This window comes from Aotus nancymaae, unplaced genomic scaffold (genome assembly GCF_030222135.1).
Source record: "Aotus nancymaae isolate 86718 unplaced genomic scaffold, 86718_ANA_hifiasm-v0.15.2.pri h1tg000021l, whole genome shotgun sequence".
Taxonomy (NCBI): domain Eukaryota; kingdom Metazoa; phylum Chordata; class Mammalia; order Primates; family Aotidae; genus Aotus; species Aotus nancymaae.
The window spans coordinates 19,374,178-19,446,054 of record NW_026988433.1 but is presented as its reverse complement, the minus strand read 5'-3'; the positions used below and the strand labels follow the sequence as shown (position 1 = coordinate 19,446,054).

Sequence of the window (71,877 nt, the reverse complement as noted above, 5' to 3'; positions counted from 1 at the left end):
GTCATGCTTTGTACACATTTGTGTCTTTGAAATTTTATACCACATGCAGGTATTAGAAACTCTAAAAGTTTAGACAATTAAAATAGTAATAGTAGGAAAGATTTGCCGACCTGGGTCTTGCCATATCTCGTATACCCTCACTCCTATTTCCACATAGCCCTACTGATCGTAATTATGGCTGCCATGTGTCGAGTGTCCTCTCTGGAATGGTCACTGTGCTGGCTCCATCCCACGAGCTCCTGACATCAGCCTGGTGAGGCAGGACCCCAACATTTCATGATGAGTTTCGAACATAAAGGCGAAAGAGTTTTTCAGTGAATACCCATATATTTGCCACCTAGATTCTACCATTAATGTTTTTCAACACTTTCCTTATCCCAGACTGATTCATTTACCCATCCTTCTATCCATCTATCAGCCCATCTATTTTTTATGCAATTCAAGGAAAGCTATAGACATCTGTACAGTTCTTCCTAACTACTCGAGCACGTCTCTCTTTAATTGAAATGCAATATTTGGTTAGAGTTCCTTTTGTAAGGTAAAATTCACAAACGGCAAAAACCGCAGACCTTAAGTTTACCATTTGACGAGTTTTGACAAACAGCTGCACTTGAGCAATGCACATCCATATGATGATATAGAATTAATTTCCATCTCCCTAGAAAATACGCTAATTCCCTTCCCAATCAATCCCCAACATCCAGAGGCAACACTGTTTCTACTTTTTTTTTTTAACCATCACAGATTAGTTTGATTATTGTAAAACTTCATATAAGTGGAATTGCACAAATGGACCCTTTGTGTAAGGATTTCACTCAGCATAAAACTTGGAGAGTCATCCATGTGTTATGTTTATCACTAGTTTGTTTTAAAGAGAATGACTCAACAGTAAAAAAAAAAAAAAAAAAATCCCATTTAAACCTGGGCAAAGGACACAACTAGACATTTTTGAAAAGCAGACATACAAATGGCTAACAGGTATATGGGAAATACTCAACATCACTAATCAGAGAAACACAAAGCAAAGCCACGATAAGATATTGTCTTACTCCAGTTAGAAAGGCAATTGTTAGAAAGACGAACAACGACAACAGATGCTGGTGAGGAAACAGAGAAAAGCATACAGAAAATGCGCTGTTGGCTAGGGTGTAAATTAGTACAGCTGCTATGAAAAACACTATAGAGATCTCTCAAAAAACTTAAAGTAGAACTATCATACGATCCAGCAATCCCACTACTGGACATTTATCCAAAGTAAAAGAAATCAGTTTATCAACAGGATACTTGCCCTCCCATGTTTACTGCAGCACCATTTGCAATGGTAAAGATGTGGAATCAACCTAAGTGTCTATCAGAGGATGAATGAAGAAAACATGGTATAAATACACAATGGAATATTATTTAGCCATAAACGAGAATGAAATCGGCCAGGCGCAGTGGCTCATGCCTGTAGTCCTAGCACTTTGGGAGGCCAAGGCGGGCAGATCACTTGAGGTCAGGAGTTCAAAAACATCCTGGCCAAGATGGTGAAACCCCATCTTTACTAAAAATACAAAAAAAATTAGCCGGGCATGGTGGTGGGTACCTGTAATCCCAGCTACTTGGGAGGCTGAGGCAGAATTGCTTGAACTCAGGAGGCGGAGGTTGCAGTGAGCCAAGATCATGCCACTATACTCCAGCCTGGGTGACAGAGCAAGACTCCCTTAAAAAAAAAAAAAAAAAAAAAAATGAAATCATGTTGTTTGCAGCAACATGGATGAAACTGGAGGTCATTATGTTAAGTGACATAAGCCAGGCATGGAAAGACAAATATCACATGTTCTTGTTTATAAGTGGAACTAAAACACTTGATCTAATGAAGGGAGAGAGTAGTATGACAGATAACAGAGGCTGGGAAAGGTGTGTGGGTGGAAGATATAGAGAGGTTGGTTAATGGGTACCAATATACGGTTAGACAGAAGGAATAACTTCTAATGTTTGATAGCAGAGTAGGGTGAGTATAGTTAACAACAATGTATTGTATATTTCACAGTAGCCAGAAGAGAGGACTTGAAATATTCTCAGCATGTAGAAATGGTAAGTAGTCAAGGTGATGGACACCCCAAGTGCCCAGACTTGATCATTACACATTCTTTGCAAAATATCATCTGTACCCCATAAATAGGTACAAAGATTTGTATCTGTAAAAATAAATAAATAGATAAATAAATGGAAGAGTGTGTTTCTTTTTATTGTTGGGTAGCGTCTGTTGTATGGACACATCACCATTTGTTTATTTATTGGCCTGTTGGGAGACATTTGGGTTGTTTCAAGTTTGGGGCTATCAAGAATAAAGTTGCTATGAGTATTTTTTTGTTTGAGACACAGTCTTACTCTGTTGCCCAGGGTGGAGTGCAATGGTGTGATCTTGGTTCACTGCAAGCTCCACCTCCGGGGTTCAAGTGATTCTCCTGCCTCAGTCTCCTGAGTAGCTGGGATTACAGGCATGTGCCACCACAACAAACCAAATTTTGTATTTTTCTTAGAAATGGGGTTTTACCATGCTGACCAGGCTGGTCTCAATCTCCTGGCCTCAAGTGATCCGCCCGCCTCAGCCTGCCAAAGTGTTGGGATTACAGGTGTGAGCCACTGTGCCTGGCCTGCTGTATTTTATACAAATCTTTTTGCAGACATGTGTTTTTATTTATCTTGGGTAAATACCTAGGAGTGGAATTGTTGAGTCATAGGGTAAGTGTTGGATTGGTTTTTACTAAAGAAAATTGTCACAGAAATTTCCAAAGTGATCATATCATTTTGCATTCCCACCAGCCTTAACAGGTGACAGAAGAATTAGAAACCAGTGTGTATCAAATGCACTCCTCACTAAATGATGAGTTGTTCAAGTTGCTCCACATCCTTGTCAACATTTGGTGTTGTCAGTCCTTGATTTCAGTGGGCTCATAACAGTCTCTCACTGCAGTTTTAATTTGCATTTCCCCTGATGGCTAACAACACTGAGTAGCTTCCTTGTAAAGGTCAGAGAATAGAGGCTCTGAGAGGTTTAGGAACGTACTCAAGCCTCCACAGACTGAAGAGCCAGTGCTCTGACACAATACTGTGGATTAAATGTTTATATCCCCCCAAAATTCATACCTTCAAACTTAACCACCAACATGATAGTATTAGAAAGTCAGCCCTTTATGGGGTGAGTAGGTCATGGGGATGGAGCCCTCATGAATGTAATTAGTGCCCTAACAAAAAAGTCCCCAGAGAGATCCTTGGCATTTTCCACAGCTAGAAAGGGCCATCAATGAACCAGAAAGTGGGTCCTCACCAGATACCAAATCTGATAGCACCTTGATCTTGGACTCCCGCCTCCAGAACTGTGAGAAATAAATTGCTGTTGTTTATAAGCCATCCAGTGTATAGCAACCCAAACAGTGGACACGCCCACCTCTCTTGACTTTAGAACTGTAGCTTAGAACTACAAAGATGTGCTGTATTAGTCTTTCTATGAATTCCTTCAATCTCTCATTACAGGACACATTTTCTGGGCTCTCCTGAGGCTCTGAGCTGCCTGGCGCCCAGAACATCAATCACCTAAAGAAATGCGTTACTGAGAAAGAGGAAGGAATCCCGCAAGGGGCAGAAATCTTGCGTTTGAGAAACTGCTGCTGATTACTCTCTACGGCATTTTTACAACAAATGTAAAAGTGGGTTTCACTGTTAAAATCCCAGTTTGCTGAAGACAAGTCTACCTGATGTTTCTGAGCCAGATCCCCCCAAGCTGGATCCATATGGCTTGATTTTTGTTTTCCAGCCCTCCTTGGAGGCAGGGGGATGAGTCTCATGACCTCTTGAGCCCCACGTGGCAGGGCAGGTGTGGTTTTTTTGTGAGACATCGCTGGCTTTGCAGCTCGTGGAACGCAGAGTGTCCTCCCCTGCTACGCAACCCCTTGCTGTTGCTTTTATGTTGTTTCCAGTGGGTTCAGACTTGGCAGTGTCCAGATGGCCTTGGGGTTGATGGTTGAGCACAGACTTTGGAAAGCTTTATGTTTATGGTCCAGACTTCGTTTGCAAACAACTATAACTGTGCTGTTCAAATGTACTTGCCCTTGACCAAGTTTTGTGAGCCCCTGGGTTCTGATTCAGGAAAACTAGTAATTGCAAAGCTACACAGGAGTAATTCAGGCTGTCCTGCTGCCCCTCCATTGGTCAGAGGTGGTCTGGGATCAACCACACCTTCTTCCCCTGACACCTTCCCTGGAGGAATCTCCTTCCTCCTTTCTCACCTCCATGACTGGGGCGGGGCTGCCCCTCTGCCCTCAGCTCCACGGACATGAGACCAGCCCCAGGCAATCAGAACACTCCACACCTCTGCCTGTGATGATTGGTTAAGAATGTGCACATGACTCAGCTAGGCCAATGAGATTCCACGCTGGTACTTTTGCTGGTAAAGAAGTGTTTTTGTTTTTGTTTTTGTTTTTGTTTTTCTCTTTCTCTTAGTTTGCTTCTTGCCACCATGCAAAGAGAGCCTTCAAGACTAACAGTGAAGAAAGCAGAGCCACGTGGTGGAGAGAAACAGATTCCAAATGACGGCAGTGGGGTTCCTTGGTCCAGCTGCACCTGAAGCCTGGCCTTTTCGATTTTGTGATCCAGTCAACTTCCCTATGTGCTTAAACCAATCTGATGTGAGTTCTTGTCACTTGCAACTAAAGAAGATTCTGACCTACATCAGAATCTAGGTGGCAGTGGGGGTGGGAGAGTTGGGGGAGGAAGGATAAGAAATTCAGAAAACCTAAGCTCTCTCTTTAAAATCTCAGGATACAGAGGAAGTTTAGGGGTCACCTTAGGCTCCTCTGGTTTCCCCACTTGCCCACTCACAGAATGTCCTCTACTTCATCCCTGACAGGGCATCAGGCTCTGCTTGTATGCCTCCCATGGCAAGAAACTCAGTTTCTCTCCAGGTAGCCCATTTCATCACGGGACAGCACTGCTGTCTACAAATTAAGGCAGAATGTCTGCCAATAAGGGAGTGGGGAGAACAAAAGGTAGCCTTGCCTCTTCCCTTCCCTTCCTTCAGTCTGTTCTCTTCACAGTGGCCAGAATGGTCCCGTTATAACTTGTCAAAGGGTGTTGCTTCCTACTCAGAAACCTCTAATGTCTCCCGTCTCGTTGCACAGGGAAAGCCAATGTCCTCACCAGGGCATAGGAGGCTCTTCAGGATTTTGCCTCTTACCTCTCTGGCTTTGTCACCCACTTTCTCTGCTTTGTCACTGACTCCACCCCAGGAACACTGATCCCCTTGCTTTTTCTAGAACTTTGCAACTGCCGTTTCCTGGTACGGACTGTCTTCTGCCAGATCCCCAATGGCTGACTCCCTCACCTTCGAACAACTTCCGCCCTCTCTCACCTCCCCCAAGTCTTTGTTCAAATGTTACCTCTGCTTCAAATGTTACCCTGACACCCCGCTTAAAACTGCAGCTTTCCTACCTCAATACTCACTACCCCTCCACTCTGTATTATCTTTGTGTTTGTCATCTACCCCCATGTGACCCATTGTTATACACAGTTTTCTAATCTTTCTCCTTGTCTCCCATTTACAAAGGTAGAGAATTTTCATCTGTCGCTCACAGCTGTATCCTACCTAGAACAGTACCTATCACATAGTAGGTGCTCATTAAATATTAGTTGAATGAACCATCCAGTAATTGAACTTGAAAATGGGGCCTGGCAAACACTAGGCACCCATACAATGCCGAAGGCATGAATGACTGACCCACCCAGTCCCCCAGGGAGTGACAGAGGAGGAGGGGATTGGTTTGTTTCTCTCTGGAGCCCCATGGCAGCCAGGCAGCCAGGTCCCTGCAGCCTGATGTGACAGCTGGTGGCTGTCTGAGATGGGGGCTGGGGACTCTTAAGCAAAACTGACACGCTCAGTCTCTCCCAACGCCCACTGTCTACAACTGGAGGTGGAGGTGGAGAAATCAATACAAAGATTGGCTTTGGAGGAAAGGAAAAGAAGAAAAGGCCTCTCTACTTCATTGAGGAGGCAGCTGCAGAAAGGACAGGTGGGGACTGAGCAGCGGCATCACACGGTGCACACTGACCTTCCTCGCCCTGCTTCGTGTTCTGCTCCCTGAGCCATAGGTGTGGAGTCCCACTCCCAGGCCTCATTCATAGAGATACTTTGCTCCTGAAGCCTTGAGAGTTCCTCCCAGACCACACTTTCCCTGCTCAGAGTTTAGGCATTTATCTTAAGTTGGAAGATGCCAAGTGACTTCTTAGACCCACTAGTGTCTGGCTCCAGTGTGCAGGTGCTGGGGACATAGGGGTGAACACGACAAGACAGACAGAAATTTCAGCCTCATGGCACTGATGTTCCAGGGAGAGAGACAGTGAGCAAGATAAATAAGTGAAATGTGCAGTGTGTGTGATGGTTGTAAACACCAAGGAGAGAAACAAATCAGGAAAAAGATGAGAGATGTTGAGCGTGGAATTGTAATATTATATAGTGACACTTGGGGAAGAAGCAAGCCATGTGGTTATCTGGAGGAATGTGCCAGGAAGACAGAGCAGCTAGTGCAAAGGCCCTGAGGTAGGAACATACCTGGAGAATTCGAAGACTAGCAAAAGAGCAAGCATTGTTGGCCTGAATAAACAGCGCCGTTCGTGTCAATGTTAGAGAGGTAATGGGGGTGGAGGAACTCTTATAACCATGGATATTGAGACTGGTGTAGTAGCCTGTTTCCACACTGCTGATAAAGACATACTGGACACTGGGTAATTTATAAAGAAAAAGAGGTTTAATGGACCCCCAGTTCCACGTGGCTGGGGAGGCCTCCTGATCACGGCAGAAGGCGAAAGGAAAATGACAGCCAAGTGAAAAGGGAAACCCTATAAAAAAATAGTCAGATCTCATGAGATATATTCACTACCATGAGAACAGTATGGGGGAAACCACCCTTGTGATTCAATTATCTCCCACTGGGTCCCTCCCATAACACGTGGGAATTATTGGAGCTACAATTTAAGATGAGATTTGGGTAGGGACACAGCCAAGCCATATCAACTGGGAAGTCTTTGGAAGATCTTGAGTAGAGGAATTATAAAAATTCCAGCTTCCATGCTGTTGGGTGAAGAGACCAAGTCTGCTAAGAACAGAAGCTGGGAGGCAAGTTAGGAGGTGGTCACGATACTGGCTTTGACCAGGGAGGTAGCAGAGGATAGGGTGGATGCTCATTAATTCATCCAAAAACCTTTTCATTCAGAAATCACTTATTGGACACCTACAGTTTGCCAGCACCATTTTGGGTATTGAGGATGGTGATATGCAAAATTCACTCTGTTCAGATGGAGCTTACTATCTAGTGGGTGCAGGGTAAGAGCCATTTAATAGGGCGACCAACTGGTCTCGGTTTTTCTGGGACTATCCTGATTTTAGCACTGAAAGTCCCATGTCCCAGGAAACTACTCAGTCCAGGGCAAACCAGAAGAGTTGGCCACCCTAATTGTGGAGATGTGTGTTTTGGAGAGTGAAGGGCTCAGTGAGAGAGAACCAAGCTCCAACACCACAGCTGTCCACCCTTGATGACCTGGCTGACCACCTCCTGTTGTTCACAGATGGAGAAAAGGCTCAGGGAGGAAGGTGTGGGCCCAAGGTGATGTGGCAAATTAGTGGCCAAGCTGGGCATCAAACTCAGGCCTCACATTTTAGAATTGGAAAAAATAAAAGCGTGGGAAAATGAGGCAGCATCACTAGCCACTAATGAGAGGCAAAGGAAGTTTCCAGTGAGAGACTGGGACACAAGAGAGAGTCCAAAAACAGGCATGGTCTTGAAGTTGACAGAGGAGACATTCAAAATCATGGGATGTCTGTTCACCAATTGGACTTCAATTCAACCCAATGGGCTATTCACTGAATGATGTTTCTTTTTTTTTTTCTTTTGGCAAGGAGTGAGGGTAGACATGGGGTCTCCCCGTGCTACTCAGGCTGATCTCAAACTCTTGGGCTCAAGCAATCCTCCCACCTCGGCTTCTTAAAGTGCTGGGATTACAGGTGTGAACAACCACTCCCAGTATGAATTGTTTATATACAGGAAACAAAATGTGAATCCCTACCTCATACTACACACACACACACACACACACACCTACACACACACAACTCCAGAAGGTTAAAGAACTTAAATATAAAAAAGCAAAACTTCCTTACAATTAGACAAATTAATTTTCTGATCTCAGGAGGTAGAGATGGGTTTTCTAAACTATTCACAATAAGCAAAAACGAGAAAGGAAAAGTGATACATTAATAATTAAAATGTTTATGCAACCAAATCACCATAGTCAAAGTGAAAAACAAGCTACTGAGTTAGTATTCAGTGTACAAACAAGTAAGGTAAAAAGCCAAACAACTCGATAGAGAAATAGACAGCAGATAGGAACAGGCAGTTCTGAGAAGAACCCCACACTGTTAATAGCATCAAAAAGAGGCTCAATCACATTGGAAGGCAGATTCAAATAATGAGACACAATTTCTCTCCCATCAGATTGGCAAAAATAGAAATGTCATCAATATCTAGTGTTGGGAGAGGTGGTGCCAGGGAAACATTTATACTCCACAGGTGGGAGTATAAATGGGTAGAACTACTTTGGAGAATAATTTAGGACTATTTAGGAAGACTGAAGATGCATGCACCCCTGTAACCCACCAATTGTTTCTCTAGATTCTGAGAAATGTCACACATACAAAACACTCAAGGTTGTTGATTGCAGCATTGATTATTAAAGTGTAGAAACTAGAAACGCCCTAAATGTGCATCAGTAGAAGAGTGGACTAATGAATTACATCATACACAGGCAATAGAATGATACGCAGCAGTTAGCAAGTAAGCTCTAGGAGTCGGTTTTATCATGAATAAATCTTAAAAAGCATAATGCTGAAGAAAAAAGGAAGTTGCAGAAAAAATACTCTCAATACGATATCACTTCACATAAAATTTAAAAGCACACAAAACCTGGGCATATAGACAAATGTAACAAAATATTAAAAACTGCTCAAATCAGTTTTAAATACCACATTAAAGTGTTCCCTTTCCTATAGGAAACAAAGAGAGAGTAATGCTTTTAACATATCTGTAATGGTTAAAAAAATTAGTGAAATATGGCAAAATGTGAAAGTTCGATAAAGCTGGGTGGAAGTGTGTAATGTGTTTGCTCTTTGATTTTTTTGTTTAAAACATCTTGTAAAAAGAGAAATAATAGACTAGGTGTGGTGGCTCACGCCTGTAATCCCAGCATTTTGGGAGGCCTAGGTGGGAGGATCACTTGAGGTCAGCAGTTCAAGACCCGCCTGGCCAACATGGTGAAACCCGGTCTCTACTAAAAGTACAAAAAAATGAACTGGGCGTGGTGCACACCTGTAATCCCAGCTACTTGGAAGGCTGAGGCAGGAGAATTGCTTGAACCTGGGAAGCAGAGGCTGCAGTGAGCTGAGATCACATCACTGCACTCCAGCCTGGGTGACAGAGCAAGACTCTGTCTCAAAATAATATATGCTTATTTCTGGGAAACTCCAAGAGGTCCAACATTCTTACCGTGGCATTCACACATCCAAGAAACAATCATTGAGTGCTCACGGTGTGCATGCTTCGTCTACTGGGTTAGATGTCATAAGCACAGGAATGATCGTCATCTTATTTATAATATATATACAGCAGCAGGGCCAGGGGCTGTACATGCATTTTCACTTTCCTTTTATGAGACTCCAATGATATAGGTAGTATTATTAGCTTTTTGTCTTACAAATGAAGAAACAGAGGGCGAGTAAGTGATGGTGGCAAGATATCACCCTAGGTCAGTCTGACTGTATTTCGAAGATGCCCACCATCCTTATAATGTGACCTTGACCTTCTCCCATGGAGTGGTAGCATCTATACCCCCTCCCTTTGAACTTGGCATTTTTGGCTGCCTTGACTGATGGAGTATGCTAAACTGAAAATGACATTATGTGACACCAAAAGCTAGGCCCTAGGAAAGTGATCCACTTCTGCTTTGTTTTCTTGGGATGCTCACTCCTGGAATCCAGCCACCATACTGTGAGGAAGCCCAATTTAGCCCATGCAGAGGAACTAGTGAGAGGCCACGTGGAGGTGCTTCAGCTGACAGCCCCAGGTGAGGTCCTAGCAGAGAGCCTGACTCAACCACCAGACACGTGAGTGAGGGAGCCTTTGAGGTGACTCCAGTTCCAGCCTCCATCCGCCTATGGCTACATGAAAGACCATGAACAAAACCACCCAGCTGAGCCCAGTCAACTCTTGGGTCCAAGAGAGATAATAATAAAATGATTGTGGTTTCAGGCACTAGGTTTTGGGATGATTTGTTATGTAGCAAGAGCTAACCAGAGACTGTCTCCAAAAGCTGTTCTCGCAGCCACTATGCTCCATACATCTCCTACCCAAGCGGCTGGCCTGGAGGGAGAGGTGGACAAGTGGCAGGTGGTTCCATCACAGGTGGATGGCTACGGAGTGAGCACAGGCAGCCCATATTTCCAGCCCCACCTGGATCTGTACCAGGAAGATTCTGGAGAGCTCCAAAAGTCTTCCCAGAGGTGGTGACACCTGCTCAGTTTCCTAGGCATTCCTAGGACATCTCAGACACAGGGAACAGCACATAAAAGGGCCTAGGCTTCAGAGAGCTTAGCATCTTTGCAGAGCGGCCCTAAGGCCCGTCCAGGTGAATGGCAGCACCTGCTGGGGAGGAAGGTAGGAAGCAAGTGGTAAGGCTGGTGTGTGCCTGGCTGTGAAGGGCCTAGACCATCCCTCTGGAGAGGCAGAGGGTGTGGCCGAAGGAGCACTAGCTCTATGCTCATGTTCAGGTTCAAATCCCAGCTCAGGTGACCTTGCGCAAGTCACCATATCTCTTCAAGTGCCATGAATGCCAAGCTAGAAACCAATGCTAATACTGTAGTTACCATATCTGTTCCTGTGCTAGGGCACAGGATGTGGGTTCCAGCTCTGGGTTGTCCTCACTGCCCATGGACTCTCCAGCACGTCCCGTCCCCTCTCGGAACTCATGTCCTCCCTGGTCTCAAGGGAGGAAGATTCCGGTTTTCTTCCCCCACGACGCAGTGTGTCTCCGAGATGGGAACGTTTGAGGGGGCTGCACACACTGTGAGAAGGAGGCAGGCTGCAGAGGGGCCTGTGTCTTTATGCACAATTAAGTAGATAATGCCACGGGAGTGGCAAATGTGGATTCAGCGCTGTGGCCAATAGGTGGGGATGGAGGGACTTGACGTTATGGAGAGGAAGGAAGACTCCACTCTGACCCCGAGGTTCACCGTGATTACTTCTCCATCAAATCCCACCAAATTAAAAGGAAGTGTGTATGGGGTGGGGGAGGAGAGAGGGGAGCAGGGAGAGAGAAAGTCAGAGACAGAGAGAGAGAGAGAGAGAGAGAGAGATGGTTGCCCAGGTGGTGCAATCTTGGCTCACTGCAGCCTCAACCTCCCAAGCTCAGGTGATCCTCTGAGCTCAGTCTCCCAAGTCACTGAGACTACAGGCATGCACCACCATGCCCAGCTAATTTTTTTGTGTTTTTTGAAGAGAGAGAGAAAGAGAAAGAGAGAGAGAGAGAGAGAGAGAGAGAGAGAGAGAGAGAGAGAGAGAGAGAGACTGCTTTGCAAGCTGTTGCTGGAGAACCATGACGGTGATTTTCTGCGATGCAGATGGAACTGCTGAGAGAACAAGACAGTGCCGCAGGTTCTGACACTCCTCCGTCCTCCCAGCTTTCCCTCTCCCTCCTCCTCTCCACCAGACCCACCTGCCCTCTTCCCTTTCCTAGGGCTGGGCTGTGGCTCCCTGGGGCTGCTCCTCCCTGGGGAGAAATGCTGACCTCCCTGCACGGAGAACACATCCTCCTCCAGGGCCCAACTCCTGTCCTGAGAGGACTTCTCGGATTCCCCAAATCCGAGGACAGATGTTCCTGCAATGGTCCCTCTGCTACTATTTCCTTGGCTGAGCTGGCCACAGGGGATGGGACATTTGTCCCTCCCAAGACTGTGAGTTCCTAGAAGGTGGACGCAGCACAGCTAGAGCCCAGAGCTCACCTCCAGGGAGCCCCATCTCTCCTGTCCAGGGCAAGAGGACACTGCTGGGGAAGGACTGGGCTTGGGGATATTGGGTCACCCCCAGAGCAGTGAGCTTTCACCTGCCCTGGAGCTGATGTCTGCCTTGCCCATCCCCACGGTAGCCCGCTGCACAGATGAGGAGAGACGCTCCCCGATATTGTGCCAGGCCCGAGCCTCAGCACTTGACCACAACTCTCATTCCACAGAGAGCACAGTGCTTGTCCAGACCCACCCAGCTGGCAGGGGACAGAGGATGAATTTGAGCCCAGGTAATTTGGTTCCAAGCCTGAGCTTTTCAACTCTGTGGGTCCTGAAGCTCAATCCTTTATTCTGGCATACTGGTGGAAAGAGGTTTATTTATTTTTCAACAAATGGCCAGGGACGCACAGGTTAACAGGACGGAGGTCACCTTGTGCAGGCGGGGTTAGGGTCTGGTGGGGGAAAACACAGTGACCCAATCATGGCGCTAAGGATGGAGGATTGAGGGCCTTGTGGTACAGGGGGCTTGAAGGAGTTTCACTGCAAGAGCTGTCCTGGGGGAGGAGGGAGACAGGGGTGGGAAAGTTGTCAGGGAAGATCCTTAAAGAAAGGGCTTGTCACAGCCTGGGAGGAATGTTCTAGCAGCTTGGCAAGAAGTGGTGTCCAGGCAGAGGGAATAGCAGGTACAGGTGCCAGGAGGCTGGCAGGGGCATTTGAGAAACAGCCGGGAGGGAAGAGGCGGGGGAACCCAGGACAGTATGTGCAGAGCCTTGGAAGTTTCTGGAAGGACTTGGAGCATTTAGGACTCCCTAAGCATTTCACATGATTAAATCCTGACACCACCCAAGGAGGTGGCTTTTATTTGATGCCCGTTTTGCAGGTGGTATATCCAAGACTCAGAGAGGTGCACTCACTTGTCTGAGGTCACACAGCAACCAATGCCAGACCCAGGATGTTCATGTGACTCCTGATTCTTTGCTCTTTTTTTTTGAAATAGGGTCTTACTCTGATTGTCAGGTGGTGCAATCTTGGCTCACTGCAGCCTCTACCTCCCAGGCTCAGGTGATCTTCTGAGCTCAGTCTCCTGAGTAGTTGCAACTACAGGTGTGCGCCACTATGCCTGGCTAATTCTTTGTTGTATTTTGTGTAGAGACAGGGTCTCGCTATGGTGCCCAGGCTGGTCTCAAACTCCTGGGCTCAGGCTATCCTCCTGCCTCAGCCTCCCAAAATGCTGGGATTACAGGCATTAGCCACCACACCCGGCCTGATTCGTTGCTCTTAACATCCTCTGTGGCCTCTTCTCTGGCTCTTTCTGTGGGAAGTTAGAACCAGGACAGGAGAGACCCCTGTCCTCCCCTGCAACCTCCTCAGCCCTGGCTCCAGCACCCTTAGAAGGAGGAGGAGGAGAGCTGTGGACACTGAATTCCACAGCCCAAGGAAGGGGAGGAGGCAAGAGAGGAGAGGAATGAGGCTGGGGTGTGGCTGCTGGTTCTGCCTTCTCCGGGTTGGAGTGGATTAAGGGCTTGCTAGAAATGAGTTCCAGGATAACACATGGTTCTCGGAGGACCAAAGTCCAGTGGCCTCTCCCTGCCCGCGGGACGGCGCAGGCACCGCAGTCAGGGGAAATGGCAGGCTTGTTGCGTGGGACAAAGATCGAGTCAGAGTTTGTGGGGGAGGAGGAAGGGGAGGAGGAACAGGAAGGAGAAGAGGAACAGGAAGGAGAAGAGGAGGAAAGGGAGGAGAGGGAGGAAGGAGAGGAGGGGAAGGGCAAGCTTTTCAGTGGCAAATATTTAATTTCCAGAGTTGACCCATCTCCAGCAAGGACAGAAAGATGGTGGGCGTCATGCACAGCTCTCTGCAAGAACAGAGGAGATCGTGTTAACACCAAGCCATGTGCCTCTCAGGTCCCCTCAACCACCTGCAGCCCAGCCATGCTGCGTTAGAAACCACAGATGCAACCCACGACCTCATTCTACCGACTGAGAGCAGAGCCAGGGAAGAGGTAAGGCCCGTAATGGTGTGATGGCAATTCCAGCTACGGTTAATTGAGCACTTACTCTTTGCCAGGCCTCGAGCTCAGCACTTTCTATTCAACAAATAATGCAGTTTCATTAACTGTCTTCTATTTATTTACATATGGCCCTATCCATTTATTTATTGATATGCCTTTGCGTTTCTCATGTAAGTTTCTGAGGGAGGTGAAACTGTCCCTTTGCCTCCTGGGGAAGCTCATCCTGGCATGCTCAGCGCCTGGTGCATATTATCTCACTTAATCCCAATAACAGTATCCTACAGTAATCATGATTTCTTATTTTTTACTTTTAATTTTTTGAGACAGGGTTTTGCTCTGTTGTCTAGGCTGGAGCGCACTGGTGTGATCATAACTCACTGCAGCCTCGAACTCGGCTCAAGCATTCCTCCTGCCTCAGCCTCTGGAATAGCGGGACCACAGGCATGAGCCACTGCCCCCAGCCCCATATTCATAATTATATCTGGTGTCAATTTCAATCTTGCTGCCTGCCCAGCATCGTGCTAGGTGTTTTTCCATGACTTTGTTTAACCCTTACAATAGTTCTGTGATGTGTTAGACAGCTTTGCCATTTCCATTTTGCAAACGAGAAGACTGAGGCTCTAGGGGAACCAATTTGCCAAAGGCCACTCACGAGTGGCAGAGCCGGGGCCCCTGCTTGACTCCGGCGCCCTAAGTGTGATCCTGAACATCAAGTGCGGCCTTGGGTGTGCTTGTCCAGGGGTGTGAGGGCTGTGGAATAGGCCCCCGCCGGGAACAAGGAGACGTGGGTTGCAACCGCAGCATGTGGATTTAGGTGAGCTTCGAGAAGGACTTCCTGGCAATCTCGTGGGCCCAGAGGAGTTTCAGAGGTGTCCCTGGAGCAGGGTCAGACTGTTCTTTCTGGCTCTGCCAAAGGCAGGGAGGTGGTCCCCATGGCCTCTGCAGGCGGCTTCCAGCCCGGGCTGGGCTTTGGTCTCCTGCCTCTCCCTTTCCCCCGACAGGTGCTCTGGGCTCTGCCTGGCTTTCTGTCTGGCGGGTGGCTTTCCTCCCAGCCTCAGGCTCCAGGGGCCTCTCACCGCCCCTTACCCACCACCAAGGTCACCCTTCTCTCTGCGCCCACCAAAGCCAGCAAGGTTGAGTGCCTTTCCTTTGCCCCTCTCTCCTCCCTCTCTCAGGACACTGCCCACCCAGCCCCACCTCTCAGAACATTCCTGATGCCCAGGGTGTGGCCTGGCTCAAAGAAGGTGTTCCTGGCCTCCCCCACCCCACCCCACACACACGCAAAGGCTGGAGTACATGGTGCATCTCAGCTCACTGCAACCTCCGCCTCCCAGGATCAAGCAATTCTCCTGCCTCAGCCTCCTGAGTAGCTGGGACTACAGGAATGCATCACCACACCTGGCTAATTTTTATGTTTTTAGTAGAGACAGGGTTTTGCCATGTTAGCCAGGCTGGTCTCAAACCCATGACCTCAGGTGATCCGCCCAAGGTAGCCTCCCAAAGTACTGGGATTATAGGCATGAGCCACCACACCCGGCCTGCTGATGGAGCCGGGGTGGTGGCTCATGCCTGTGGTCCCAGCTATTTCAGAAGCTGAGGCAGGAGGTTTGCTTAAGTCCGGGAATTTGAGGCTGCAGTGAGCTATGATAACACCAGTGCACTCCAGCACACCTAGTGGCCCAGCTGTTTGTGAAGCTGAGGCAGGAGGATCACTTGAGCTCAGGAGTTTAAGGCTGCAGTGAGCTATGATTGCATCACTGGGCTTCAGCCTGGGTGACAGTGCAAGACCCTAAAAAATAATAATAATACTCAGCATCTACTTGAGGCGTGCGCCACTATGTCAGGCTAATTTTTAAAATGTTTTTGTAGAGATGGGTCTCCCTATGTTGCCCAGTCTGATCTCGAACTCCTGGGCTCAAATGATCCTCCCGCCTTGGGCTCCCAAAGCTTTGGGACTACAGGCATGAGCCACTGCCCCAGCCAGTTTTTTTTTTTTTTTTAATTAAATTAAGGCCAGACACAGTGGCTCATGCTTATAATCCCAGAGCTTTTAGAGGCTGAGGCATGAGGATCACTTGAGTCCAGGAGGTAGAGTCTGCAGTGAGCTATGATTGCACCATTGCACTCCAGCCTGGGTGACAGAGCGAGACCCTGTCTCTAAGAAAAACAAAAGAGAAAACTGAAATCAGCCTAGGAAAGCTCCTTAGATATTCATTTGTTCATGTACTGCCCGAGCATCTCCCGTGGGCCAGCCAGTGTTCTAGGTCCTGGGGACCCTGCAATGAACAAATCGGACGAACACTCTGCCCGCGAAGCTCACCTTCTCATGGGTGAAAGGCCGAGAGCAAACCTACAGTAAGTAGATGCTATAGCATGTCAGAGGGCGGTGGGCGGGGCGTGGTCACAGCAGGGCAGGGGGGCAGGGAGTGCCAGGGGAAGGTTGGGAGCATTTTAGGCAAGGTGGCCAGGGCAACCGCATAGAGAACATGTTTTGGGCAACAACATGTAAAGGGTGAGGGGGGTTGTTTGGGATATAAAAGGGAAAGAATTGCAGGCAGAAGGAAACAGCCAGTGCAAAGGCCCTGTGGTGGGCGGACAGTGGCTGCAGGGAGCGAGGGGTGGGCAGCGGGGCTTGGGGTGGCCAGAGGGGCTGGCAGCAGGTCATGCAGACCTTGACTGACACGGAGAGGACTTGGGCTGTTTCTCTGAGGGAGACGGGAGCCACAGGAGGATGCTGAACACGGGAGGTGATGATGTATTCGTCTAACAGGATTCCTCTGTGGGTTGCGGGGAGGTGGCCTGTAGGGGCCAGGTCAGTGACAGAGGCCAAAGAGAAGCTACTGCAATAGTCCAAGCGGGAGGTGATCGCGGCTTACACCACGTGGTGGCATGGTGTGGGTGGAACTGGATCTGTTCTGAATTTTTCATTCACTCATTCACTCACTCATTCATTCTATTATCCAACCAACCCACACTTTTTTTTTTTTTTTTTTGAGACACGGTCACTCTGCCACCCAGGCTAGAGTGCAGAGACAACATCTCAGCTCACTGCAACCTCTGCCTCCCAGGCTCAAGCCACCCTCCCTGCTCACCCGCCCATGTAGCTGGGACTACAGGCATGCACCACCACACCTGGCTATTTTATTTTTACTTTTATTGTTAGTAGAAATGGGGTTTTGCCACATTGCCCAGGCAGGTCCCAAACTCCTGGGTTCAAGCAATCCACCCACCTCAGCCTCCCAAAGTGTTGGGATTACAGATGTGAGCCACAGCACCTGGCCCAACCCATAACTCTCTATTGGGACCCTCCTATGTGACAGACACCAGGGGTACTACACGGTAAGCAAAATAGACCTAGAGCCTGCCCAGATGGAGCTGAGGTTTAGTGGAGAGACAGATATTCATCCAATAGGCATAAAATAAACATACTGTTACACACTGCAGTGTCAGGAAGGAGAGGATGGGGGCTACCAGAAGACTGTCACAGCCACAGGCCTCAGCCCAGGGACCTTCTGCCACAAGCCCCTCATCATGCCTGGGGAGAAACTGAGGCACACAGAGGGAGCATGACTGGCTCAAGGTCACACAGCACATCCCTGGCAGAGCTAGGAAAAGAACTCAGCCCGTGCCTCCCAGCAGGTGGCTGTCAGCTCCCCCATCACTGCTTCCAGAGCCCAGGCCTCCCCCGCCCCCCGCCGCAGCCACCCATGGTTTATGGCCCCCAGAAGCCCCTCCGAAGTGTCTCGTCAGCGAGGCCCCGGGCCACGGAGATGGGCTCGTCCCGGCTCGGGCCAGGCAGCCGCCGATCGATTGCGCGTGTGCCGCCCTGATACTCCATCTCATTAGGCCTTCGTTTTCATCTCCCGGCTTCCTGGCAGCCTTCAAATTATCCCATAAAATTTATTTACTATTTCATGAATACATAAGCAGCAGGCAGGCACAAGCTTTTTATATATTTACACTGTATATATTTCACGGGAGACTTATAGCTGTCTCTAAGGCAGAGGGGGGAGAGGGAGAGAGACTGAGCAGACGGAGCCGGCAGCTGGTGGCAGAGGGAGGAGGCGGGAGGGAGGCGCGTGGAGGGCAGGCGGGGACGAGGGGCCCACGGCGCCCACGGCAGCACTGGGCCACACTGGGCCGACCTGAGGCTGCTGGGTAAAGAATGGGGGAAGACTCCACTTTGGGACAGGCATCCTGGGGCACTGGGGGCAGGGCTCCTGGACTCTGAGGCGTGGGGCTGAGGTTGATGCTGCAGGTCAGTGGTGCTGGGTGTGAGGCTTCAGGCTTGGAACATTCTGGTATGGGGGTACTGATGGGTCATGGATCCTCATGCTGGTGGAGGGCTGGACCCTCATACTGGCTCCAGAGTAATCCCTGACTCCTGCTCCAGCCTGAGCCTGATATCAGTTACAGACAGTCCTGATCCCAGGCACAGACTGAGCCCCGATCCCAGGCACAGACTGAACCCTGATCACAGGAACAGAATGAGTCCTGATCCCAGTCACAGACTGAACCCTGATCACAGGAACAGAATGAGTCCTGATCCCAGTCACAGACTGAACCCTGAACCCAGGCACAGACCGAACCCTGATCCCAGGCACAGACCAAACCCTGATCCCAGGCACAGACCAAACCTTGATCCCAGGCACAGACCGAACCCTGATCCCAGGCACAGACCAAACCCTGATCACAGGCACAGACTGAGTCCTGATCCCAGTCACAGACTGAACATTGATTCCAGGCACAGACCGAACCCTGATCCCAGGCACAGACTGAACCCTGATACCAGGCACAGACCAAACCCTGATCCCAGGCACAGACCAAACCCTGATCCCAGGCACAGACCGAACCCTGATCCCAGGCACAGACCGAACCCTGATCCCAGTCACAGACTGAACCCTGACCCTTGTTACAGCCTGAGCCTTGAGCACAATCACAGAGTATCCCAGTTGTAAGCCCTACATTATGATGTAAGCCCTAATCTTAGTCCCAGACTGACTCTTGACTCTACTCCAAAACTAAGCCGCAACTCTGGTCAAAGACTGAGTCCTGACCCCAGTCACATACTGTAGCCCGATCCTTATTCCAGACTGAGTCATAACCCTGGTACAGACTGAGACCAGACCCTAATCCCAGACTAAAGCCCAATACTGGTCATAGACCAAGCCCCGATCCTAGTCCTAGGCTGAGCCCTAACCCCATTCCCCTACCCGTGACTTCTCACCCCAGCCCGCCATCTCTCAAGATTCCACTCATGTACACAGCAGCCTCTCCTCCTCCCTGTGGATCTGTATGGGGACTGTGTGTGGTGACCACGTGGTGGCATTGCCTTTCCTACCCCCTCCACATGAGGCATGGCTGTGTGACTTTCTTTGACCAATGGAACAGGAGCAGAGTGAAGCGTGGTCCTGTAGGCTGAAGTCCAAACATGGCAATGTGTGCTTCCACCTCCCCATCCCCTATCCCATCACCTACCAGCCATGTTCCACCATGGGGGGCCCCCATCAGCCTGGCACCTGGTAGGGAAGGACGATGTGGGATATAGTCCTCACCATCCCACGGGGTGAGATGTCAGCCTATGATGAATTGTTTTCAGGGGCTGAGATTCGGGGGCTGCTTGTCATAATCGGACTGATACAGCCAGAAACCCCTTTTCTTCTGAAGTCAGCTGCTCAGGCTTCTGCCCATTCCTAATCCCCAAGGTTTTGCCCTACAGAAGGCTGTGGGCAGGTGCAGAGAAATCACTCAACATGTCAGAAAACCCCTAGCACAAGACCAGGCACACTGTAGGTGCTCAATAAATGCTTGCTGAATGGGAAAACACTACTTCTATCTCAGTCCTTTAGAAAATCTGCTCATCCCAATACAGTGAAATGCCAGTCCACACGCCCTGAAGGACAGTGGCTATGCCCAGAAAGTTGTCCTGGAATGGAATCCTGTCTCCAATATCAGCCGTGTGGCCCTGGGAGAGTCTCTCTCCACTCGTGGTGCCTCTCAGTGCCCCATCTGTGGAATGGAGAGAGAAATCCAAGCCTCTGTGTGTCTCACATCCTGGCTTCCCCAGAGATCTGGCTGGTCAAACCCTCCAAATGTCAAGCCGCTGGTCCCATCTGCTGTCATTCTTGTATTTCTCCACTCAGCTGTTCCATCTTCATTATCTTCACTGTCTTGACTATCGTCACTGCTAATGTTCACTGAGCACTTACTATGTCCCAGACCCAGAGCCTTTACTCACTTTAATCTTCTTAATGGCTCTCAGGGTCAGTTCTCACTCTTTCTTCTATACATTAGTTCATTTATGAACTATGTTCGCCTAATGATCTCTTTTATATCTCCCTCTCTCCTTCCTTTCTTCCCTCCCTCCCTTTTTTCTTTCCTTCTTTCCTTTCTCTTCCCCTCCCTCCCTCCCTCCCTTCCTCCCTTCTCTTCCATCCCTTCCTCCCTCCCTTCCTCCCTTCCTCCTTTCCTTCCTCCTCCCTTCCTTCCTCCCTTTCTTCCTTTCTTCTTCCCTCCCTCCCTCTTTCTGTCTCTCTCTCCTTCCCTCCTTCATTCAAAAGCAGCCTTTTACAAAGTTAGGAACATGGGCTCTGGACTCACAGTGTCTGGGTTCAAATTCTGATGCCATCTTTTACTAACTGTATGACACGGGCAAATTCATTCCTCCCTCTGCTCTGGTTTCTGCACCTGTAAAATGGAAATGGTAACCTTTTTTTTCCTCCAGGAATTGGTGCAAAGATGAATTGAGTTAATAGATGAAAATGCTTCAAATAGTACTTGGCAGAGTTAGCAGCGCATAAATGCTGTTCATGATTATTCACGGGGCCACGGATAAACTCACATGTCCCAAGCCCCTTCTCTGTGCTGCCCGCCAGGGGTTCAGTGAGGAACAAGACACAGGAAAGTAAACATCGTCAGTGAGCACTGGAACACTCACGATGTACAAGGCCCTTCGTGCCCATTGTTTCAGTTGTCACAGAAGCCCCGTGGGATGGGCACTGTTGTTATAACCATTTAGGGAATGAGTGAACGGAGGCCCAGAGAGGCTAAGTGACGTGTCTGAGGACACACGGTTCAGGGGTGATGAAGCCTGGATTGGAGCCCGGGTGGTCTGGTTGCTAAGCTCGTGTCACCGTTAGGCAGTGCAGCCACTGTGCAGTGCATGCATTCAAGGGCAGCAGTGCTCCCCAAAAGCCCTCTGCATCGAGGACTGAGCAGTGGGCTTTTCCCCAGGCCAGGAGGGCAGTGGGGTCCTCTGAGCTGGCCTATCCAAGAGAATCTTCGGGAGTCACCTCATAAACCACCGATACCCTGACCTCCATCCAACTCCAGAAAGACTTGCTCTCCCGTGGTTCCCCTGCCCGCTCCCACTCTCCCAGGGAGGCTGTGAATACACATGCCGCAGAAGCGGGGGCTGTCCGAACCCCGCCTTCCCTCCCCACTCTCCTCCACGAAGAGACCAGCTCCACCGCTGCTCAGGCTCCGAGCGAAAGGCTCCGAGGCAGGTACCCATCGCCGCTTCCTTTGTCCGGACCAGGTAGCATTTATTATTAATGGCAATAATAATTATAATTGCTTATTGATCTCCCCCGATGCACCCAGCACTCCAGCCAGCACTGAATTCGGGTCAGTGCCCTGCAGACACACAAATCTATGCCCCGTGCAATGCATCGCACAGTGTTAGTGGTCAACAGACATCCAATAACGTGACCAGGTCCACACAGACGGTCCTGGCCTGCCGTGTCCCGGCGCACAGCCTTGTGAGGTTCATGGCTAACCAGAGAGCCCAGTGGAATCAGTCTTTGACCCACAGGCATTTATTACTTGCTTTTTTTTTTTTTTTTAACATTTGCATTGAACCAAGAAAATGATGTCCTGGAATATGAGAAATAAAGGAAGATGCTGTCCTCTTCCTCAAAGATGGTCTAGGACAGCGCTTCTCAACTTTCCACGTGCACACACATGCCCTGGGGACCTCATTAAAATGCAGATTCAGATTCAGCAGCTCTGGGAACGGGGACTCTGTATTCCTAACAAGCTCTAGTAGCTGCTGAGGCTGTGGGGTTGTGAGGTTGCAGGCCGGGCCCTGAGCGGCGGGATCCGGTTGAGGATTGACAGTGTTCACCTGCAAATAAGCAGACGTCCAGAGGGGCAATGGGAGAAGGCAGGAAAGAACATATGCTTTAAAGCCCAGTGATTGGGCTATCTATTTAGCTGTGTGACCTTAGGCAAGTGACATCACCTCTCTGGGCCTCAGTTTAGAAAACATGGATGATGTTACCTACTGCATAGACTCCTCATGGTGGTTTTAATGAGATAATAGATATGAAAGTGTCATGCACATGGGAGGTACTGAATGCCCTTCCCTGTCCCTCCCTCCCTTCCTGCCTCCCTTCCTTCCTCCCTCTCTCCCTTCCTTCCTCCCTTCCTCCCTCCCTCTCTCTCTTCCTTCCTCCTTCCCTCCCTTCTTCCCTCCCTTCCTTCCTTCCTCTCTCCCTTCCTTTCCCACCTTCCCTTCCTCCCTCCCTCCCTTCCTTCCTCCCTTCCTCTTCCTTCCCTCCCTCCCTCCCCTCCCTCCCTGCCTCCTTTCCTTCCCTTTTTCCTTCCTCCCTCCCTCCCTCCTCCTTCCTCCCTCCTCCTTCCTCCCTCCTTCCCTTCCTCCCTCCCTTTCTCCCTCCCCAATTCCCTTCCCTTCCCTTCCCTCCCCTCCCTTCCCCTCCCTTTCCCTCTCCTTCCCTTCCCTTACTTCTCTCCCTCCCTCCCTCCAGTTTTTTTCAGCACATGTAACCTAAAGGCATCAAAATGATTTAAATTATTGCCACTTTTTAAGGGGAAGGTGGTGAAGGTGAGGGAGGGTGGGGAAGGCTTGGAGGCTGGGAGGGCTGGGGTTGGCTTTGAAGGACGGTCTGGTTTGGCTTAGTGGGGCTGGCCAGGCACATACAATGAGAGCCACAGAGGCTGGGGATGCCCCACATCCCCTTACTGAGCCAGAGCTCACCTGCAGCTGGTGAGGGCACTCTGTGAGCTGCCAGCTGCCCCCACGCCCTCCATGTACTCGCAGCCCCCTGCTTTTCTGGCCAAGGGCTTTCTCCAAGGTGCACAGGGCAGCCAGGAAATGCTGGGGATCTAATGTCCTCAAAAGCAGTGGGAGTTGGTGGAGAAATACCACAGCTTCCATGTCCTTCCCTCGGTGGGACAGTTCTGAGGCAGGATCTGCATGGCTCCTCCCCATGGACTGACCCCCGTAAGTAACATGCACCTTAACACAATCTGACCCACACCCAAGTCCCAAGAGCTACTTTTGGGGGACCTCAAACTGAGGATGGGCGGGAAATCATCTTTCCAGGGTCCAGGTGCAGAGAGCATCACTGGGTCTCTCTGGCCACAGCTCACTTTCCTTGGCGATTTTTTAACAGGAAAGTGCATGTTCTCTGTCTCTCTCTGTCTCTGTCTCTCTCTGTCTGTCCGTCTCTATCTCTGTCTGTCTGTCTGTCTCTCTCTCTCTCTCTCTGCCCTTTGTACTTTCTATCTCTCATGTCATTTTCTGTAGAGAGTTCCTACTCTGGCCACACTTCAATCTCAAAAGTTTCAATATTTGTCAAATCACCTCAAAGAATAGTGAGCAAGGTGGAGATGGTTATCCCTCCCATTTCACAGATGAGGTAGCTGAGGCCAGTAGAGGTTTTGCTTGTTTAGGTGTTCATTCAACCAACCTATGTCAGGTGCCTGCTATGAAGCAGGGACTGGGACAGGCAACACCTGGGACAGGGGCCCACCTAAGGCTTCTGAGACATCATTGAGCACCAGAGCCCTTCAGGGAGCTTGTTAAAATGCAGATTCCAGGTCTGGCACGGTGGCTCATGCCTGTGATCCCAGCACTTTGGAAGGCCGATGAGGGAGGATTGCTTGAGCTCAAGAGTTTCAGACCAGCCTGAGCAACAAGGTGAAACCTCATCTCTATAAGAGATACAAAAGTTAGCTGGGCATGGTGGCATGTGCCTGTAATCCCAGCTACTCAGGAGGTTTAAAAACAAGAATCGCTTGAACCCTAGAGGCGGAGGTTGTAGTGAGCCAAGATCGCACCACTGCACTCCAGCCTGGGCGACAGAACGAGACTCTGTCTCAAAAAATGCAGGTTCCAGGGCACCACCCCCAGAGATGGCAGTTCAGTGAGTATGATTCAGGAGAAGACCAGAAATCTGCATAGTAAACCCCCGACCTCCGCCAAGAACTGCAGGTGACTCCGGGACAAGGAGTCGTCCCTGGAAAGACTCGGAAACACCAATTCAGAAGAGGGAGATTTGGGCCAGGACAGGAGGAGGCACAGGACCCATGGATGCAGTGGAGCTCCACCCCAGGGTCGGGGGCAGGGGCTCTCCGGCCCATAGTTTCCATGCTGGGGCCCTGCCCTTCCAGCCATCTGGTCTCCTCTGCCAAGATCTCAAGCCTGTGCATCCTCACCACAGAGCTGGACCAACCGAGCACTCACATCTCCCCAAGGGAAGGGTTACCAGGTGATTTGGGCCACACAGGGACCAGAGGCAACAAGTTTTAATTTTGTAATGTCCTTTTCAGTGGATAAAGCACTCTACAGCATATAAAGTGCTCAGCCACATTGTGAAGCATTTCCCAGTGTATAAAGGGCTTTCGTGCTTCTGCCCTCCTTGCCTTTCATCCCCTCAGCTGCTCCTGGTTGGGGGGGACTTCTTATCACCATTTTGCAGCTGGGGAGACTGAGTCTGAAGTAGCCAGCCCGAGGGCCCCAGCAAGCGAGCCAAGACTAGAACCCATAGGCTCTGAATCTGAAGTCTGAGCTCTTTCTGATTCGGGAGGCCACAGAGGACAAGATGTGGCCTGAAGGTATTTCTTTTTCTTTTTTTCTCTTTTCTTTTTTTTTTTTTTTTTGAGATGGAGTTTCACTCTTGTTGCCCAGGTTGGAGTGCAATGGTGTGATCTTGGCTCACTACAACCTCCACCTCCCAGCTTCAAGCGATTCTCCTGCCTCAGCCTCCTGAGTAGCTGGGATTACAGGCATGAGCCACCATGCCCAGATAATTTTGTATTTTTAGTAGAGACAGGGTTTCTCCATGTTGGTCAGGCTGGTTTCAAACTCCTGACCTCAGGTGATTTGCCCACCTCAGCCTCCCAAAGTGCTGGGATTACAGGCATGAGCCATAGTGCCTGGCTCACCTGAAGGTGTTTCTAACCTCAGATGACCAATGCTGCCACCCACTGATGGGGAAAATGCCCAGCCCAGGGACGTCTCGTCATGGCTTCCCTTCTGTCGCCATGTCTTCCCCTCTCCTAGCATCTGCTGGCTCCTGGCACTTGTAGCAACAAGTCCTTGTCACTGGTTGAGGTCAGCTGCCTGTATATCCTCCCCACTAGCTCTGCCATCCACTTTTCAAAAGGCTCCCATTAGAAGAGCAGCCCCACCCCTTTATATCTAATCCTCACACCCCTGCAATATGGGCAGCTTTATTCCAGTTTCACAGAAGAAGAAACAGACGGTCTGAGAGGTCAAGTTGCTTGCCTGAACTCACATCCACTGAGCCAGTGTGGCGGGCCTGAATCCAGGTCTCTCTAAGTCCTATGTATGTGCCTTCCATGGCTGGGTTACATTCTCTACCCTGTCTTTGAAGCCTGGATTCCGGCCACAGTCCTCAGGACCATCCTCAGATGGGCAGGGACACTGGTCGGCCCCTCTATCCACACCTGTCCCCAGAGCGGAGGGAAGGGGGCTGCATCTCATCATTCAGACTGCCCCCTGGTGGAGTCCTCCTTGATGAGAGTTTTGGGATGTTGTTATTGCTGAATACTATGACGGTTAATTGCAGAGAGAGATAAATTGCAGATGATTCTGGGAAGGGGTCCTTCCTGGAAAGACTCAGAGAAACACCAATTCAGAAGGAGAGGTAGATTTGGGGCAGGACAGGAGGAGGCACCAGGCCCATGGATGCTGCTGAGAGAGAGATGGAATTAATTGCAGAGACAGAAACAGAAACAGATGGAGATCGAGACAGAGAGAGAAGAGGATGCGCTGAGAGGATCCTTTGCTGGATTCCTCTGTTGGTTGCATAGACAACTAAGAGCAGCTTTTTGGGCCAGGCATGGTGACTCACGCCTAATCCCAGCACTTTGGGAAGACAAGGGAGGCACGTAACTGGAGGTCAAGATTCAAGACCAACATGGCGAAACCCCATCTCTACTAAAAACACAAAAATTAGTTGGGCGTGGTGGTGCACACCTGTAATCTCAGCTACTCGGGAGACAAAGGCAGGAGAATCACTTGAAGCTAGGAGGCAGAGGTTGCAGTGAGCCAAGATTGTACCACCGCACTCCAGCCTGGCCGACAGATCAAGACTCCATCTCAAACAAACAAACAAACAAACAGAACAAAAAAGCACCAGATTCTCTCTAACTTGGTAAGTGAGTTTCTGTTCAAGAAATGACCAAAGATAAAGCTATAAAGTTTAGGTTGGGACCCATAAGATGTGGCAAGGCCCCCAGTGGCTCAGAGCCTCTGCGACTGAAACACACCAGTCTTGCGGGTCAGAAGAGGCTGCCATGTACAGACAGGCAGGTTGGTCCCTGCAACAAACGTGCTGCGCCAAGGAGATGCCTAGTGAGGGGGAGAGGGCTGTTTACCAAGCCACTGCCCAAGGCCCAGGGTTGTGCCAGCCTGGGAGATGGGGAGCCTTTCTCTAATTTGTACAAAGATGCCATATGGGCAAATAATGGTCCTGGTTCAGAGGGAGTGGGAACCTGGTGACTGTCAGTCTGGAACTATCCCCAAGCTAGCAAGAGTCTGGAAGGAAAAGGTTCCGTTTCAGCCTCATTGAATTGCAGGGGAACCCCAGCCTCCCACAGGAGAGAAACATGGAGCAGAAAAGGAGATGACTCTCATTTTGTTTTGATTTTCAAAATATCTTATTTGCTTGAACATCAGAGATAAGCCATTGTTGCCAGGTAAATGCTACTTTATTTTTTTATCTTCTTTAGGGAGACTTGCCTTGTTTCAGTTTTGATGAGAATGATATTTTAAAGTGGTCTCCTTTGGAAACTTTCCCTTGGAGGTTCAAAGTCTAGAATGTGAAAGAAAACCCTTCCAAAACCCCCAGACTAACATCCATGCATCTATTCATCCACACATTCATTCATCCATCCATCCTTATCCATCCATCAATTTTCCATCCCTGCATCCATCCATCCAGTCATCCTTATCTATCAATTTTCTTTTCTTTTCTTTTTTTTGAGACGGGATCTTGTTCTGTCACCCATGTCGTGGTGCAATCTCAGCTCACTGCAACCTCCACCTCCCAGTTTCAAGTGATTTTCCTGCCTCAGCCTCCCGAGTAATTGGGATTACAGGTGTACACCACCATGCCCAGTTAATTTTTGTATTCTTAGTAGAGACGGGGTTTCGCCATATTGGCCAGGCTGCTGTCGAACTCCTGACTTCAGGTGATCCTCCCATCTCAGCCTTCCAAAGTGCTGGGATTACAGGCGTGAGCCACTGCACCAGGCTTATCAATTTTCCATCCATCCATCCATCCATCCATCCATCCATCCATCCAAAAAACGCACTTATTCATTCATTGACTTACATACTTATTGAGCACTCACTGTGTGCCAGGCCCTCTCTAGGAACTGGGGGTCTAGTGGTGAACTATGTAAGTTGAATCCCTGCCCTTCTTCTTTTCTTTTTTTTTTTAATTTTTGAGATGGAATTTTGCTCTTATCACCCAGGCTGGAGGGCAGTGCTGCGATCTCAGCTCACTGCAAACTCCGCCTCCCAGGTTCAAGCGATTCTCCTGCCTCAGCCTCCTGAGTAGCTGAGATTACAGGTGCCTGCCACCAAGCCTGGCTAATTCTTTTGTATTTTTAGTAGAGATGGGATTTCACTATATTGGCCAGGCTGGTCTCGAACTCCTGACCTCAGGTGATCCACCCGCCTCAGCCTCTCAAAGTGCTAGGATTACAGGCAAGAGCCACCGTGCCTGGCCTGAATCTCTGCCCTTCTGGGGATGACATTCCAGCTAGGGAAGACAGACAAAAAGCAAGTCAAATAAGCAACGTCATGTCAGTTGATGAGAAGTGCCACACCAAGAGTTAAGACACGGTGATGTGCTAGAGAAAGACAAAGACCACGCTGAGACCACATTGTCAGAAAAGGCCTCTCTGAGGGAGTGACACATAGACGAGACCTGCCTGGCAAGCAGGAAGCTCTTCCATGCAGATGATCACCCAATATTTGCTAATTACAATATGGCGCACCAGCATCATCAACGTGAAAGTTCTGCAAAGCTTTTTATAAATCCTAGAAATATTCACAACCGGGCTCATACTGGTTGACAAGGCCAGGCTCTCAAGGTGACTGAGAATACACACCTGGCCCTTGGTAACTATCTTCAGCTGACATCAAAAACCATGTATTGATTATCACTGATGACAATGATGTCCTCATTGGAGGGGTGAAGTGTAGTGCGGTGGAAAGATCAGAGGGATAAATTCCCTCGTCCCTTCCTCTGCTGGCGCCACTCCTAATCCCTCCCTTTGAAGCTTCTGACAGCATAGCCCTTGGAGATCTGGCTCTATCATTTTCAAGCTGTGTGACCTTGGACAAGTAACTTTGCCTCTCTGAGCCCCAATTTCCTCATTTGAAATGGAAACCTCCCGATGTTCATGATTCCAAAACATGCATTTTACCCCATATTTTAATGATGCCAAAAATCAAGATAGGATTTGTAATCCAGTGCCTCTCAGACCTGAGCGGGCACAAAAATGTCCTGGGGCTGTTGTTAAAAATGCAGATTCTGATCAAAATGCAGGTCTGGGGTGGAGACCAAGATTCTGCAATTCTCCCAAGTTCTCAGGTGACATGGATGCTGCTGGTTCATGGACCACCCTTCAAGTAGCCAGGAAGCAGCGGACTTATACATTTAATGTGGTTGTTATTAAATCTAGGGGCAAAGCTACAGTTGATGGAATTTTCGATTTCAGGAAATGTATTAACCCTGTGTTTCATTTTATTCCCCCAGTAACCCCATAAAAATGTTTGTAAAGCACCCAGCACACAGCTCGGTACATCGAAAACATTAATAGATGTTAGCTCACTCCTTTGAAAACCTCAGGAGCTGGTGCGGGATGAGAAGGCAGACGCTGGACTTTGAGGTCCATCTATAATTGGATGCTATCCCCATGAGGCCGAATGCAGGAGGGGGCGGGACGCCGGCAGCCTCGGCAGAGAGAAAATGTTAATTCCTCTCTCCATCCCCACATCTTCCAGCTCAGGGACGTGTTTGATCAGGCCTGCATCAAACGACACATTTGCAACAAGACAAAACCGAGCGCAGGGGACTTGAGCCTGTTTGAATTGGTCCCACTCACCCCCCAGCCGCCCCCCCACCCTGATCTCCTTCAGATAGACACGTGCAAAAGCTTGTTTCAAGCCACAAAAACTGACAAGCACCTGGACCATTCTGCCTGCCATTGGAGGCTCCGAGGGGAGGGGTGGGCAGGAGAAGCAGGAAGGGGAAGCTGGATTTTATTTGGGGACTGGGAACTTGGGAGCAGAGAAACAAAGAGAGGAAGAGGGTTAGCTAGAAAGGAAGTTGAGGAAGCAGGGTACTATTTTATAACCCTCCAACCACTCATAACAGGAATGATGCCATCTCGTAAACAGCATATTCAAGTTTGCACCTTCCGGTCCATTCTTTCACCTGATATCGGCAAAAGCGCTAGGAAGAGGCAGTAAAAGGCTTTATTACCTTGTATTTTTCAGCTGAGGAAACCGAGACCTGGAGACTTATATGCAATTACCCTCGAGTGAGTGGTGAACTGGATTCAGTCGACGCAGCTGTCTGGGGTGGGACCCTGAGATGCTGCGTTGCTCACAAGCTCCCAGGTGATGGGAATGGACCTGGTCCATGGGCTGCACGTGAAGCAGCAGAGATGCATCGACGTGTCCATTGAAGAGACACAGACCAGGAAATCGATCTGCTGCCACCCCAGAACTGTGTCATTTATTTATTCAGGCCATATGTATTGGGTGTTTCTCCTGTGTCAGGCATTGTATTGAGATACCGCAGAAGGCTAGAAGATGAGACAGGTGTGCTCCCTGACCTGGTGGACTTTAGACCTAAGGCAAATGAACTAAACTCTTACAAGTGTAATAAGAGGGGCTTTGCTTACAGCACACAGAAGTACATTATATTGAGGGGATGGATGTGATGTGCAGAACGCCACTGGGAAGGGACACCAGTCGGTGCAGCAGTGGCAGGATATTTGCAGAGGGGCTTGAGTACCGGACCCTCACCTCTCTTGAGAGTCTCCGAGAGTGGTATACCTTGGCCTGCCCAGACCTCTCTCCATCCCCACATCCTCCAGCTCAGGGATGTGTTTGATCAGGCCTGCATGATCAAAATCACCCCCAACCACAGTATGGACGCTGATGCCTAGTCCTCTGTTTACTGTGAGAGTTACTCTTTGGATTGTTTTGAATTGCAAAGGATGTCATTGACCCTAATGCTACCCCATCTTCACTGGTGCTCAGAATTTTCTGGGCATATGGCTGCCAGAGTTGGCAAATAAAAACATAAGATGGCCAGTTAAATTAGAATTTCAGATGGACTAGGAATAAACTAGGGGACATATAGCTATATCCCATGCAAAATTTGGGAGATACTTATGCTAAAATTTTTTTTATCTATTGTTTATTTGAAATTCAAATGTAACCGGGTGTCCTGTATTTCATCTCGCAACCCTACCTGGGAGGCTTTTAAAAATACCAGTGCCTTGGCCACAACCCCAGAGATTTGGGGTCAACAGGTATTAGCAGTGCTTTGAAACTCCCAGGTGATTTTAATCAGCGGCTAAGCGATGAGATCCACTGATTTGAAGGTGGCAAATCTAAGTTGGTGGAAAGAGCCGGTTCCATGTGGCAGTCATCACCTGGCCTTATTGCTATGACCCTGAAGAGGCTGGGGATCTCCTACATTCAATTTTAAAAGCAGTCTTGGGGTTAAACATACAACAGATGATTTTCAGCCACTTGCCAGTGCTAAATAATAACTATTTTGATGGGCCAGGTGTGGTGGCTCACACCTGTAATCCCAGCACTTTGGGAGGCTGAGGTGAGCAGATCACTTGAGCTCATGAGTTTAAGACTATCCGACTATCCTGAGCAACATAGTGAAACGCTGTCTCTACAAAAAATGCAGCAACAAAACATTAGCCAGGCATGGTGGTATATACCTGTAGTCCCAGCTACTTGGGAGGCTGAGGTGTGAGGTTGGTTTAAGCCCAGGAGACGGAGGTTGCAGTGAGCTGAGAGCATGTCACTGCACTCCAGCCTGGGCAACAGAGACAGACCTTGCCTAAGAAAGAAAAATAAAAGAACTGTTTTGCGGGATTTGCAGTTGTGAATGAAGGCAGCAGCAATGAGTGAAATAGTAACCAACTCCTTAGTCTAATATCCAACATTTGTATTACTATTTTTATTGGGCCCTTACTGTGTACCAGGTACTGTGTTTAGCACTTTCACAACATGCTGTTAGTTTGTTAACTAACCCTCACAGCAACGCTAGAAGATAGGCACTATTATAATGCCCATTTCAGAAATGTAGAAATTGAGGCCCAGAGAGGTTAACTATCTTTCCCAAGGTCATACAGCCCTCTGATGAATCCTGAGTCACCAGTCAGCCTGATGTGACTCTCCTGGTGGAAATCTAAAGGTAAAGGGGCTGGAAGAGTGGGGAATGTACTCCCTGACCTTATCAGCCCTTTACGGGGCCAGCTCTGTAGAGGATGACAGCTCCTCCAAGACTTTCCTTGGCAGAAAAAGTTAAAGCTGACATCACCTGGATATATAGTTCCAGACTTAGTAGATCCAGAAGACCTGTTGCAAAATCTTTTTTCTCAAAAATTCTAGAAGAGAACCCTGGACAAAAAGGAAGCAAACTTCTTGGCTACTGAGAAGGACAGTGTGTTTGCTGGTTCCAAGGACAGGAAGGAGAGCTGGCTCTTGAGTCCCCTGTAGCAGGGAATGGGAGGTTGTCAGGACCCCATGCACTGAGCTTCTCTTCTGTATTCCCTGGTCTTCCCTATCCCCCGAACTCCTTGCCTATCTCTCTCTTTCCCACTCCAGGCTTCTCCATACCAGCTAAAACTACTTAGATCTACACATATGGTTTAATGTGGTCACCTTGCACCTGCCGAGTTTACATATCCTCAGTCAGCAACAGATAATTTAATGTGATCAGAACATGGACAATGGAAGGTTTATGAGTTTGGGAGTCTGAAAGGTGTATTAGTTTCCTGTTGCTCCTGCCATTTGGGCACTTGGCTTAGCCCTGAGTCAGTTTCCTTTTTTTTTTTAATAGAGATGGGATCTTGCCATGTTGCCCAGGCTGGTCTAACTCCTGGGCTCAGGCAGTTCTCCTGCCTTGGCCTCCCAAAGTGTTGGGATTACAGGCATGGGTCAATGCACCCAGCCATTTTCTTTTCTTTTTTTTTTTCTTTTTAAAAATAATAGCATGTTTTCAGCTGAGTCCTATCATCAACCCATTTCCTGCCTGTAGAATTTTGAGAGACTTTTTCAGTTTGTCCTCTCTCTGTTCCTCTTAGTCCAAGGGCATAGTGTTTCTGCTGATATAACAGTCTCAGAAACCTTGTGGGTTTCCTATGTATGTTACAGGGATTCACTTCATTAGACAAGAGGCTCCTCCACAAATCTTTCCTGGATCATCTCATCTCTATTCCTGGCTTCTGCTGAGGTGGCTGAGGGAATCAGCAAGTCACAAGTTGAATCCCTTCAAAAAGCCCTCTATGTGACTCAATACTTTGTGTCCTTTTGGTCTTTCTGAGGCACTAGTAAGGTGTTTTCCAGCCATATCCTTAGCTTTCTCTCCAGAGCATGCTTTGCTGACAGTGAATCTACTAATTTTAGCATCATTTGCAATCCAAATAGGCTGAGAATGTCTCAAATCTTCAAGTCCTGGTTCCTTTTTGTTTAATAGTTCTTCTCTGAATCTCTTTCTTTCCTCTTACATTTTACTTTAATCAGCAAAAAGAAGCCAGGCTACACTTTCAACACTTCTTGGAAGTCTTCTCACTAAAATATAGAAATTCATCATTTGCAAGTCCTGCTTTCCACGTAATTGCAGGACAGCATTCAGCTAGGCTTTCTTACACTATATAACAAGTATACTCTTTCCTCTACTTCCCAAAAACGTGTTTTTATTTCCTTGTGAGTCTTCATTGGCAGAATCTTTAATATTCATATTTCTATCATCAGAGGGTTTTTGATGATTTAGATACTCTCTAAGAGGATACAGGCTTTCTCCATCATGCTCCACTATTCCTTCTGGGCCTTCATCAGCAACAGCTCTAACACCCACATTTCTTTTCTTTTCTTTTCTTTTTGAGACAGAGTCTCACTCTGTCACCCAGGCTGGAGTGCAGTGGCACAATCTTGGCTCATTGCAACCTCTGCCTCCCAGGCTTAAGTGATCCTCCCACCTCAGTCTCCCAAGTAGCTGGGAACCACAGACATGTGCCACCACATCCGGCTAATTTTTGTATTTTTTGTGGAGATGGGGTTTTGTCATGTTGCCCAGGCTGGCTTCCAACTCCTGTGCTCAAGTGATCCACTTATTTCAGCCTCCCAGAGTGCTGAACATCTACATTTGTATCAATAGTCTGTTTAAGGCAATCCAGGCCTTTTCTATCATGTGCCTCAAAATTCTTACAGAATCTACCTATCACCCAATTCCAAAGTCAGTTGCACATGTGTAGTTATTTGTTACAGTAGCACCCCACTCTTGGTACTAAAATTTGGTAATGGTTTTCTATTGTTGCTATGAAAAATTACCATGTACTTAGTGGCCAAAGACAACACAAATGTTTTCTCTTACAGCTCTGGTAGTCAGAAATCTAAAATCAGCCTTACAGGGCTAAAAGCAAGATGTTGATAGAACTGACTCCTTCTGGAGGCTCCAGGGAAGAATCCATTCTTTGCTCTTTCCAGGTTCTAGAGGCTGCTTTGGCATTCACTGGCTCATACCTGCATCACTGCATTTTTTCCATCTGTCTTCACATTGTCTCCTACCCTAACTTGGTCTCCTCCCGCATCCCTTTTATAAGGTCATTTATGGTTACATTGGGACCACTCAGATAAGCCAGATAATCTCCCCATCTCAAGGCCCTTAAACTGATCATATTTGCAAGTCATTGTATACCATAAAAGGTAACACTCATGGGTTCCACATGGATATCTTTTGGAGACCGTCATTCAGCTTACCACAAAAAATATATATATCAGGTTATGAACTGGTTACTAGGGTTAAGTATGGGATGGGGAGGGGGTAAGGAAGTGGCAGGTAAGGAAGAAGAGAAAGTGAGGAAAGAGAGTATGAGAGAGGAATAAAGAAAGAAACCCTTTAGTGTAAGAAAAAAAATGACCATATTTAATCCAGCACATGTGACATGAGCCCATTCATTTAAAATTCCATTTATATAAAATTAGATACATATGTGTGAGTTAATACACAAAGAAATGAATGAAAGAATTGTCACCAAATATAAATGGCTAATAGGATGATGGGGTAATTTTTATTGACTTCCTTCTATTTTTATGTAAAAGCTTGAATTTTTTTTTTTTACAATAAGCATGTATTATTTACATAATTTTAAAATAATAAAACTATTTTATGTGACAGTTTAAAAAAAATAAAAAGAAAAAAGATTAGATTCTCAATTCCAGACTTTGATGAGAGAGGATCTGATTAGCCCATCTTAGATCAGGTGATCACCCTTGATCCAATTAGCCTGGGAGGCAGGGTCACATAACACCAACATGGCTCCCAAGGGCTTTCTCCGTTAGGGGTTGAGGGAACGTGAGGTTCTCAGTGAAGAAGAATGTTGACCTGGCACAAGCCTAAAAAATACTCACTACTCCACCTTGGGGATTTTGTGGCAGAAGAACTATATGTGAGCCATCATCAAAGTGTTGTAACCTTGAATTTGCTATTTTAATTTCTGATGCACTCTGAGTCAAGAGCAGCCATCTTGATGGAAAGCTCAGCTGTAATTCTCAGCCTTTCCTGGGCATGGGTGTGATTTCAGGCATTCTTCCTTGGTGAAAGGCTGTAGCTAAGATGACCAATGGTTTCTGCTGAGACAGTGATGGAGCTGACGCCTGAGCCAGGTTCCTAGGGAGGGGTGACTTACAGACCAGAGTTCTGGCCCTGATTGGGCTTCCCAGGGCTTCCCAGTCTCCCTTCTGTGGCAGATCAGTGAGGTGAAGTTCCAGAAGACCTTGTTTCCAGCCTGCTTCATGTTTTACCAACTGTGTGACCTTGACCAACTCATTTAACCTCTCTCAGCCTCAGTTTCCTCATCCATAGAGTGGGGATAATAATGCCTATTTCTTGGAGGCACCCAGGGGACTGCTGGAGATGATATACATAAAGCACTTAGTACAGAGAAAATGCCTGATGATTTTTTATCTTCATGATTATCATAATAATCATCATCACTATTAACAACCACAATGTGCTCAGATTCCAGAAAAGTCACACATGAGCATCCTGGGTCCAGATGCAAACAAGGCCCTCAGAAAGAGATGCCGGGAGCCAGGAGCAATATCTGCCCCACTGGCTGTGTGAGGATTGAGGAATGGGTGTATACACATACATGTGAAGAGCTCAGAATAGATTCTGGAACAAAGCACACACCCAATAAATGCTAGCTGTAGTGCACACCTGTAAAGAGAGAGGAGAGCAAGGGAAGGAGGGAGGAGGAGGGGAGACCAAGTCAGAAGGTCACATCCACACCCAGAGAAAACGACAGAGAGGAAGAGAGAGAGGGAGGGAAGGACAGACAGAAAGAAAGGGAGAGAGAAGGGGAAGGGAAAAGAGGACAAGAAGGAGGAATGAAGGGAAGAGAAGGAAAGGGACAAAAGAGAAAAGCGAAAACCAAACAGAGAGACAAGGAGACATTGGCAGAGACAGGGAAAGAGAGAACGTGAAAGTGACAGTATGTATCCAGGGGTCCTTGTCCTCGCCCAGATCACCACCCAAGCTGGTCCCACTGACACCCTTTTATCCACCTTCCCCAGCCTTGCTCTGAAAATCCACACCTTCCGCCCATCCATGCCAGGTTGCGCATTGCTGCCCATCCTGTTCCTGACCCACAGGCCTGCTGATGGGGCTGTGGTGGGGGCCAGCTGTCTCTGCAGTCGTCTGTCTTGGACTCATCTAGATCCTATCGGCCGCAAGTACCACCGACCGCACTGACCTATCTCCTGCCCCCGCTGGTCTCCAACCCTGCTTCCCTATTGGTCCATCAGAACAATAAATGTCCTGCTGTCACCTTCTATCTGCCCACCACCCCTCCTGCTTGGGTCCAGGAGAGGCAGGGCCACAAAAGAAGATTTATACAATAAGACCCTATCGCTATGCAACAGTCATCCCCCACCCATCTGCAGAGGGGGCAACTAGGGGCAGGGGGTGGGGGGCACCTGCCAGGGGCCTCACTGTGGTCCCCATTCCAGGGCAGCAGCCGCAGCACTGATGGACGAGGAGGCCAGCTCCCCTCGCACTGTCTGCCTGCACTCTGCTCAATACTTCTCGGAGTGGCTCTATTTGTATTGGGTAATATATAGGTCTATCTGGGCACCATTGGAGTCGATCCTGCTGCCACCTCCCCCTCCTCATCCCAGCCCCTCCATCAAAAGGAAGACAGTGAATTCAGCCAAAATGCTTCAGTGGCCTTCTGCCTTCTGGTGCCCAGGGCGGTGAGCATGGCTGTGGCAGTCATGAGAGGAGGATGCCTTCCAGGGCTCTGGCTTCTCCCAGCCTCTGGGCCATGTCACATGCAAGAGGCCCAGTTGTAGAAGATGGGTCAGTTCAAGAAACATGTGCACCTACTATGTGCCAGGAACTGTGTGATAGATGCTGGGTCCAAGGATCCGTTAGACATGTTCCACGCCTTTGGGGAGTCTGGAGAGTTAGGCAGGGAATGTGCCCAAAACCGAATAAGGATGAAGGAGGCGCCACAGTGAGTGTCCCTTTGTGTGCCACTATCACTTGCTTATCCTTCAAATATTCAGAATGAAACGGTGACAGCAATGTCTGTGCTTGGTCACTGAGAGGCTGGGAGGATGAAACATGGAGAATGCTCAGCACGGTGCCTGGCACCCGACAGGCCTTCAGTAAATGAGAGGCGGCTGGGATGAGGCTCCCTGAGTGCAAATTCCAGCTCAACCTTGAGCAAGCCCTTACTGTCTTTTTACTTCTGTTTCCTCGCCTGTGAAATGGGGAGACTCAGTAACTTCCTCATCAGGTTACTGTGGAGTGAAATGAATTAACGTGCACACAAAGCTCTTAGACTATCTGGCACTCCGAATCTTGCAGAAGTGGAAGCTGTTTTTATTGTTAGAGCAGTCCTCCTGACCTGAGGAGGATACATTTCAAAACTTTCAGTGGATGTCTAAAACCATGGATAGTAACACACACATGGTCCCCAACATATGATGGTTAGACTTACAATTTTCTGACTTTACAGTGGTGTGAGAGTGACATGCATTCAGCAGAAACCATACTTGCAGTGCCCATACAACCATTCAATTTTTACTTTAAGTACAGTATTCAATATGTAATAAGCTGGGCACAGTGGTTCATGCCTGTAATCCCAGCACTTTGGGAGGCCAAGGTGCAAGGATCACTTGAGGCCAGGAGTTCAAGACCAGCCTGGGAAACATAGTAAGACCTCATCTCTACGAAAATAAAAATTAAAAAATTAGCCAGGTATGGTGGCATGCACTTGTAGTCCTAGCTACTCAGGAGGCTGAGGTGGGAAGATAGCCTGAGCCCAGGGTTCAAGGCTGCAGTGAGCTGTGATCACGCCATTGCACTCCAGCCTCAATAACAGAGAAGCCTGTCTCAAAAAAAAAAAAAAAAAAAAAGAAAAAGAAAGAAATAAATAAGATATTCAATGCTTTGTTATAAAATAGGTTTTGTGTTAGATGATTTTTTTTTTCCAACTGTAGGCTAGTATAAGTGTTTTGAGGATGATCAAGGTATGCTAGGCTAAGCTACGACATTTGGTAGGTTAGAGGTTTTAAATGCATTTTCAACTTAAAGATATTTTCAACTTAATGAGGGTTTATCAGGACATAACCCCACTGTAAGTTGAGGAACATCTGTACTGTTTTTTCCCTATATACACACACCTATGGTAAGGCTTACTTTATAAATTAGGCACAGTAAGAGACTAATAACAATAACGAATAAAATAGAACAATTGTAACAACATACTGCAATAAAAGACATGTGAATGCGATCTCTCTCTTTGTCAAAATATCTTAGTGTACCATGCGGCACCATGGGTAAAGGGGACTAGTGAACATGGCGGCTATTGGTTTTACTTTCCTCAATGCAGCAGTTCTTCGGGAACTTGAGGTTTTACCTGCTAAATGGGGATAATAGCAGTATCTACCTAATAGGTGACGATGAAAAAAGATAATGTAGGGAGATAATGTATATTCAGGGCAACTTGAATCTATGTTCCTGGGTAAAAACATTATTTTAAAAAAGAGATATAACGTATGTAAAATGCTGTCTTAGTCCACTTTCTGCTGATATAACAGAATACCACAGACTGAGTAATTCACAAGGAAAAGACATGCATTTCTCACAGTTCCTGAGGCCGGGAAGTCCAATATCAAGGTGCCAGCATCTGGTGAGGGGCTTCTTGCTGTGTCATCCCAGGGTTAAAGGCAGAAGCGCAAGCTAACAGGAGAAACAGACAGCAAGAGAAACGGGGGGCCCACTACCGCCGCCACAGTATTAATCCATTCACAAGGGCAGAGTTCTCATGACCTGATCATCTCTTGAAGTTCTTACCTTGCAACACTGTTGCAATGGCAATTAAATTTTAACAGGAGCTTTGGAGGGGACATTCAGACAACAGCAAATGCTTATCTCAGGCGTGGTGCTTAGTGGGTACACAGTATACTCTTAGTGATGATTATCTGTTCACCCAAGCTTGCATTGGAATAATTAAGGTATTTGACTTCTCTGTCCTCCAGAGGAGGTTCCTAGTGACATGTGTGGTAGCCAATATGTATCATAGGTACTGTAACCACATAAAACAAAGACACATGGGTCTGGGCAGCTAGGATGGACAATTCTAGCCTCATCTACATCTACTCTTCAGGCAGAGGAGGCATCCTGCCACCTGCATGCCTTTCTGCTGGCAGGCTTTTCCTCCCTGTATTCCTAGGGCCGCCATAAGGAAATGTTACACACTAGGTGGCTTAAAATAACAGACATTTATCATTTCACAGTTCTGAAGGCCACAAGTCCAAAATCAAGGTGTTGGCAGAGTTGATTCCTTCTGGAGGCTTCAGTAGAGAATCATTCTCTGCTGCCTCTCTTCAATCTCTTTTCTCATTTCTTTTTTCATTTCTCTTGTTTCTATATGCATTAAGACTCAATCTGGCTTATGGCAAAGGGTATTTATGAACTCAAGGAACTGCAAAGTCCAGAGGATAGTGGGGATCTCAGGTGCAGCTGGACCCAGGGTCTCAAATGATATTTTCAGGCATCTGCTCTCCCATCATCTCTTGGCTCTGCTCTTCTCTTATTCGCTTCATTATCAGGCAGGCTCTCCTATCATGGATGCACATATTATCCATAGCCCAGCAGAAAGAGAGTGGTCCTTTCAGAATAGTTCCAGGCAAAGCCCTGCATGTCACTCTTGGTCTGGCTTGAGTCACAGGTCCAGAGTTGAACCAATCATCATGCAGCTGATTGTCAGGCTTGGGACCTGCACTCAGTCATGACTGGGGGAAGGAGGTAGTGCCTTCAAAGGGAAATTGGGTTGAAGTTTCTAGACAAAGGGGGAAAGTATGATGAGCTTGCCAAAATACTGACTATTCCTTCCACTCTCCTTCCTTTCCTCTGATTCCACCAGACATGCTGAGCTGGAATGATGTGTACAGAGAGCCTGAGTCCTGGGTGTTCTCCAAGAGCACATGCTAAGTGGTGAGTCAGGTGAGAAAAGTGTTTGAAAGGTGAGATGCCAGGGCAGGAAAAGACCACTCAGCACCAAGAGTTTCTTCTCAGTGAACAAAAATGTTGAGACTTGAGGCCATCAGGTCTACTGCCTTAGTGGTATAAATGGAGAAACTGAGACCAAGGAGGTGAAGGGACTTGCTTAGAGTACCCTGTGAGTCAGTGGCAGAGCAAGAAGCAAAACATTCATCTCACGTTTCTGGGCTGGTTTTCATTCTCCCACACACTTGCGTGGTCAGATGGGTGGTGGTTCTGTGGGATGTAGCTACCTGCTTGAAGGAGACTCTGGAGATGGTGCCCAAGAAGAGGTGTCATTTTGGATGGGCACTGAAGGATGAATAAGCGTTTGCCAGGGAAGGAGGAATATAACCCATACATCCAAATCCATACATCCTCCCATTCTCCCTCCTTCTCTTCCTTCCTTTCTCTCCTTCTCTCTTTCATTTCATCCTCCCTCCGGCCCTCCCTTTGAAATAACTTGGGAGGGAGTGATCCTGGCTAGCACCTGGGAAGAGAGGGAAGAAGTTGTTGCCACATCCAGGATTGGACCCATGAGAGCCTGAAGAGGAGTGGTAACGGTAAGACCAGAAGTCATAGCGTGCGAAAGCTTCCCAAGAAATGCAGGTGTCCAGTCATGGAGTGTGCTGCTTCCCAGGAACAAAAACAAAGCAAAACAACATCAAAACCAGGAACTGCACCTCCCTTACCCAGGGTGGCCACTAAAATAATTTATCTGATTGTGGTAAACGTCTTGCAGTGTATTCATATATCAAATCATCACATTGGACATCTTGAATTTATGCCATTTTAACTTTTCAATTATACCTCAATGAAGCTGGGAAAATAAGTAAATAAAATAATGGAAGAAAAAATTCCAATTCACCATTGAGTTCAGGCACAGTTCCCTGGGGATAGCAAAGCTTGTGGGTTACAAAAGCAAGAGGAACAAAAAGGGAGACCCTGGAGCTGGGGAAAACCATTTAAAGCTACATGGCAGCCTCTACTTTCCCTCTGTCCAACCCCATATAATTTATAATCCCAGTCTCCCTGGCAATTAGCCCAGATCTCCCTCCATGGGGAGGGGTAGTTAGAGCAGGTCATGTGACCATGGGGTCACATGACCCAGAGCTGGGTTGAAGCTGTCCAGGTCCTCAAAGTGCTCCATGTGCTTTGCTCTGTGGGGCTGATTTGTCGCCCCTTCTGTCCCAGCTTGGTCTGCTTGGAGGGTGGGGTCTGCCTCTGCACTTCCCAGCTGGGTCGTCTTCTCCTGTGCTAGAGGGGAATGGCTGGGAGAAGAAGCTGGAGTGTAGGCTTTGTGGCCTTGGACAAGTCCTTTATCCTAAAAACGGAGGCTCCTAAGTGAGCCTCAGTGAATTATCTCCTAAGTAAGCCTTAGTCATTTCCTAAGCGAGCTTCACCATGGCTTTCGTCTGCTGCAAACTCCAGGAGCTGCCCCTCTCAGGGACAGTATCAGCTGAAGTCCTCATGGAAGCGGGGAACCTCTCCACCCTCATGCCCTCACCTCCTGCACCTCTGGGGAGTTCCTTCCCCATGCCAAGCTCGTTCCCTGCCCACTTTAGGTTTCTGCATTTGCCGTTTCCTCTGCCTGGCACACCGTTCCCCCAGCTCCTCCAGTGGCTAATTTCTTCTCATCCTTGAAGTCTCATTTTAAATGTCGCTGTGTTTTGTCACCCTATTACTGCCTACCTTCACCCCAGTTCCCATCACTGCCTCATCACCCCGTTTCTCCGTCTTCATCACACTCGCCCTCATCACCCCGTTTCTCCGTCTTCATCGCACTCGCCCTCATCACCCCGTTTCTCCGTCTTCATCGCACTCGCCCTCATCACCCTGTTTCTTCGTCTTCATCGCACTTGCCCTATCTGAAACTATTTGTCCATCTATCTGCCTATTGCCCTTCTCCCTTCTAGAGTGTAAACTCCGTGACGTGTGTCCCATCTTACTTGTCTTATTCACAGCTGAATCTCCATTCTGGATAACCGTGTTCAACGCAGTAAGTACTCAGTAAAGTCCATGAATCACCGACTGCCTCATTTTGTCGATGAGACAGCTGAGGTTCAGGGAGAGCAAGTGATCAGCTTAAAGTCCACCACAAACCATCTGCAGACTCTGAAGTCCTTATTCCTTCCTTTAGGTTACACTTTTCCCCTCATCTGTAATATGGGGACAATTATGACTCCTGACTCTTTCTAATGAGAAAGTTACAGAACCTAGAGTTATCCCTTCCTCTACATGGGAACTCAAATCAGAACAACACAAGCCCAGGTTCCTTCTCCCTCTTCAGGTGGGAAGCCTTTCAAACTCACCGCTGGCAGTATCCAGAGAAGGAAACCATAAAATCCGTGACAGAATGGTTTATTGCACCCATGCAAACATGGCTCCAGGCTAAATCAAGTTTCTCCCAAATCATAAAACCGTAGAATGTCGGCACTGGCAGAGAACTGGGAGATTGTTTAGCCTGGAGGCTCCCAGACCTCAATGAGCAAGGGCCTTACTTGGGGAAGAATTTGGAAACTCAGATTTCTAGGCGCTACCCTGAGCATCTGTGTTCGTTGGAAGTGCAAAGGGCTTGCTGGGCTCTAACACCTGGGAAAAACAAAGAAGAGAGGAAGCAGGATGGGGCATGGGGTGGGGTCAGAACACAAATGTGCAGATATGACAAGTTTCTGCCAGCCCAGTGGGGAGCTGCAGATCAAAGGTGGTTAGAGGAGTCCTGAGTTGGACGGAAGTGACCATGGCCCTGGTGCCACCATCATGGTCACTGGCCAGGTGCCACCCTAAGGAGAATGTGCCCTCAACTCCCAGGACCTTGCTCAGCCACTGGCCAGGGGCAGCCCAGAAAAAGCATGACCTTGAAGGAAGCAAATGCAGATGAGCTGGAAGTTAGCCACGACCACAGTCCTGCAGCTGGGCAAGGAGGCTTTTCTTGAAGGGAAGGCAGCTCATCTCCATGCTATTGCACTGCTCAAATCCATACCCCTGGAGGGACCTGAGATTTGGTATTTTAGTAAGTTCTCTGAGTGCCTGAAGCTCCTACGTGACTCCTTTTCCAGTGCTGTTTCCTCTGCCCAGGCTGGCACAGTCAAGCTGACCATCCCTCCCATTTCTTGTAGCCACCTTTCAGGAGAGATAGAACGAAGCAGGTGGCCAGCCTGCAGGATCTGAGAGAGAGGGTTTAGGGTCTTGTTCTCAACCAAGGATAATTGTGTCCCCAGGAGACATTTGGCAATGTCTGGAGACAGTCTGGTCATCACAACTGGGGCAGGAGGTGCTAGTGGCCTTTAGTGGGGAGAGGCCAAAGATGCTGCTACCATCCTGCAATGCACAGGACAGTCCCCACCCCAAACAATGATCTGGACCAAAATGTCAATAGAGCTGTGGTTGGTAAACCCTGGTCCACGACCCTCCTGAAATCAGGGGTGGTATCTGGTGAGTACAAGGTGGATTTTTCTGATTTTGGCTTTCCCAGTTTGGGCTGTGACCCAGACTAGGTTAGGACCTTCTGTCCTCTGGGCTCTGGCTTGCCGGAGCCATCTGTGCCCAAACCTGCCATCCTCCTGTTCCCTGCAGGCCTTTGCACTTGCTGTTTCCCCTGCCAGAACAATCTCTCCTACCCACCCCCAGCCTTCTTCATCACCTGATGCCTTTATTCATCACTTACTCTGTGCCAGGGACTGTGCTCAGTACTTGCCTGGTTTTTCTCATTTGTCCTCACAAGACAAGTGCCACCCTCTGAAGGTGGTGTGATTGTTGCCTCCCATTTAGAGAGAGGGAACAGAGACACAAAAGGGTTAAGTGGCTTGCCCAAGGCCACACAGTCAGGGAATGATAAAGCTGGAAGACTGTTTAGCCTGGAGGCTCCAAACTCAGATTTCTAGGCTCTACCCTGAGAATCTATGTTAGTTGGAAGTGCAAAGGGCTTGCTGGCTTCTAACACCTGGGAAAAACAAAGGGGAGGGAGCAGGATGGGGCATGGAGTGCCCCATCACGCAGATCACACAGCATCACTTCTTCCATATTCTTGGTTATAAATGAGTCACAAGCCCACCCAATGGAGGCAGGCTGCAGAGCCCAGAATCCTAACCACTGCACCATCCTGCCTCTTCAGCAGCTGCCTTCCCACCCTGTCATTGTCTGTGCACTTGTCCTCAGCCTCCTGCAGGCTCTGGGCTTGGTGTGGGCAGGGACTTTGTGCCCAGCATGGTTCCTTTTACAGAAGCAGCCCTCTGGAAATATTTGGCGAGTTGATGAACTCACAGCATTCTGGTCTCCATTCTTGAAGCTCCGTGGCTACACTCATGTCAGCATCTGAAGGCAAAGAGCCTGTGATCCACCGTTGAGTTAGAATTGAGCATTGGAGTTCCTGGTTCTCACTGGAGGGTGATGGAAGAAGTGCCACTTGAGGAAGGTCTCTAGATTTGGTGGAAGCCATAGACACTTGTGTTCATGACTGTGACTCCATGTCATGAATGGTCACAGGATAGAGCTTACTTTCAAGGATGCTGTGCCTAGGGAAACACAGAGCACCTTCCTCACCTTGGTGTTTTTAGTGCTGGGTGTGGTGCCTGCTGAACAGTGGTGCATTCACTTCTGAGGGCAGCTGTAATAAATTACCACAAACCATGTGGCTTAAAACAGCAGAATTTTATTCTCCCATGGTTCTGGAGGCCAGAAGTCCCAAATCAAGGTGTCAGCAGGGCCGTGCTCCCTCTGAAGTCTCCGGGGGAGGATGTTTCCTTGCCTCTTTCAGCTCCTGGTGGCTCCAGCCATTCCTTGGCTTGTTGCTCCTTCGCTCCAGTCTCTGCCTTCATCTTTATATGGGTCTGCACCTGGTTTTCTTCCTGGTGTTGAGTGTCTTCTCCTTTTCTGTATCTTATAAGGACATGGGTCATTGGATGTAAGACCCACCCTAAATCTAGGATGAGCTCATCTTGGGATCTTTAATTACATCTGCAAAGACTCTGTTTCCAAATAAAGTCACATTCACAGGCATCGGGTGTTAGGAACTGGACATATCTTTTTGATGCCACTATTCAACCCATGATAGTGATGTAGTTACAAAAACAATAGTTTCTCCCCTCCCACATGGTGGGAGCCCCCTCTGGGATTTCCCCTCTGGAATCCCCTTCACACTCTTCATGGAAGCTTTTCTCTTCTCCCTTCCTTCTCTTTCTCTACCTGAATAAAATCACCTTTCTGCAAAAACAAAAACAAAAAAAACAATAGTTTCAGTATCAATGATGCTGATATCCACGGTTAATTCTTCAATTCCAATCCTGAGTCCTTTCCATGTGCCTTGGTCTTATTAGAGACTTTACCTGAAGCGTTTCCTTTGATACTGACACCAACCCTCACTCCTTCCCAATTCACAGACAAAGAAGCTGAGACTCAGAGAGGTGATGTGACTCTTTCAAGGTCTTCAATTTCCAAAGCTGGCTGTGCATCTGAATCACCTGGGGTGGGAGGGCTTGTCTTTGCTTTTTGACAGAATCTCCCTCTGTTGCCAGACTGGAGTGCAGTGGCACAATCTCAGCTCACTGCAACTTCTGCCTCCGGGGTTCAAGTGCTTCTCCTACTTCAGCCTCCCAAGTAGCTGGGACCACAGGTGTGTGCCATGAGGCCCAGCTATTTTTTGTACTTTTAGTAGAGACAGGGTTTAATCATATTGGCCAGGATGGTCTCGATCTCATGACCTCTTGATCCACCCGCCTCGGACTCCTAAAGTGCTGGGACTATAGGTATGAGCCACCGCTCCCAGCCATCTTTTTTTTTTTTTTTTTTTAAGGTATAAGAATGCAGATTCTTATACCTTATCCACAGAAGAATCTGACTTATGAAGGTTTCAGATTCTAGGATGAATTTTAAAATCCTCATTTTTATCAAGTTCTTAGAGGAAATTTCCTCCTAGTTAGGTTTGGGAATGTGTCCTGGTAACTATTGATGTGTAACAAATTACCCTGGTCCTTAATGGCTTAAAACACTTGTTTTATTTTGTTCTGGGTTTTGCGGGCCAGGAACTTGGGAAAGGCTCAGCTGGGCGGTTCTCACCTGAGGCTTTCTCATGAGGTTTCAGTCACACGTTGGTTGGGGCTACAGTCAGTTGAAGGCTCAGCTGGACGGGATGTCTGAGATGGCTTATTTCTGATTGGCTCACTTCTGGTGACTGGCAGGTGATGCTGGTTCTCTGTCAACAGGGGCTTCTCTACGTGGCTTCTTCAGCATGGTGGGCTTAAGGGTGGTGGGCTTCTCAGAGAGAGGCCCACAGGTTCCAGGCATGAGGAGATCACACAGCATCACTTCTTCCATGTTCTTGGTTATAAATGAGTCACAAGCCCACCCAAATTCAAATGGGGAGAGGAGAAGGACACAGACCTCACTTTTCAGTAAAAGGCTGAATCTATGTTCATTAAAAAAAAAAAAAAGACTACGATAGAGTGGTACACACTACTTAGCAATACCTTCCTCTTTTCTTTTGGCTGAATGTTCATTGAAGTAGGTTATTTTAAGATGAACATTATCCTGGGAAACGGAGGTCAAGACAGGCTGGAAGACCTCACTCCTACCCTGCTCCATCCACCAGATTCACACCCCAACCAGATTGGAGAAATGTTGTTTAGTCACCAAGTAGGGAAATAAAAAAGAAAATGGGAACTTCTATGCCAGCGCTGAGACTGTCTCTCCCTCAATCCCATCCATGCCATCTACTGCGGTCTAATGTTTGTGTCCCCTGAAATTCCTAGTCCTTAATGTGATGGTATTAGGAGGTGGGGCCTTTGGGAGGTGGTTAGGTCATGAGGGTGGAGCCCTCATGAATGAGATTAGTGCCCTTATAAAAGAGACCCCAGGAAAATCCTTTACCCCTCCCACTATGTGAGGATACAGCTAGAAGGTACCATTTATGAACCAGACACCTGATCTGCTGCCATCTTGATCTTGGACTTCCCATCCTCCAGAACTAAGAGCAATAAATTTCTCTTGTTTATAAGCTACCCAGCCTATGATATTTTTGCTACAGCAGCCCACATGGACTAAGACACAATCCCTCGCACGGGAGAGGGGAGAAATGAAGATCTCTGTGTTTCAGTATGAACTAGTTCTAAAGGCAGCCACAGACTTCTGGTTCCCCGAAACAAAAGTGGTTCAGGGGTCGTCTATCCTTTGCCCTCCCTTGACAAACGCTTCTCCCTCTATCTTTCTGGGTGATTGGCTCCCCTTCTCTTTGCCTCAGTTTCCCCTCTATACACTGAAGAAGTTGGGCTGGAACACAGGTTGCAAACTTGCTAAGAGGCAGATTTCATGTATCCCTTTTAGTGCTTTTAATCTGAATGTGCTATCATTTTCAAAAATCAGAAAATTTCACCTTTAAGCAAAATCTGGTTTAAGCAAAATCAGCACATTTGGCCTTTCTGAGCCCCTCATCCTGCATGGCAAAGACTGAATAGTGGCCACCCCCATACAGGGGCCGGGGCTCATCTGCAGCCCATCCCTCAACCCCTTACATGTGCCTTCCACTTGACCCGCCCCTGCAGGCGTTGGAAGCTGCAAGCCATTGTGTACATTGTACCTTGTGAGTTAGATAGCATGATACCCATTTTGCAGATGAAGAAACTGAGGCATAGAGAGTTTAAGCAACTTCCCTGAGGCCAAATGCACAGGCGATTGCAGGGCCCAGATTCAGGATTCCCTCTGTCTTTTCTCCACAGGGACTGCCACCTCTGAGTGGTCAGCACTGCCCCGCAGAGAGAGGCCGACCTGGTTTATTTCCCAGAGAAGCACTGGAGCGACACTACTCCCTGCTTGTCTCTTCAAGGGACTGAGCTATTTCAGGGCCAACCTCCTCATCATCTTCACCTGCAGGGCATTACTTCTACATGCTGGGAGAAGCCTCTTTTAGAGAAGATTCAAGAGACAGAGCAGATCCTGCTTATTGAGCAGTGGGCAGCAATGGAAGAATGAATGTGCAGAGGACGTGGGGGAGGGGACACTGAAAGGAGAGCCAGTGAGGGCACCCAGTGACTCCATGGAGCTGGCTGCCCTCTCACCTGTTGGTGCCTCAACCCACAGGAAATCCAGGTAAGAGCTATCTGCACGAAGAGGGCCCTCCTGGCTCTCAGCCCCTATCAGGCTCCTCCTGTGCCCAGTGTCCCCAGAGATCAAGGGGTCCAGGGTTACTGCCATTCATTCACTCATTTGCTCATTCATTTGTCAGCACAGAGTGTATTCACTGAGCAACTACTGTGTGCCAATGCCAGACACTGCCTTAGCATTAGGAACATAGCCGAGAATAGGTAGAAAGAGAATTCCTGCCCTGGTGGAGGTTATAGTCTGTTGGAGGTGGCAGACGGTAAATAAATACATTGACACACAGCATCATATCTAGGAGCATGCACTATGGAGGAAGAGCAAAACAGAATAAAAGACCAGACAAGAATGATAAGGGTCACTATTTTAGATCTTAAAAAAAAAGAAAAAAGGAGAGGAGAGGAGAGGGGATGGGAGGAAAGGGGAGGAAAGGAAAGGAAAAAACCCACCTCCCTGCAAAGGGACATCTGTAGAGACAGCGGTCTTGCTATGTTGCCCAGGCTGGTCTTGAACTCCTGGCCTCAAGGTGATCCTTCCACCTCAGCCTCCCAAAGTGCTGGGACTAAAGGCATGAGCTGTCATGCCTGGCTGGGGCAAAGGGACATTTGAGAAGCCACCAGTATGAACTAAAGGAGTGAGCCATATGGCTATCCAGAGGTGGAATGTTCCAGGCCAGGGACAGCCAGGTTGGAGTCCCTTAGTGGGTGGGTACCTGAGGCACCCAGGCTGGGGCGGTAGGGATCAGGGGAGATCAGAGAAGCCACAGGCAGGATCTTGTAGGTGCTTGGTTTTAGCCTGAGTGAGATGGGAGCCATGGAAGGAGTGATAGGATCTGACTTAGGTTGTCAAAGGCTCACCCTGGTCACCAAGTGGGAAATGTGGGAGGCAATAAGGCCAGAATGGAAGCAGGGAGACCAGGAAGGAGGCTCTGGTGTCATCCAGGGAAGCAGTGGGGGCTTGGACTCATGTGGGGGTGGAGGTGGTAGGGTAAAGAGGTCAGGCTCACAGGGAAAGTGACAGGATTGGGCACCTCCACCCCAGCCAGTTGTCCTTCCTCCCTTTTCCCAGATTCCTGGATGGGTGAGGGAAGGGCCCAGATTCCTAGATGGGTGAGGCAAGGGTGACGGAGGAAATGGATGAGGCCCATTTCCCAGATTCCTGGATGGGTGAGGGAAGGGCTCCCAGCTCCTCAAAATAGATGCCCTGCTGGGAATCCACTCAGCCTCCCTGGAGATGGGGCCTGGGAAGTCAAGTTGGGGTTAGCAGCAGAGCTGATGAGTTCAGTGCTTGGGTAATGCTATCAAGTGAGACCCATGCTTCCCCCCAGCCACCCTTTCTAATGCTGGCCATCCATCTCGAAATGTATGCCTTTTGCCAGAAGGGTCTATTGTGGCTCATGACATGAGGGCCAAGTCCCCACTCTGCCACTTACTAGCTGTTCAACCTTGGGCAAATGGCTGCACCTCTCTGAGCTTTAGTGTTTTCATCTATAAGTTGGAGACCCAAATAGTGATAATCATCTCAAAGGGTTATTATGAGGATGGAAGGAGATAGTGTCACAAAAGCACTTAGCACAGTCCCCGGCACCGGGCCTGTGGTAGATTGCAGAAATGGCCATAAAATGTAGGAGCTTTTCCTATCAGAAGGTAGAGTCTGTTTCCCCAGCCCTTGAACCTGACCTGGTCCTGTGTCTTGCTTTGTCTCTTAGAACTCAGGCAAAGTAATGTTGTGCCCATTTCAAGCCTCAGCCTTAAGTGGCCTTGTGGCTTCTGCTCTTGGAACCCGATGCCTACAAGTGAGGAAGCCTGAGCCAGCCTGTTGGATGATGAGAGACCCCTAGACCTGCAGCCAGCCAGCCAGCCAGCCAGCCACCAGACGTGGGAGTGAGGCCTAGATCATTCAGCCAGTGTTCATCCTGCCAGGTGCCTGCAGACTCATGAACAAGACCAGCCAGGACCAGCAGAGCCAGCCCACACCAAAAGTCTCACCCAGCCAACTCACAGAGTCACAGACAAAATCAATCGTTCTTCTGAGTCCTAAATTTGGGAGTGGGTTGCTGTGTCATAAACACCAACTGTCCCAAAGCCCACTCAGCTTATGTGCCTTCTTGTTGTCTGGGTTTAGCATAAGTGCCACACTAAACAATGCCTCCCACAAATGTCCACATCCTAATCCCCAGAACCTGTGACTATGTGACCTTCCATGGCAAAAGTGATTTTGTGGGTGTGATTCAGTTAAAAGTCTTGAGCTGGAGAGATGATCCTGGATTATCTGGGTGAGTCTGATGGTGCCACAAGGATCTTCATAAGAGGGAGGCAGAGTCAGAGAAGAAGACGTGATGATGGACACAGAGAGAGAGGCTGAAAGATGCTACACAGCTGACCTTAGAGATGGAAGAAGGAGCTACAGGCCAAGGAATGCAGGTGGCCTCTACAAGCTGGAAAAGGCAAAGAAACAGATGCTCTTTAGAGACTCCAGAAGGAACGTAGCCCTGCCAATGCCTTGATTTTAAGACTTTTTTTTTTTTTAAGATATAGAGTCTTTTAAAAAACAAACCCTAACAAAACTCAGAACAATGACTTTGTCTGTGACTCTGTGAGTTGGCTGGGTGAGTCTTTTGTTGTGGGTCTGATCCTTGGCTATATTGCCAAGGCTGGCCTTGATCTCTTGGACTCAAGTGATCCTCCTGCCTCAGCCTCCCAAGCAGCTGGGACTGCAGGCCTGCACTGCTGTGCCCAGTCTCAGAACTGTAAGAGAATAAGTGTTTGTTATTGTAAGCCACCAGGTTCGTGGTAACTTGTGACAGCAGTAACAAGAGACGAACACAGCATACTAGGTCTCTGTGCCTGCTGCACTTCCCACCCTCTAATAAAAGCAAGCTGGGAACCCATTTTCCTTGAGACAGATGACCCTGAAGATTGACAGGTATAAGGAATCAGAGTAAAAACAGCAATCCTAATAATAGTGACTATGAATTCTTGAACCCTTATCAGATGCCAGGCACGTTAGGCTAATGGTTTTGTATCTGTTGTTTCATTTAATCTTCACCTAAGGCATATGAGGAAGTGCTATTACCATACCCATTTCACAGATGGGAAAACCGAGGCTCAGAGAATTTCTAAAACATATCCAAGGCCACACCACTAGAAAGTGGCAGGAGAGAGTCACATCCAGGTCTGTGTGATCCCTGATGACCAGTGACACTCAAAGCTTCCCTGGGCTCAGCTCTTGCAAGAGGGACCCTCTTCTCCCTCCCATCTCCGTTTCACCTCTTCCCTGGGTTGGGGAGGGGGGCTTCCCATAATTTCCCTTGTTCTCAGCCTCTTTTTCTTTCTCCCCAAGCCTCAACAAAAGGCTCTTTCACTCATCACATGCCATTTTTTCCGGCACAGACAGCCTGGCATTTTTGAGAGGAACTTTATTTTCTTTTGGCTTTCTCTCTGCATTGTAGCAAAGAAAATAGAAATTGCAAAATTACAGACAAGTTCTCAGACTGTAGATTTCTGATCCCAGGAATTCCCTGCAGCCGGGACCGGTTGGCACTGAGGACTGGCACAACGCCTGGCTTCCCTTCCTCCCAGCTCCAGGTCTCCACCTGCTGGGCAGCATCTTGTCTCCCATCCTTGTGAGAGATTTACCTAAAATTCACAGTACACGATGATCTCCCTTGTAGAGGACCTGTGCTTTGTACTTGACTCCTGGTTATGTGAGAAGCACTCCAGCTTTTCAAGGGAACCGCAGCTTGCTCGCTCTCAGGCCAGGTGGACTTGATGTAGCTGACTCCACTCCCAGCTCGTGGGAGAGACAGGTGACCCAAGGCCAGCAACAATGCCGCATCCGCTTTCCCTTGGCTACATTGCTGAGGCTGGCCTCAAACTCCTGCACTCAAGCGATCCTCCTGCCTCAGCCTCCCAAGTGGCTGGTACTACAGGTATACACCACTGTGCCCAGTCTCAGGACTTCTAACCTTCAGAACTGTAAAAGAATAAATATCTGTTTTTGTAAGCCACCAAGTTCATAGTAATTTGTGACAGCAGTAATGAGAGATGAACACAGCATATTGGTCCAGGCACGGACACATGCCCCAAGATGAGCCAATCAGAGCTGAGGAACAAGGATGCCTGTCTGTGCCTTTCCTGGCACTATCAGGTAAAAGTCACTCTCATTTTTGCTGTGCTCAGTGGCTGAGCAGCTGGCAAACATCGTTGCCAATGTGTGGAAAGAGGGTGCCTGAGGCTGAAGCCAACGCAGAGGAAAGAACAAGTGAGGTTTCAAAAGAGACAAACTCTTGAGGCCATTGTTTGAGGACCTGGATCCAGCTGTGCCTGAAGTCCTAGATATAACCATGAACTCTTCAGTTAATGAGAAAATAGTTTCTTGCTTAAGCCACTTTGTGCCAGGTGTCTATCACACCCAGCTTGAGCAATGTAACAGCCAACATTTACAGAGAACTGTTTATTTTATGTTTTTGAGACAGTCTTACTCCATCACCCAGACTGGAGTGCAGTGGTGCAATCTTGACTCACTGCAACCTCCACCTCCCAGGTTCAAGCGATTCTCCTGCCTCAGTCTCCTGAGCTGAGATTACAGGTGCCCACCACCATGCCCAGCTAATTTTTGTATTTTTAGTAGAGATGAGGTTTTGCCATATTGGCCAGGCTGGTCTTGAACTCCTGAACACAAGTGATCCGCCCGCCTTGGCCTCCCACAGTGTTGGGATTACAGGCATGAGCCGCTGCTCCTGGTCAGAACTGCTTGGTTTGGGTTCCCCTGAAAGCAGAGCTTGAGAGAAGGACTTGGGCACAGATGACTTATTTAACCAGTGATCTCTGGAAGCAGGAGTGAGGGAGGAGGGAGAGTAAGTCAGGGAAGGAGGAACATCAATATAAAAGTACACGACTGAGGTCACCACTGCAGACAACAGAGACTCAATTTCTCTGGAACGTGCTGAGGGGTGTAGAGAATGCTTTCCAGAATTGTCTACTGAAGACCAGAAGACTGCAATAGCATCCATGGTCCTTCACTGTCACGAGGGGTTGACCCCAGAGGCGATGTGGTAGGCGGAATGATGACCCCTAAAGCTATCCATTTCCTAATCCTCAGAGCCTGTGAAATGTTCAGTTACATGGCAAAGGGAATGAAGGTTGCAGATGGAATGAAGGTTGCTAACCAGCTGACCTTAAAACAGAAAGACCATCCTGGGCTATCTGATGGGCCCTGTGTAACCGCCGGAGCTCTGCTAAGTGGAAGGGAGGGGATGAGAGAGGGACAAACAGAGATGGCAGTGGGAGAAGGACTCAGCCCAAAACATTGCTGGCTTTGAAGATGGAGGAAGGGGCCATGAGCCAAGGATTAAGGAAAGCTTCTAGAAGCTGGAAAAGGCAAGGAAACGATTCTCCCCTAAGCCTCTAAGAGAAGTGCAACTTTTGAGTTTTAGCACAAGGAGTCCCATGCCAGGCTTTTGACCTCCAGAACTGTAAGATATTAAAGGGGTATTGCTTGAAGCCACCCAGTGTGTGGAAATTTGATACGGTCGCTATAGGAAAGTAATACAAGTCACAGCCTTCCACATCCAGGCCGCATGGTGTACGGTTGAGTGGACTCCCATAGCATCCAACAGGGCCTAAGACTGAAAGAGGAAAGACACGCAGCTCATGCCGGAGGCTGTGTGCTGTCACCACGGTGAATCGCAGTTTGTTTGCATAGAATGGCCCACTGCAGCTGCAACTTAATTAGAGTTGGGCCAAGGGGACACCACGTCACAGGTAACCAGAGGCAGCTGCTACAAGCAGTTCCCGTATGCCAAGCACCGTGCAGCTGAGTAAATGCATCCCTGCCCATGGCAGACATCACTAATCAATTACGGCATTCTTGCTCCATAAGTCCAGACATGGCTGTAACATCATTCCCCACACAGTGCTCCAGGCAGTACCAATGTGATTGGAGTGGGAAGGGCCAAGAGGTTCCATGGCCATTATCGGTTACTTCTCACATATGAATCCACCATCAAACTCCTAAAACTGAGGAGGGAAAATACTCTTGGGAACATAGCTTTGCCTAAGAGAAATATTGCTAAAGTGACTCCAAATTCTTCCCTGTCTCCACATCACCCCAGGACTTGCCTCGTCCCTCGGGTCTTCTTATTACTTATATGACTACCACACGCTAGTGGATTTCTAGTGTCTACAACCACGAAAATTGCTTCTGCTTGCTGAGCACCTATTCCATGCCAGACACTCTCATAGACCTGTGCCTAAATTTTGGAACATTCTCAGAATGAAGGTATTAGCCCTACTTTGAAGGTGAGGAAATTGAAGTTCAGAGACATTAAGTGCCTCTTACTAACCTAGGGTCACATCATTGCCACCCCTAGTAAGGAAAGTGTGCCCTTAAATGAACAAAACATAAAAGCAGACTGCTTGCTTTAAATAATATAGCATGAGGGGCCGGGTGTGGTGGCTCACATCTGTAATCCCAGCACTTTGGGAGGTGGAGGCGGGAGAATTCCTTGAGCTCAGGAGTTTGAGACCGGCCTGGGCAACGTGGTGAGACCCCACCTCTACACAAAATAAAAATAAAAAATTAGCCAGGCATGGTGGTGCACATCTGTAGTCCCAACTACTCGGGAGGTTGAGGTGGGAGGATTGTTTGAGCCTGGGAGGTCGAGGCCGCAGAAGCCGTGATCATGCCACTTCATTGCAGCCTGGGCAACAGAGTCAGTCCTAGTCTTAATAATAATAAAGTATGAGGACCGGGCTCATATAGCTTTAAAATACTCCAAGCAAAAATGGGAGAAGTAAGAAGTATGTGAGAAAAGGGGAGTCATTCCCTCATTTATTCATCCAGAGTTTCCTAAGCAGCTACTATGTGCTGGTTGCTGGGGCTACAGCACTGATTGTGCCAGATATAGTTTCTATCCTCATGGAGTTCACAGTCTCCTCGGGGAGGAGAGGCCACACACACAGGCCAATAAACAAACAACAAACTTCCAGATTGTGACAAGTGCCCTCCTGGGCATGAGGAAGGTGCCAAGATAGGCAACTTCAAGATGGTCTCTTTGAGAGCAGTCTTTCCCTCCTTACAAATTCCCTCCCATCTGCTTCCTGGGATTCTCCTAAGCAGGTCACTTTTATTCTCAGTGCCCAATGGTGCAAGTTGATTTGCTCAAAAAGCTACCCCATTTGCCATCATGGTTCTCATTTCAGTCTCCCTAATCATTTTGGCTCATTTTCCTGTAGTAATTAAACATTTATTGAGCACCGACTGTGTGTATGAGGACGGCCATATAGTTCATTCTGACTCTGTGATTACCCGCATGAACTCTATTATCCTGGGTGCCCAAAACCATGGTGACTGAGGTATGAGGTCTACAATCCATCTGTTAATAGATTGCTAGAGCCACAAGGACCCTGGAGTTTATTCGCAGGTTCACCAGCACTTTGGAGGCTGAGACGGGAGGATTGCTTAAGCCCAGCAGTTGGAGACTGGCTTGGGCAATATGATGAAACCCCATCTCTGCAAAAAATACAAAAATTAGTCGGGGATCATCATGCCCGTTCCAGCTACTCAGGAGGCTAAGGTGGGAGGATCACTTGAGTCCAGGAGGAAGGTTGAGGCTGCAGTGAGCTGTGATCATACCACCGTACTCCAGCTTGTGTGACAAAGTGAGACACTATCTCCAAAAAACAAACAAAAAATCACAAATCCCTATAGTGGGAAGGCAGGATCCATGAAGGTGTGAAAAGTAGCTGGGTATGAGACAATATGGAATGGTGGAAACTGTGGTAAACTGGAGACCTCATACTCTGCTTAAAAGTGGGGACGACTGCTCATTTCCAGCACATGGCTGTCATGCAGAAATACAGGCCCAGCACACATAGATTTTCCTATTTTTTTTTAAGAACCCAGAAATTAAACATTTTTTGCTAACTCTCTCAACTTTTAAATGCTGGCAACTAATGCAACTAAAAATAAAAACTGAATGAGGAACAGGGGCTCACTGCCCATAGGCTGATCTGATTCTCCATCTACAACACAAGGAGTGTTATAGATGGGGAAACTGAGGCTCAAGCAGTCAAATGGTTTGTCTAAGATTTTACAGGGCAGTTCAGTAAAATTGCCCCTTTTTGCTTAGGGCCAGAAACCCATGGCACTTCTTTTCCAGGGCCACTAACCCCTGGCCAGGAACTCCAGGGCTAGGATTCTTCCCATGGATGGGGACCGGAGTGGGAGGTGGAGGCAGAGCTTTTTCCACGTGTAGGACTCAACATGGGCACCCACATTCCTGACACATTTTTCAGAGGCTGGAAAATGATTCCGGGCGCGTGGACACAAGAGCCCTCGTTGTCACTCCAGGCCTCTGCCTCTGTCTCTCCGTCTCCGTCTGTGTCTGTCTACCTGTCTCTCAGTCCATTTCCTGGTCTCTCTTCTTTCTGTCTCTCTCATGGTTTTTGCCCATCTGTGTCTGTCTCTCTTCCTCTCCTTTCCCTCTCTTCCTGCTTCCCTCTCCCACTTCTGTCTCTCTGCTCTGTCCGTTCCTCTCTGTCTCTCCGCATCTCTCCCTTCATCTCTGCTGCTCTCCCTTACTCCCCTCCCACGCCCCCGGCCCCCCCAGGCCTCTCCTCTCCTGCCCTCTGAGTCTCTCCGGCCTCCGTGGAAAGGTTACTGTAAACGGGAATGAAGCTGAGGGCAAAAGTAATCAACCCCCTGGCTGACCTCCGATCCCGCTCCCCATGCCCAGGCTGGCTCCGGTGGCGCCCCCTCCCCCGCCACAACCCCGGCCCCCCCCCCCTTCCCACCCCCAGGTCCCCTTGCTGACAAAAGGCCTATCTTCTCTCTGCCTAAATGATTTAAATTCTAATCAAACATCATTTATAGTACATCTCGGAGCCGTCTCCTGGGAGCTGCTCCCACATGAGACGTTACCATGGCAACCGGGGGGTCTTGTTTCAGAAATGTCAGATTGTATTATTGTCTTCACACTTCTCTGATAACCTGGTGTCTCTCCCTCTCTCTCCCGCTCCCTCACTCACACCACCATCCCCAGGATTTTATTCCTTCTCTTTCTCTTGCCCCCCTCGCTGCCTCTCTAACCTCCATTCAACCCCCCCAGACTCTACCCAGGACCCCCCAGCCTTCCTCCAGCCCCAGGACAAAATGGCCTGATCGATTTCATCCTCCAGCCTCTCACCAGGCCCAAGGCCCCCTCCCGTGCCTCTGGCCCTGGGGCCTCCTCCCTTTGGGAAAGGTGTCTTCCCCGCCACCACCCCTCATCTTCGGCAGACACGCTCCCCCCTCAGGGCTTTGCTGGAGTGCTCTGCTGTCACTTTATTTTGCTAGATATGAAAATGAGACATAGATTTTTTCCAGCGATGCGTGTGTGAAGTTCTAATCTGGCTTTTCAGATTATTTTTTTCTTTTTGGGGAGGAGGTAGTGGTAGGAGAAATCAGGCACCAGGCTCTTAACAGGATCCAAATGGATAGGCAGAGCATGGGGCAGAAGATGTGATGGGTGTATGTCCTTGTGTACTTGTGCATGTGTGTGTATTCATGTCCGTGTGTGTGTGCATGTGTCTGAGTATACACATGCAAGAGCATGTGTGTATATGTGCTCATGTGACTGTGCACTCATGCCCATGTATGCCGGCATGTCCATGCTTGTGTGTGCAAGTGTGTATATGCATATGTGCATGTGTGTGCGCACAGGCCAGTGCTCATGCGAGTATTCATATGCATGTGTTCGTGTGTCATGTGCATGCATGCATGTGTGTGCATGCATGTGTTTGCGTGTGCCCATGTGTGCGTGTGTGTACATGCATGTGTGTTCATGTGTGCACATGCATGTGTTTGTGTGTCCTGTGCATGTGTGCACGAGTATATGCATGTGTGTTCGCGTATATGCATGTGTGTTCGCGTGTCCTGTGCATGTATGCATGTGTGTTCGCATGTGTGTACATGCATGTGTTCACGTTTATCCTGTGCATGTGCGCATGTGTGTACATGCATGTGTTCATGTGTGCATGTGTGTGCGTGCATTGTGCTGGCGTGTGTCCATGTGCACATGTGCATACATGCATGTGTCCGCGTGTCTGCATGTGCACATGTGCGTTCAAGTGTGCATGTATATACATGTGTGTGTTCATGTGTTCATGCCTGTGTGTTCGCATGTGTCCTGTGCATATGTGTGTGTACATGCATGTGTGTTCACGTGTGTGCATGTGCTCACGTGTGCAAGTGTGCACATGCCTGTGTTCACGTGTCCTGTGCATGTGTACATGCATGTGTGTTCGTGTGTGTGCATGTGTGTACATTGCATGTGTTCATGCCATGTGCATGCATGCATGTGTGTGCATGCATGTGTTCACATGCGCACATGTGCATGTGTGTATGCATGTGTGCATGTGTGTATGCATGTGTGTCCATGTGTGTATGCATGTACATGTATGTTCATCTGTGCGTATGTACATGTGTATGTGCTCATGTGTGTACACGTGCGCATTTGTGTACGTGCATGTTTGTGTGTGTCCATGTGCACATGTGTGTACCTGCATGTGTGTGCATGTGCACACGTGTACATGCATGTGTGTGTTCATGTGTGCATGCATCTATGCCCGTTGCGTGCATGCATGTGTGTGACACAGGAGATGTCTTCCCAGCCTGGCTGTCGGCACCTGACAGCTCTCAGGAGCTGGGTGCTTGCTCTGGTTGTCACACAGTCCTTCCTGTGCAGAAATGGGCACATTTCGATGAGATGTTCGCATTTAGATTAAATTCTTCACCCTGTCTGCTGCTGAGATGCATTAGCTCTGCAATAGCCCAGAGAGAGTTTCTAAACCCAATATTCCCTTCATTCCACAGAAGGGTAAGCTGAGCCCCAAGCTCAGGGGCAGTGGCGTGTTCCAGGTCCAAGGTCACAGGAGGGCCAGAAGTGGCACTGGAGCAGAAGTCTCCCTCTGCCAGGCCACTCAGGAGACTGGCAGGGTCTCAGGGCTGGAATTGATGGACCCCACTGCCCCTCAGAGATGGTACGTTGGAGGCACAGGCTTGCAGCATTTGCGCAGCCCCTGCAGTCTCTTATAGGGTTGGCAATGCTGCTCACTGCGTGCCAGGCACTGCTAAGCCATTACAAGCATTATTACATTGAATCCTCAGAACAACTAGGAGGAGGGTCTATCATTATCCCCATTTTGGAACTGGAGAAACTGAGGCTCTGAAAGGTGAGGTGAGGCAGCCTACATTTTCAGAATGCGTCGATGGCAGAGGTGGGATTGTCTGTGGCTCTAAAGTGCACCTTTGCCATTCACCACACTGCTCCCTGTGGTGAGGGGCAGAGAAAGCCCTGCTCCCTTGAGCACTCCAAAGATGGGGAAGTGCATTCAGCTTTGTCCCTGACACCCTGAGTGTCATATCAGTGAGTTCAGGGACCACTTGCAGTGGCCAGGAGCAGCAGGGTGGGGTAGAGGGCCTGGGATGGAGCAATCACAAAACGCGATTCAAAATGTCCCCAATCTTCCTCCCCTATTCCACAGATGAGGAAACTGGGGCTCAGGGAGGGTCAGGAACTTGTAAAGGACAAGGATGGTCCCCAGCTGGGTCTGAGCAACTCTGGTAATTTCCACTGTGTGATGAGTAGCAGACAGCCTGGGTCTGCCCCTCCCTGGTTGAATGACCCTAGGATCACTCCCTACCTACCCAGAACCTCAGTTTTCTCATCTGTAAAATGGTGATCAAAATGGCACAACCGGCTGGGTGTGGTGGCTCACACCTGTAATCCCAGCACTTTGGGAGGCCGAGGCAGGGGAATCATAAGGTCAGGAGTTCAAGACCAGTCTGGCCAACATAGTGAAACCCCGTCTCTACTAAAAATACAAAAAATTAGCCAGGTATGGAGGTGTGCACCAGTAATCCCAGCTACTTGGGATGCTGAGGCAGGAGAATTGTGTGAACCCAGGAAGCAGAGGTTGCAGTGAGCCAAGATCATGCCATTGCACTCCAACACGATCGTGCCATTGCACTCAAAAAAAAAGGTATGACCTACATAGGATGGAAGTGAGGATGACGTGAGTTAACACTGGCCAGCACCTCGAAGGCCTGGTGCAGGGAAGCCCTGGATGAAGTCTTGCATGTGAAGCGTGTTTTGCAGCTGTGAGCGCCTCCGCTTGGATCTAGGCCTCTTCCACGGCTGTTTTCTTTCTGCCCCCGCCCCGCAGCTGTGTGGGGTCAAATCCTCAGCAGATGCCAGATTCCCCCCTTTCTCTCTCTCTTTTTATTTGCCCATCTCCCCAGAGCATGGGACCTGGAGGAGCAGCGAGTGGGCTCTTACGGGCCTTCCAGCCCCCAACCCCTATGCCTGGCACCTCTGCAGCCCCAGCCCCTGCACGCATAGTAAGAAAGAGAGGCTGCCAGGGACCAGGGCGTGCCACCTGCGTAGCCACACACAGGAAATTCTTATTAATTTTTGAACATTTTCATTTCTCACTGGATCTCATTGGACCCGGTTCTGACCTATACACAGCCAGACAGGGAGAAACACAACCCCTGTCTCTCCGGGTCTCTCACTGTCTCTCTGGTTTCTCACTGTCTCTGTATCTCCCTGGGAATGTCTCTATATCTCTCTGTGTCTCTCACTGTCTCTGTGCCTCTCTCTGGGTGTCTCCTTGTCTCTGTCTCTCTGGGTCTCTCACTGTCTCTCTGTGTCTCTCACTGTCTCTCTGGGTCTCTCAGTCTCTGTCTCTCTGTGTCTCTCACTGTCTCTGGGCCTCTCTCTGGGTGTCTCCCTGTCTCTGTCTCTCTGTGTATCTCACTGTCTCTGGGTCTCTCTCTGGGTGTCTCCCTGTCTCTGTCTCTCTGGATCTCTCACCACCTCTCCTCACCTCTCTATGTCTCTCACTGTCTCTGTGTGTCTCTCTGTATGTCTCTATGTCTCTGTGTCTCTCACTGTGTGTCTCTGTGTGTCTCTCACTGTCTCTGTGTCACTCTCTGGGTGTCTCCCTGTCTCTGTCTCTCTGTGTCTCTTACTGTCTTTCTGTATCTCTTGGTGTCTGTCTCTCATTGTCTCTCATTGTCTTTGGGTCTCTTTCTGGGCCTCTCACTATCTCTCTGTATCTCCCTCTGGGCCTCTCCCAGGATCTCATTGTCTCTCTGGATCTCACTGTCTGTCTGTATCTCTCTCTGGGTCTCATTGTCTCTCTGGATCTCACTGTCTCTCTGTATCTCTCTCTGGGTCTCAGTGTCTCTCTCTGGATCTCACTGTCCTTCTGTATCTCTCTCTGGGTCTCACTGTCTCTCTGGATCTCTCTCTCTCTGGTTCTCACTGTCTGTCTCTCTCTGTGTCTCTCACTGTCTCTCTGGGTCTCTCAGTCTCTGTCTCTCTGTGTCTCTTACTGTCTCTGTCTCTCTGTGTCTCTCACTGTCTGTGTCTCTCTCTGTGTCTCTCACTGTCTCTGGGTCTCTCTCTGGGTGTCTCCCTGTCTCTGTCTCTCTGGATCTCTCACCACCTCTCCTCACCTCTCTATGTCTCTCACTGTCTCTGTGTGTCTCTCTGTATGTCTTTATGTCTCTGTGCCTCTCACTGTGTGTCTCTGTGTGTCTCTCACTGTCTCTGTGTCACTCTCTGGGTGTCTCCCTGTCTCTGTCTCTCTGTGTCTCTCACTGTCTTTCTGTATCTCTTGGTGTCTGTCTCTCATTGTCTCTCATTGTCTTTGGGTCTCTTTCTGGGCCTCTCACTATCTCTCTGTATCTCCCTCTGGGCCTCTCCCAGGATCTCATTGTCTCTCTGGATCTCACTGTCTCTCTGTATCTCTCTCTGGGTCTCACTGTCTCTCTGGATCTCTCTCTCTCTGGGTCTCACTCTCTGTCTCTTTCTGGGTCTCTCACTGTCTCTCTGTCTCAGACTCTGGGCATACCACTGAGCCCCAGGAACAGCAAGCCAAAGCGAGAGAGACGGGGAGAGAGGAAGGAGTCCCCGAGTCGCCAGGTCTGGCCGGAGATCGAGGAGGTGTCCTCGGGCCCGCCGCCCCCACCCGGCCCCGCCGCCCCGCGCGTGTTTGTCCAGGGCAGGCTGCATTGATCCGCCGTGGCCACGCCACCGTCTGATAAATCCCGGCCGCGGTAATGAACCTCCCTGCACACCGCTCACAAAGCACACACTAGCCCTGGCCCCAGCGGTTAATATTTAACTGAATAAGGGCCATAAATATGGAAAATGGGACTTTTAATTAAATAAGCAGCTTTTAAAAGGGCCCTTGGGCGGGAGAGGCTTTTGTTTAAATATGATTGATTTGACATGTCCTTTCGCTCTCACACTCTCCCGAGCTCCCTTCCGACGTTAACTCTTGGCCCCGGGCCCCCGGCAGCAAGTTGGCGAGGCCAGACCCTGTCCTGCTGGAGGGAGGGGGCTCCCTGCTGGAGGAAGCGGGGTATGGTGGGGGGTGGGAAGGAGGTGCCCTGGGGACTGCAATGGAAAATCCAGCTGCCCTGGCCTCTCGCATTTGGCTTCACCCCCATTGCAAGCTGCCTCCATCTCGCAGGATGTGTATTTCCTCCTAAAAGAAGGGGCCAGTGGGATAAGATGCCTCCAGATCCAGGGGCATAGTTTCTCTTTTAAAAGCCACGTCACCAGCTACCTGTCCTTTGGTGGCTCAGCTGGTGGTCGGTCTCTCTGTGCCTCAGTTTCCCCATCTGTAATAGGAGGATAACATAGCACCTACTCCACAGGGCTGTGTTCAGATTCAGCGTGTCCCAGATCATGGGAGGTCCCACAGCGTTTCCCAGGATTCCAGCCCAAGGCTCTGTGATTGCTGCCAGGCCGAGGCAGCTTGATGGGCACATTCCGGTACTTAGTGCTGACCCCTCATCTGCATTTTGCACTGAGCCCTGCAAAGGAAGTAGCCGGTTCTACCCATCCTCACCCAGAGACTCACAGTCTTGGCGGCTTATGACTCATTCGAGGAGCTTGGAATGCTCCAATTTCAGGTAGGGAAGAATTCAGCAGTCAGGGTGGTCTGTCTTCTGCCCTCAAGCTAATGGCCTTTACCTTTCAAAACTTTTCAAAAAAAAAAAAAAAAAAAAAAAGAAAGAAAGAAAAAGAAACCATGTCCTATTATAAATTTAATTAATATTTATGAAGCACCTTCCGTATGCCAGCTTCTGTGCCTGCCTCACCTCAGAGCCCGTCATCTGCCCTACTTCCTGGGTGAGGAGGGATCTAATGCCCAGAGAAGCCAAGTAACCAGTCTAGAGTTGCCCAGCGAAGCAGCAGCTGGCATTTGAATCCAGGCTGTTTTGCCTCCAGTGCCTTAAGCCCGCTGTGGGCCTAGCCTGGTGCAGGTCCATGCCCTGGGACTCATGTCTGATCTGGTCCTGGCTTCTCTGAGCTGACGTAGAAGTCACTTCCCTGGATAATTCTGACACCCTCCCTACCTAAGAAGGGGGATGATGGTGGTCACACAGCCTCCTAATTTATCAAGACTCTGCCTCCTATGCCCAACCAGTGAGCCGAGATAGCACCATTGCACTCTCCCCAAGTCAGATAAGTTAGTTTTTGCTTATTCCCACTCACAGGCTGCCTCTTCCAGGAAGTTCTCCCAGATGCACCTTGCTTGTTACGGTGGATCCCTTTTCTAATTCTCCCAGTATTTGTGAGCATAGTGAGTATCTGACTATGTTCTATTGTACTGTAATTTCCAGTAACCAATCATTCACATAGTCAATTACCATTTATTAATGACCTATTATTTTATTTCTCCAGTTTGAAGATGTACTCTTTTTTTTCTTTTTAACATTTTGAAACTGGGATCTAGTACATATATAACACCCATTTTTATTTGCTGCGGCACTTTGGAAGGCTGAGGCAGGCGGATCACTTGAGGTCACGAGTTTGAGACCAGCCTGACCAACATGGTGAAACCCTGTCTCTACTAATAATACAAAAATTACCCAGGCATGGTGGTGTGTGCCTATAATCCCACCTGCTCAGGAGGCTGAGGCATGAGAATCGCTTGAACTCGGGAGGTGGAGGTTGCAGTGAGCCGAGATCACACCACTGCACTCCAGCCTAGGTGACAGAGGGAGACTCCTTCTTAAAAAAGAAAAAGAAAGAGAAATACTCTAATTAAATGGATGGTCCCTTTTATAATGGATGGCATTTCCAGACTGTGGATATAAAAGCTTGTGCCTAGCCCTGTGCCGGGTGTTGGAAGGACGGGGGGGAATCAGACAGACTTTTACTTTTCTTTCTGCTCCCTGAAAACTTACTGTCTAGTGCAGAGTGTATTAAGAAAGCACCCTTCTTTCATGAGTGCCGTGACTCATGCCGGTAATCCCAGCATTTTGGGAGGCCAATGTGAGTGGATCATGAGGTCAGGAGATCAAGACCAGCCTGGCCAAGATGGTGAAACTCTGTCTCTACTAAAAATACAGAAATTAGCCGGGAGTGGTGGCATGTGCCTGTAATCCCAGCTACTCGGGAGGCTGAGGCACGGATTTGTTTAAACCCAGGAGGAAGAGGTTGCAGTGAGCCGAGATAGCACCATTGCACTCCAGCCTGGGAGACAGAGCAAGACTCTGTCCAAACCAAAAAAAAGAAAGAAAGAAAGCACTCTTCTTTCTAATTCCCAAAACTCTCAATTCTCACTTGTTCACTCTTTTACACTTTCACTTGATCCTCTGAATTCTCGTAGCTCTGTAACCAAAAATGTGTTCCTCTCTTCCCAGGAATGCGGTGAATTTTGTGAGGGGAAGAGGTTATGGACAGTAAGTGTTTATGTTCCGCCAGGCCCTGTCCTAAGATTTATTATGTATTATCTCATTTAATCCTCACCATGACCTAATAAGGTGAGTGCTGCTGTAATCACTTCCAGTTTGCAGATGATGAAAGGAGGCTCAGAAAATTTAAGTAACTGGCCCAAGGCTACACAGCCAGAGTGACAGAACCGGAGTCAAATCCAGGCAGGTCTGGCTCCAGAGGCCTCCCCCTTAACCTCAGTTCTTTCAACCCTTCCTTCATTCTCCCCGACTGCACCTATGAGCCCCAGGCCCATCGCAAAGGAGGTTCAGCCAGGTGTGAATCCAGGGTTCAGAAGCTCATCTTCCATCAGCAGCACAGGAGGGAGAGAGCCCCGAGGAGAAAATGGAAGCAGACGGTCTCCCAGAGGGGCTGTAATAAAAAGCATCATACAGAGAAAGCTGGAAGAGCTGGAGAGCTCCATCAGGAGGTTGGCCTGGTGCTTGTGTCTAGTGACTAGTCTTAGGAGACCTCTCCTTTGGCAGGATGTCCAGGGCCAAGTCTCCAGGGCCAGCTGCAAGGACAGTTTATGGTTCATGTACCCCACTATAGGGGCAGCTAGCGGGCTGGGGATGGTCAGCAAAACTCCCCATCTCTCTCTGTGCCATCACATCTGTTGCCATGGTAACTCCTCTCAGGCATCACCCGATTCTGGGTCTGTTTCCTGGGTTCAGTGTTAGGGTAGGTAGGACTGAGGCTGGTTTTGGCGTCGAGGCACAGGGCTGGTGCTGGTGTTGGGGAAGAGGCACAAGGCCATCGCTCGTGCAGACCACCCATAGCGGTGCCAGGGGGTCGGGGAGCACTGAGTGAGGCATCTGTATTCCTTCCTTGTAAGCCCAGAGCAACGGGACAAAATCCTGTGTTGAGTACATTTGAGAGGAGACCTCCTCCCTAGAGAATCTCCTCCCTACACCCCTCAGGCTAAATGGTTGGGACCCTGTACTTTCCACCTCCCCAGTGACTCTCCTGCCGGCTCCATTTCTCACCAGCACTCAGGTGCAGTCACTATCATCTCCTCGTGGACTGTTGCCCTCCTAACGGGTCCCTGTCTGGCAATCTGTCCCCACAGATCCATCCTCTCCAGGTGAGCTTGATTTATCTATTTATACAGAAACAAGGCCTCACTTTGTCGCCCAGGCTGGAGTGAAGTGGCGCCATCATAGTTCATTGTAACCTTGAATTCCTGAACTCCATGATCCTCCCGCCTCAGCCTCCCGAGTAGCTAGGACTACAGGCTTGTGCCATCACACTTGGCTAATTATTTTTGTAGAAATGGGGGATCTTGCTTGTTGCTCAGGCTGGTCTCAAACTCCTGGCCTCAAGCCATCCACCTCTCACTTTTGAGTAGCTGGGACTATAGGCATGCACTGCCATGACAAGCTAATTATTATTATTTTTTTTTTTGAGAGACAGGATTTTGCTACATTGTCCTGGTTAATCTTGGCCTCAAGCGAACCTCCCACCACGGGCTCCCAAAGTGGTGGGATTAAGGGCATGAACCACCGCACCCGGCCACAGGTGTGTTTTCTTGAGTCACAGGCCTCCACTTGCCCAGTCCCTCCCTACTCCTTCCCCAAGCACTGGCCCATCCAGGCCTCCCTCCACTCACTCCAGGCCACATCCATGCCATGGGCAACGTGACATCCATCAGGTCCAGGAAACACCGGAAATCAGTGAAGCAGGGAGCAAAGGTCAGGGTGAAGCCAACTCTTTTTGGTGTCAAAGGAGATTACGGGTCCGGCTCTCAGAGTTGAGGGCTGGGCCAAAATCAGCCTGTGATCCCAAGTGGGATGAGTTCAGAGGTCGCCAGCTGGCTTCTTTGTGTGTCAATATTAACATGAGAGTCACCTAATTGGGGTGGGTCAGCCAGTGGCCAGAGCCAGGACACACATCAGAAGAGAAAGGGCCCAATCATGCCCCCGGCAGTGTTGGGTGCTTGACATAAGCCAGCTTATTCATTATATTAATATTACTGCTAATAATACTAATATAGGAGCAGCAGGAGGATAGCGGTAGCCACATACATTGCGTGTCTCTTAAACTCCGGCTTGGTGGCTGGCGCTTCATTCATTAAATGGCCTAATCATTCCAACCTCTCTAAGAATTAGATTCTGTTGCTACCTTATTTAGTGCTGAGGCACTAAATGGTAAACTAGTGGGCCGTGTTCACACAGGTGAATGGAGGAGCAGAGACTTGGACCCAGCCAGTGTCTCGCAACACAGGAATGACATCTCCGTTTTATCGATGAGGAAACCGAGATGGATCAAGGCTGTCTAAAGCCGCGCAGCTAGTCAGTGACAGGACTCAGTTACAAACCCAGGTAGGTCTTCTCCAGAGCCCACAATATCCTTATTTTATTTTATTCTTTTCCTGCCTCAATAAAAGAATGAAAGGCTGGAGTGCCTTTCATATCTCAAATGCTCAGTAGCCTCATCTATAAAATGGGGATATTAACATCCCCCTCACTGTGCAGATGCAACAGGAAAATATGTGTGAAACTTTTGTACATGCTGTTCCTTCTGCACAGAATGCTCTTCCTTGTTAAACTTGGCATCTTCTTTGTTAACCTAGCATCTAACCTGCACTGTAGGCTGGAGTACAGTGGCATGATCATGGCTCACTGCAGCCTCGAACTCCTGGGCTCGAGTGATCCTTCCGCCTCAGTCTCCTGAGTAGCTGAGACTACAGGTGTGTGCCACCAGTCCTGGCTAATTTTTAAATTTTTTTGTAGAGACAGGAGTCTCACTATGTTGCCCAGGTTGGTTTTAAACTCCTGGCCTCAAATGATCCTCCTGTCTAGGCCTCCTGAGTCATTGAGATTACAAGTATGAGCCACCACACCCAGCCTTCATCTCATTCCTTTTAAGCTCATCCCTTCTATGGGTTCTCTGAGGGCCACTTGTCCTTTTGGGTGCCACTGTTCCTGCCTTCCTGGACCTAAGGGAACAGTGACTGTCCATTGGCTGATGGATGAAGACCTGCCATCTGCATGGCTCAGGCTAGCCATATAGAGACCAACACTCATTTCCGTTGGTTTTGGGTCGAATGAACCCATGTGGACACTTGCTGGAATCATAGCATCCCAGTAACTTCAGACACTCACTTCTATGTAGGCTGAGTCTAAAGAAACACTACTTACCAAATTTTTTTTTTTTTTAATTTTTAACTCTTATCTTTACAGATGAGATCTTGCTCTGTCGCCCAGGCTGGAGTGCAGTGGCAGGATCCTAGCTCACTGCAGCCTCTAACTCCTGGGCTCTAGCCATCCTCCTACCTCAGCCTCTCAAGTAGCTAGGACTACAGGGATGCACCACCACACCCAGCTAATTTTTAAATTTTTTTTGTAGAGATGGGTGTCTCACTATGTTGCCCAGGTTGGTCTCACCCTCCTGGGCTCAAGGAATCCTGCCATGGCCTCCCAAATCACTGGGATTATAGGCCTGAGCACCCAACCTCCTAAAACTTTTGATTAGAGTCTCGTGCAGTAGCAGTTAACGCATTGACCATTTCTCAAAGGCCTGCTCTGTGCAGGGTACTGAAGACCTAGTGGTGAGCAGAAACTGACACTTCCCTGTCCCCATGAAACTCACATTCCAGTGGGGGAGGTGCAGATTAATCATGCCTAGAATGACACATTGATTCTGTGATGAAAGCTCCCAAGGATGGGACGATTTAATGGAGCAAGCGGACTTGGCCAACGAGGTTAGGGAGAGAGCCCTGACAAAATGACTCTGAAGATGAATAGATGCTAAGTCAGCAAAGAAGAGAAGGAAGAGCATTCTGTGCAGAAGGAACAGTGTATGCAAAGGTTTAACACACATTTTTCTGTTTCATCTGCACTGAGAGGGGCGATATTAATATTCCCATTTTATAGATGAGGCTACTGAGACTTTGAGAGATGAACGGCCTTGCCCAAGGGAGAAACTAGCAGAAATTTGATCCAAATCTGCCTGCCTCGGCCTCAGCAGTCTGATGCCACATTTGACACTCTTCCACACTGGTGCTTAGCAATAGCATCAAATGGCCGGGTGCAGTGGCTCACACCTGTAATCCCAGCACTTTGGGAGGCCGAGGCAGGTGCATCACTTGAACGCAGGAGTTCAAGACCAGCCTGGCCAAGACGGTGAAACCCCATCTCTACCAAAAATACAAAAATTAGCAGGGTGTAATGGTGCATGCCTGTAATCCAAGCTACTCAGGAGGCTGAGATATGAGAATCGCCTGAACCCGGGAGGCAGAGGTTGTGGTGAGCCCAGATTGTGCCACTGCACTCCAGCCTGGGCGACAGAGCAAGCCCATGCCACACACACACAAAACAAAAACAAAACAAAACCATGGCATCACATGATGATGGGAGGAAAGCTTCCTTTGGGGAATAAAAAAATTAATGCAAATAGGCCAGACATTTGTGTCAGACAGAGCTTTTTAAGTTGCTGTGGTAGAAACCCAACTCACACTGACTTAAGCGAAAAAAGGAAATTTATTGTCCCATGTAACAAGAATCCAGGAATGCAAGACTTTAGCCTCAGCTGGATCACAAGGCTCAAACAAGATCCTCAGGGCTTTGTGTGTGTGTCTCTCTTCCCTGGATCCTGCTTCCTTGGGTGTTGGCTTCCTTATCAGGCCCCACATCATGGCCCCTGGAAGTCTCTTGCTCACTCCTTCCTGGCTGTTAGCAGTTGCAGAATATTGAGAGACTCCTCTTTTCCAGCCACTCCAGGGGAATGTCCCTGGGTTGGCTCCCACTGGACCAACCTGGTCATATGCCCATCCCAAAACCAATCAGTGTAGTTAGAGTGCTGAAATGTTCTAATTGGCCAAACCTCAGTCACATGCCTATCCTGGAACCAATCAATGAGGCCAGGGCCTGGACTCCTTCGGTGGGTGCCTGGTCATGTGTATCTAAAGATGATTCAGCCTCACCTAAGCTCTTGGACTGAGAATGTAGGAAAATAGGAACAAGGAATAGGGAATGCTGGAAAGATAAAATAAAAAACAAAACGAACGGCAACAAAAACCCATGGCTGGACCCCCAAAAATCTCAAAATAGGAAAGTCAGTCAGGCAGCTGACTGGCTCAGGCCTGCAATCCCAGCACTTTGGGAGGCCAAGGCAGGTTAATCACTTGAGATCAGGAGTTTAAGACCAGCCTGGCCAACGAGGTGAAACCCCATCTCTACAAAAAAGAAATACAAAAATTAGCTAGGCATGGTAGCATATGCCTGTAATCCTAGCTACTCGGGAGGCCGAGGCATGAGAATTGCTTGAACCAGGGAGGCAGAGTTTGCAGTTGCATCGAGCCAAGATGGCACCACTGCACTCCAGCTTGGATGACAGGATAAAACTGTTAAAAAAAAAAAAAACGGAAAAGAAAAGAGCCGGGTATGGTGGTTCATGCTTATAATCCCAGCACTTTGGGAGGCTGAGGCAGGCAGATCACAAGGTCAGGAGATGGAGACCATCCTGGCTAACATGGTGAAACCCCGTCTCTACTAAAAATACAAAAAAAATTAGCCAGGTGTGGTGGCGGGTGCCTGTAATCCCAGCTACTTGGGAGGCTAAGACAGGAGAATCGCTTGAAACTGGGATGTGGAGGTTGTAGTGAGCCAAGATCGTGCCACTGCACTCCAGCATGGGCAACAGAGCAAGACTGTCTCAAAAAAAAGAAAGAAAGCATGGGTTTTACTGAACACAGGGATGCCCATGAAGACAATGTAACTTGCCCCTTATGAGGGCTCTGTCCAGCGACACCCCAGGTAGTCAGAGCATCATTTAATTTCCCAAACTTTTATAGCTGAATCTTCCATTTTTATCTCATACCCCGGGTTTATCCCAGTTTCTGCTGGAAATGAAGATGCTCCCTACTTCTGAAACTGTCAATTCTCCCTCTGGACGGTTTCTTTACCTCATCTGGAAACTGGAGATCATTCTAATACCAACCTTACCGACTTCAGCAGTCGTGTAAATAAATAAATTTCACCCAATACATAGGCACTTAGCATTATGTCAGTGTTAGTGTTAAGAGCTTTATCACGCCCATTTTTGCAGACGCACAACCTGAGGTTGAGAAGGCACAGCTTGCTTTAGGCCACCTAATGGGTGGTGGAATCAGACACACCAGATGTGGGTCTTCAAAGCCTCAGCTTTGTCATCTCACATCTGGAAGAGCAAATCCATGCTGTTTGTTGCGGTTTTACCATCAGCTGCTTGGGCCAATTTGTAGAATGGATGAATGTATGCACACCTCATTTTAATCAAAATTCTGATGAGAAGATCCCTTAGACATGGATTCATCCACAAATGGGTAAGCCGAGGGAATGTATCCATCACTAGAAATTAATCATGTGTTCTACTGTGCCCTACATGAGAATCAGAATCATCAGGTCTAGCAGGTAACTGGGATGGGAGGACAAGGCAGAGATGCGAAGGAGACATCCCATGTAAGGCACTTTCAGAAAATTGCTCTAAGTGCTTCTAAAGGCTATTACAGTGGCTACTCTTTCTTGAGTACCTACTAGGTACAAAGTACATTCACACAATCTCATCAAATCTTCCGACAGCCATCGGAGGGAAGTATTATCACGCACATTTTAGAGATGAGGAAACAGGTTGAGAGAAGTGAGGTGACTTGTGCAAAGTTGCAGTTACGTGGTAGAGCCAAGATCGGAACTCAGGTCTGTCCCCAACTGATTCAGGAATCAATGTCATCACCATGACCTTCCATCTTCTCTTAGGATGTCCTGTGGTTGACATAGCTGGTTCTCGATTGATCGATGCTTAACTGGTTTCTGGTTTTTCAGCAGGGCTGGGCATT

General features: G+C 48.6%; 1 long non-coding RNA gene across 1 annotated transcript; it reads right to left on the bottom strand.

The window, feature by feature from the left end:
* Positions 1 to 38,667: 38,667 nt before the first annotated feature.
* Positions 38,668 to 70,131, bottom strand: LOC105728903 (uncharacterized). Its single transcript, XR_001110144.3, has 3 exons — positions 69,724 to 70,131; positions 63,190 to 63,323; positions 38,668 to 40,682 (listed from the first exon to the last, which is right to left on the bottom strand). It is a non-coding gene; the product is annotated as an uncharacterized LOC105728903 (long non-coding RNA).
* Positions 70,132 to 71,877: the final 1,746 nt, after the last annotated feature.